The sequence below is a fragment of the Archocentrus centrarchus genome, chromosome 24 (genome assembly GCF_007364275.1).
Source record: "Archocentrus centrarchus isolate MPI-CPG fArcCen1 chromosome 24, fArcCen1, whole genome shotgun sequence".
NCBI lineage: Eukaryota > Metazoa > Chordata > Actinopteri > Cichliformes > Cichlidae > Archocentrus > Archocentrus centrarchus.
The window spans coordinates 16,925,250-16,996,764 of record NC_044369.1 but is presented as its reverse complement, the minus strand read 5'-3'; the positions used below and the strand labels follow the sequence as shown (position 1 = coordinate 16,996,764).

Here is a 71,515-nt window from a genome sequence, read left to right as displayed (position 1 = left end):
TGAGATCACTTGATGAACCCTGGGTCCTTTGCAGGGAAACGTACCTATTATTTAACAAACTTAAGCAGGACTTATCATAATATTAACCTTAGGATGTGGTGCAGTAAATCTAGAGTAAAAATAGGACAACAACTTCATTGTGACTAAACAGTGATGCAGTTACTGCAGAAATTACTGTACTGTAGCAACTGCATCACTGTTTGCGGAAGAATTTCTGTTTTAAATTTATTAGGATTTATTAGCTCTATTAGGCTGGCCTGATTATAAGTAGTTAATTTGGGTTGCGGGGGTGTAGTGTGAATTTTAATTTGCACATGTAGAAGGCAACAGATTGGCAGATTTTGATGAATTATCACATTTAATTGCTGTATATCACAAACAGATTACATGTCATTGCCAGCTCCAATCAGTCATAAACTGATAACAGACTGACTCCGTCTTACTGCCGTTTTATCTCCTTCTTGATGCATTGCAGTCACTTTGAAGACGGCAACTGACTGTAGGTAGTCTCATACCTGGGTTTTGTCTTTAAAAAAAAAAAGACATTTCAGGAGCAACAAGATCACAAGTTCATTGCACATGGTTGCGATAATTCTGCTCATGTGGAGGTCTCCAGCCACTATTTTTCCTAGTGTGACTGGAGCAGTAGCCAGTCTTTGACAGGTGTTGTTAATGGCGGCTCACGTCTTCCATGCGTTTGTAGAGTTTATACTGTAAGATCATTGTTTTTTTTGTTTTTTTTTTTAATCATTTAAACCAATGATGATGGTGTTACTTATATTAGTCTTGGCACTGGAACACAAAACATGTTCTGATTTCCCCCCCAAAAAGTATATATTTAAGTAATGAAATTATTAAATGTCTGCTTACCACAAACACTAGTCAACAAAAAAGTAGTTGGTCAAGGCAGACCCGGATGTGTCTGTGTGGTTGTATTTCTTGTTTGTTTCCTTTTAGTGAGGAAAAAAAACACACAAATATTCCTTTGTTTGTTATTAGGAGGGGATCCTTGGAAAAGGGTTCTTCTCGGCTTTCCTCCAGTGTTAAGCCCCTGATGGAGCCACTCCCATCAGAGGCTGTTATTGACATCAAACCAGAGATGGATGATGACCTCATCGCAGATGAGCCTTTAGAAATCAGCACCAACCACAGTCGTACACACGGAGCAGCTAGTAGACACAGCGCTGAAATCTATAGACCTGGCCAGGGCCAATTCACATCATTAAGCTCTGTGGAAGCATCCTCTCAGACTAGGCAGCAGGCCAGCAGAACCAGCAGAACCTCCAGAACTGGATCCACCAAGGTATTATGAAAGTACTTATGGTCACTTTCTGTTGACAGCATATTAGATTTGTGTGGATAATGATGTATAGTAATAATTTCTTGCTTTCACTGTTCAGCAGGAAGAGTTTTCAAGGAAGCGGAAGGCACCAGTAGCAAGTTCTGTTATACGAGTGAACCGAGAAGCAGACGAGGACAGCGATGATGTGGACGAAGAGGACACCAGCTACGGTGCCAGAGGCCTCTCCAGTAGAGTGTCCCTCCCCTCCAAACCAGAACGGAAGTCAGTATTAACACTGTATATCATATTAGCGTCCAGGTTTGGTTTATATTGTGGAAACCAAGGGGCGAGTCAGGTAACATTTTTTTCTGCCTCATGGTTCTTTTATTTACGGGACTTGTGTGTACTCAAACCACAGGTGTGTTTTCTTGTGAGTCACATGTAATTGATACTGTTTCCTGGGCTCTAACAGTTTTGAGGTTTGTATTGTTTCAGACCTACTCTCCCACCAGCCAAGCAAGCCAACAGAAATCTGATACTGAAAGCCATCTCTGAGGCACAGGACTCAATCACCAAAACGACTACCTACCCAACAAGTGCGTTCCCACTGTTGTACATTAAACCACATACATCCTGTAAGTTAGCCTGAATTTCTATTGTTGTTTCTATCGTTCTCTTACGTTGACCTTTCTCTACAGTACCACAGAGACAGACTGTTCCCGTGGCACCTCGTACTCGTCTGGCCAGCAGTGAGGAGATGACTGCAGCCATCCAGCTTGTCCAGGAGCACCTTCATAGCCTGACCCCCCGGATGCAGGCCTACGCTGCCACAGATCTCCCTCCCTCCAGAATGCCTGGTATGTATCGAGTTTCATATGCACAGGTTGAAACACCCACTTTTAGCACTAGCTTTAATGTCACTGCAACATCACGTGGTCTCATGAACTCTCAAGTATATGTCTGTTTGCAACCTATGTCTCATATTTTGTAGCTCGAAGAACAGAAGACCATAATTTAGTGTTTTTCATGTACATTTTGTGAATGTCACAAGCCTGTGTGGTTGGAATATGGATGTATATGACAAAACTATGGAATGTGTAGTAGAGCATAATAATAAAAGAATGTGGTTTGTTTTGACTGTCGCAGGCAAATAAAGATTAAAAAGTGTTACATTGTGAGGTTCTCTAAGTGCTCCTGGTGTATAGTCTGGTGTTTTTAATTGTCACCTGCATATACTCAAATGTTTTTTGTTTTTTTTCCTACCAGCTCCAACCAGATCTTTGGCATCACGGCTGCAGTTGGAGAACAATAATAGAAGAGAGCAGAATGAATATGGTGAGTCTCAGGCAGTTTAAGACAGATTATTTCCAAATGAAATGGCACATAACTTAAAAAAATTTCAAAATTATCATCCAAAGATGTTTAATATCTGGAAATTCTGTTTACACATTTGTTTCATGCCTCTAGGTATAGAGGTCACTGCAGGCAGTGAAGTGAAGACCTTTGATACGCGTTCCTTCATAATGAGTAGACCGCAAGTGGGAGAATCTCCAGTTGGAAATCAGCAGCAAGTCCTGTCTGCTCTACCACGCACCGTCCAAGCCAGGTACACACACACACACACACACACACACACACACACACACACACACATTACTGTATCTGTATGTTTTCTGACCTGGGACCTGTACTACAAAGCAAGTTCATCTGATTTTTACAAATCAAGATAGAACTGTAATATGAATATATAAACATATAAAATAGGGATCTGTGCGATTACTCGACTAGCCGACTAGTCGTCGCTATTGTTACTAGTTGGTACCAGACGTACTAGTCGGTTAGCCTAATTATTAAGGTTTTAATTAACCCAGTGCTGGTAAAGGTTTGTCCTGAATGTTATGCAGCCATCTGCCACCAGATGGAGCTGCAGCCCTTATATCGTTATAGAAAAATGCCATAATGTAAGCGCACCTCCAAAGAAACACCCTTCCTCCCTGCAGTTCTATTTTGTACAAAGAAGCGAGAAAATTAGTGGGACAAATGTGTTTGCGCCTTAAAAACACTGAGAGTAGGACCCAGGAGGGAAAAAAGTGCCAGATTTATATGTTTTTGTTGTCCGACACAGCATGTCTAACACCGAAACATGACTGAAAGGTAATTAACACGCATCTGCACAGGTATAAACACAGTATGTCATAGCAGCTGAAGTCTGAATCAGGGGTAAGCTGGACGAGGAGGCTGGGCGAGGGGCAGGTCTGGGCTCCACTGATGCCGGATAAGAGGAAGAAAATAGATGGATGTGTGTATTGTTTTGATGTGTGTCATGAATTGTAGAGTAACAAGCATTGTTGATAATGTGCGGCACATTTTTAAGTCGCAATTCATTCATTTCTCGGATGTTATTTTCTCATATTCAATAATGCGTGAACATCGTTTTCATATTCTTCACTGTTTGGAGTATAACGTGCAGTGTTCATAATGCACGATGCGCAGTGCCGTACAGTTAAGCAGCATTTAAAGTGCGATTCATCATAGAACGTAATTAATGGTTTCAAATGCCTTTGTTTAGACAGCTTTTGACATTGTCCATTAAACAGGCAAAACATTTTATTTTATATCTGAGTGTTTCTTAGTTTTAGACTAGACGGTTAGTCTAATTTTTTTCCCCTTGTTTAGTTAACTATTAAATTAGTCGCCAAGAACATCCCTAATATAAAATGTGAAGAGGTTAAACCTACAATACAGACTGAAAACGCCACAGCTGCAGCAGATAAAGCAGTGGTGTGAGTGTGCAAGAGAGAAAAAGCAGCTCACAGCATTTTGGTATTAGAAATGCTGTGTGAATGTGTGTTTACTTTCAGCACTTTGGTCAGTAAAACTGGACAAGATCTTCTATAATAATAAAGTTTAACCTTTTTGAATCCTTGAAAGAAAGCCAGCAAAAAAAAAAATGTGTAAGTTAACAGACTTCTCAGTATCACAGGTCTATCATTAAGACACAGCAGAATCTGATGATTATAATTTGAATATTTCATTAAATTACTGTTTAAAACACAGTTTTAGTTTTTATTCTTTCACCAGGTGGTGTTTAACGGTCTGAGAGTAAACAATAAATATAAAAACAGAAATTATGTAATCCGCAGCAAGCAGAAAACCACCTTTGTAATACAGAAAACCCAGGGTTAAATTAAGTTATCTGATTAAGATGTAGTCCTGCTTTTTAGTACAGGCCTCTGTCCTTGTATAAATAAGGACAAGTTTGTGCCATTGCTGGCTTGTCATAAGTTTTGTCTGTTCTGCTTTTCTGACTTACATTAGCAAAGAGAGAGGCGACTCTGCCAGCCCGAAGTTCATAGTGACATTAGATGGGGTACCAAGCCCGCTGGGTAACCTTGCAGAGTGTGACATTGACCTGGATGAGGTGAGGCCACCTGTAAACGTCACTGAGGCAGCCAGCCATGCCCACAGAGAGCCCAAAGTCAGCGTCCTTCAGAGGCTACAGGGAGGGGTCACCTCAGAAGGTCTGTGGACTCAGCAGAGTTACTAAAGTGATCAGGAACTTCATTTTTGTGCTGTATTTTAAAGCACAGGTTACTGTAAACTTAGAGAGCTTTAACCTGTTAGTCCTATCATTTTATCATTTGACAGATGAGATGATGGACATTGAAATGGCAGAGGAGAATGCTGTCCCTTTGAAAAAACAAAAGGTCATGGAGCGCTGCAAGTTCTGGCCAGTGTGCAAAAGTGGAGATGAGTGTCTGTACCATCACCCAACAACACAGTGCAAGTGAGTAGCTGTGTTAAAAACAGGAAGAATTATTGTTGTGATGTCTTTATATTATTATTATTATTATTTTGTCATTATTCATGATTAAATGCATTTGTTTTTTTCCTTAAGGACTTTTCCCAACTGCAAATTTGGGGATAAATGCCTTTTTGTGCATCCAAATTGTAAATACGACGCAAGGTGTACAAAACCAGACTGTCCCTTCACTCATGTGAGCCGCAGAAGCACGGCTCCTCCTCCTCCACCCAGACCAGGTACACTCTCATAACCTTTTATAACTAAACACTCACCAGCTCAGCCTCTGCTGAGTTTTCTTCTATTCATTTTATACCAAAGGACTGATGAGATTCTGACACAGTTCTATGAGGTTGATAAGCAGCTTAAATATTTTCAGTCATTGTGGATCCACAGCAGATAGATCTGCAGGTGCAGATAGAAAGTAATTATAACCTGTTTAATGTTAGCAGGTCAAGAATGCATTGATACCTTTTACTTATGTAAAACAGTTGAACCTTCAACCAATTTAGTTGCGTCATGCTTAATAAAGCAGACTTAACCTGAATGATACAGATCTTAGGCTACATTCACACTGCAGCCTGAAGTGACCCAATTCCGATTTTCTGTGAAATCTGATTTTTTTTTTTTTTTGCGTGGTTGTTCACATTTTTAAATGTGAACGAACTTGAAAGTTTCCCGCATGCGTAGTAGAGGACGCGATAACGTCACATGTAGCAAGCGTGCTCAATGTTTGCGGAAGTCACACATTTTCCTTCCCGCGACCACGTAATGGGACGCAGAATAGTGAGTATCAATGACGTGCAGGTCGGATAAATGCGACCTGGCCGTACACACACAGGTCGCATTTGAAAAGATCAGATTCGTATCGGAATACAGGTCGCATGAGGGCAAAAACATCGGATTTGGGTCACTTCAGGCTGCAGTGTGAACGTAGCCTTAGATCTTTGCCAGGGTAATCAAGAAATATGTCATAGATAATCTGTTTATCAAGTTGGTGTGTGTCAGTAAGGTCTGTGAGCATCATGCAGAGGAGATCTTTGTCAAGTGCATTGATCTGTCTCTGATGACCTGTGGGTCTCGGCTCAGACATCTCACATTTATGTCTATGGAAATCCCAGCGCTTTTTATCTGATTAACCAAGATAAGCTGGGGCCTCGCTGTTCCCCTTTAGACTAAAGGTGAAAGTGTGTGTTTGGCTTATCAGAAAGAGGGTACAAAAGTTTAAGTGCTCCCTGTGAGAGGATGGCCTTCAGAACTAGGTGACAGTACATTTGGTTAATCTGCCTATTCATCTCTATTCTCCTTGGTGTCAAGCTGATTTGACATCTAAGTCTCCTGGAGTTGCGTTCCCATGTGAGTTCAAAAGTTGTCTCACAAAAATTTTACAGCAGTCATTGTCAGTAGTTGAATGCTTCACTGTTTTCTTTTTTCATTTCATAATGTCCATGATTTACATTACCACCAAAAATCCTCTATAGCTTAGAAAATAATACATCATTATTCATCAACATGATTTATTATTAGTGATTCTCAAAGACATTTAATCTTACACTACAGTTTCTAAAGATGACCGATCAAAAGTCAGCTGCTATAAATGATAACTCCATAATAAGTTTGGTAAAAGATGTGAAGTTGTCGTATTATGTCCTATCTCTCATTCACCCTGACCTCCAGCAACATCCCCATCTGCTTCAGAAATTCAAATGATCATGGACCATTATCCCCAAAGGTTCTGTGTGACAGCGTTATTGTGTAACTGTAGGAGTCCCGCGTTTCTAAACTCTGGTGATCTTCCTAACATGCTCCGCCTTGACTTTGTGTTCACAGCAGTGCAGCCAGTTCAGCCTACCAGCGTCTGTCGCTTCTTCCCAGAGTGCAAGAAGATGGACTGTCCGTTTTATCATCCCAAGGTAAAAACACTGCATCAGGGCAGTTTTAGTACAAAACAGATTCATTGCTTTCAGATTCCCAGGAAATCTCATTTTGCTCTTCTTTACAGCCTTGTCGCTTTGCGGCGCTGTGTAAGCGAGCTGGATGTACCTTCTACCACCCGACCACATCTGTGCCACCAAGGCATGCCCTCAAGTGGACAAAAGCACAGAGCAGGTGAACAGATGGGGCTAAAGCCAACGCACATAATATTGAATTGTTAGCATGTGGATAATAGTATCACATGCCTGACAAAAGATGCTTCCAGTTAAAACCACAATAGTAGTATTGTGTGTTTAATGTGATATTGTAAGAATTCCAGCATATGTTGGTACTTAATAAACTCTGTTTTCTCTCTCGCAGCTAATAAAGTCCAGAGATTGTGGCAGAAGCCCGATGGTGAAACTGTGGAAGGTCTTTGTGTCTGTGGGCTGTCATCATTTCATTTACCTAATCTTCTCTTTTCATTTTAATGTATTGTTTGGAGTGATTCTTTTTTTTTTTAAATTTAAGAGTCAAGTTTTTCTGGGTCATGACCTCAAAATAAATACTTCAGAGTTATTTCAAAAACTCTTTCTTGTCATCATTTTTCTCATGTTCTTCATGTGTTTAGTGGGACAGTGACATGATCAGTTTTTAACTGAAGGTAAGTCAGGAAGGATGACTGGTCATTAGAGCTTTGGTTTTATAAAAGATCAGATATGAGTAATGCAGTAGCTTACACTGAAAAATTATGAAACACTAACATATCTGACCTCTCATCAAAATTCTGTGCAAGTGACCAATGACTGGAAAATACACTGCTCAAAAAAATTTAAAAACTCTCTGAAAACATCACCCTGTAAAAGTGACAAAATGATGCAGCAGGCTAGTTTCACTGCAGCAACTCAAATTGGTGCTCAGTAGTTTGAATGGCCCCCATGTCTGTGTGCATCCCTGCCAATGGTGGGGCATGCCCCTAATGATTTGATGGATGGTGTCCTGGGGGATCTCATCCCAGATCTTGACCAGGGCATCACTAAGCTCCAGTGCAATCTGGGGGTGTCGGATGGACCAAAACATAATGTCCCAGAGATGTTCAATTGGATTTAGTGTGGGAGCCAGCCATTGGTATCAATTCCTTCATCGTACAGGAACTGCCTCCATACTCTCATCACGTGAGGCCGCACATTGTCGTGCACCAGGAGGAATCCACAACCCACTGCACCAGCGTAGGGTCTGACAATGGCTCCAAGGATTTCATCCCAATACCTATTGGCAGTCGGTGCCGTTGTCTAGCCTGTAGAGCTCTGTGTCCCCCTCCATGGATATACTGACCCATTGCCAAATTATTAATGCTGAACAATATTACAGGCAGTATAATGTTCTCCACAGCTTCCCCCAACACTTTCACGTCTATCACATGTGCTCAGGGTGAACCTGCTCTCATCTTTGAAAAGCACAGGGTGCCAGTGGTGGACCTGCCAACTCTGGTAATTTATGGCAAATGCCAGTCTGGCTTCAGTAGTGACACTGACCATAGCCAAATGCAAAACTAGTTCAAAAACAGAAAAGATGAGGGGGAAAAATGTGAGTGGCTTCCACCTGTAAAACTATTCCTGTTTTTTCTGGGTTGCTCCTCTCGTGCACCTGTTGTTAATTTCATTAACACCAAAACAGCTAAAAAACTGATTAACCCCCCTCTGCTACTTAACTGACCAGATCAATATTCCAGAAGTTTAACTGACTTGATGCTGAACCCTGATCAAAAAGTGTTGCCTTATTAATGATTATCAGTATATACACATACAGTCACTGAGCCACACTAAGTGCCTAAGAAGCCTTCAACACAGCAGCTGTATGTAATAACTACTACAGCCTTCTAAAATGTGAAAATACAGCCACTTACTAACAATCTTTTAAACACAGAAATAGCCACAAATGTATTCTTACTCACTGGTAACTATATGCAGTTTAAAAACAACAACTTTGTACATTTAATAATAATTTGAGGCCTTGGGTTTTTCAGCCTGCGTTATATCAGGATGGAGGAATACAAGTGGAGTTGGAACAGTGGGGATATTCTGTGTGATTAGTTTATTTCTCGTGTAAAATCTGTTCCTGGAGTTCTTTCACAAATTACAGGAGACACTCGGACAGCAGTCTGGGAGCCCTCGGGCTCCTCTACTGAGCGGTGCATATTCATATGCAGATATCTGTTTATAAAGAGTAACTGTGCTTTCAAGGTAACTATTAGAAAACTAGAAGAAACAAAAGCCTGCTGAATTTGGTTTAAACCGTAAGGAACGTCCGCTGTCTCAAATTCAAAGCGTCTGTATTGATGTAGAGGTTGATTTCTGATTGTTGAAGGCGAGCTGACTAAACTGTGATACTGGGGCTTAAAACTGGCGACTCATAAATGCAGAAACATGACATTTTCGACAGCGGGATTCTCTGCCGTAAATCCACACACATTTGGGGTAAATCTTTATCAGCTGAAGTTGTTTCCGTCACTGCCCCGTCTTCCTGATGACGTCACATGACTCATAGTTAAAAGCTCTGTGAGTGAGGTTGCTTCTCGCCGGGTGCGGTGGCGCGCGCCTGTAATCCAAGCTACCGGGAGGCTGAGGCTGGCGGATCGTTTGAGCTCAGGAGCTCTGAGCTGCAGCGGACTATGCCGATCGGGTGTCCGCGCTAAGTTCGGTATCGATATGGTGCTCCTGGGGGAGCCCGGGATCACCAGGTCGCCTAAGGAGGGGTGCACCGGCCCAGGTCGGGAACGGAGCAGGTCAAAGCCCCCGTGCCGCTCAGTAGTGGGATCGCGCCTGTGAATAGACGCTGCAGTGCAGCCTTAGCAACACAGCGAGACCCAGTCTTTTTAAACTACTCACACAACACACACCATCATTATATCTGTCTCTGCGTCACACAGCAGCCTCATCACCCCTTTTTTGTCTTCTTAATTCACGTCAAAAACACTCACAAACCTGCTGCCCTGCTTGTCCCACACCACCTCCACCTGAAATATAGCTGCAACTACATCCTCCACCCTAAATGCTTTTGCCGCCCCGCAGGTGGAGACAAACTCAAACTCTAAAGATTATTCTGGTAACGTTTTGTCTAGTTGAACTGCAGCACCAGTTCAAATGAGGGAAAACAACACAAAATAGAGTCCTCCGTAAATATAACTTAATTCTAGTATTTGCAGCTTATAGTCGCAGGTTTAAAAGATCTCTTGCAGTGGCGGATCTAGGATTTTTCTGAGGGGCCTCAGGCATCAAGGGGCCACAGTATTCATAGAGGGGCCAAGTATTTGTGGTAGATGTGGTGATATACAGAGCAATAAAAATTAAAGCCATTACATTAAAGTTACAGTAAATCTTATCACCATGAGGTGTAAGAATTCAGTGAACTTATATGCTGTTTCACTAAATAACAATATCAGACATTTCATGGATTACAGCATTAAATGTTGTTGCTCTCCCTAAATGATTTCTGACCTGATGAAAAGGGACTGGAGGTGCTCTGCTCTGGACCAGCCTCTGGTCTACTGTGTCCTGCTACCCTCTCCCTCCTCTCACCCTGCTCATTTTCAGCTGGCAGACTCACTCTGCTCAAAAACTGCTGAATTCCCACCTGAGACTGACCCTTTCTTTTCGTATTCTTCTCTGTCACTGCCAAACATTATAGTTAATGTTAACACACAAATGCAAATTACAAAGAAGTACATGAATTAGTAAAATGTTAACATTCATGTCCAAACACAAGTAGGGCCTTAGTTAACATTACTCTTAACTAACTTTGCTTCTTACTTTAATGTTTATCAGACTTGCGCTGTGACAGCTGTGAGTAAAAAGGGATTTATGACTTATCATTACCAACAAACTCCTCAAACTGGCATCGGTTGTCGGTTAAAAAACTTTCTCCATGAGATCGTTCAAATCTTTTTCTTCAGTAAGCTTTATTCACGCTGGACATTCCTATTTGGCTCATTAGTGCTACTGGTGTTTCGGCATGGAATTGCATCCACCTATAATTTGATCCTCGTTCTCGGACAAAGGACAGATGAGTGACAGGACAGGGGCACTTCAGGGGGCCAATCAGATTTCAGATGGGGCCAATGCCCCTGTGGCCCCGCCCCTGTCGTCTTGAAACGACAGTCGCCTCAAGGTGCTGTATACTGTAAGGTAAAGCTCGCACAATATCTGGAGAAACCCCCAACAATTAACAACCTCCATTAGCAAGCACTTTGCGACAGTGGGAAGGAAACACTCCCCTTTAACAGGAAGAACCCAACAGTAGAATCCCCTGTCAGGGAGGGGCAACCATCTGCCGCGACCGGTTAGGAGACAAAACAGACTGAGGCAGAAAGAAGAGAAAACTTTAATGACATGTAGCAGTGGTATATAAACAAGTGGGGCGTGAAAAGAGGTGAGAGGAGAAGAAGTGCGCAATTCATCACACGAAGCCCAGCGGCAGTGTGAGACTACAGCAGTATAACTGAGGGATGGTTCGGGGTCACGTGATCCAGCCTTAACTATAAGCTTTATCCAAAAGGAAAAATATTTTATCGTAAGCAGAGCTTTTTGATATCTGACAGATTACAGTTTTGTTCAGTTGGCCTTGGTAATCTGCCTCATGACCTACCAGTGACTGTTTTATGTTTTTTTTTTTTTTTTCGTCTTCGCTGTAAGATTCTGTACCTGATGACGTCACATCAGTCTTAGTTAAAAGCTCTGTGAATGAGGGTGCTTCTCGCCGGGTGCGGTGGCGCGCGCCTGTAATCCAAGCTACTGGGAGGCTGAGGCTGGCGGATCGTTTGAGCTCAGGAGCTCTGAGCTGCAGCGGACTATGCCGATCGGGTGTCCGCACTAAGTTCGGTATCGATATGGTGCTCCTGGGGGAGCCCGGGATCACCAGGTCGCCTAAGGAGGGGTGCACCGGCCCAGGTCGGGAACGGAGCAGGTCAAAGCCCCCGTGCCGCTCAGTAGTGGGATCGCGCCTGTGAATAGACGCTGCAGTGCAGCCTGAGCAACACAGCGTGACCCAGTCTTTTTAACCTACTCACACAACACATTCCATCATTATATGTGATTATTTTATTTTTTATTTTTTTTCCCCATCGCACATGAGCTTCATCGTCCCTTCTTTTGTCTCACAAACCAGCCGCTCTCTTTGTCCCACACCACCTCCACCTGGAGGACAGCTGAAACTATCACTACTGATTTCAGTTAAAGAACTGGCTAACAGATTAGGTTCATTCAAAAGATAAATAGTGACAGTGACGTAAATAGTGTGCAAGAACAAATGTATTTCTTTCTTTCTTTCTTTAGTAATTACCCTAATTGATAATATTCTTATCCGCACTGCTTTCATTTCAAATCAAAATGACTGGCAATCCTTAGAGTCAGATTCCAACAGGAGGAAGTGATTATACCAACTTGTGATTTCACTTGCCACGCTGATGCACAGTAGTTATGACAGATGAAAATTTACAATATTTGAGCACCAACTTTTAGGAAGTTCTTCATTTATAATATTGCCTCATGATTAAATGAAGCAATGTGTCAAAAAAAAATTACAACATTTCACGACTTGGGATCATTAAAACACTGAACAACCTTGGGAATATGTAGTATTGCAGTATAGGTCACACCTGCATAACACAAAAACTCAGAAAGAGCAGGCCAAATATATATATATATATATTTAAATATAGTGCTTATTAGAAACCTCCCACGGTCATTTCCAAGGAAGGGAGACCACATTTGAGGGCAGCACAGTTTGCATTTTAAATAAATGGCCTGTTTGGGTTTTTCCAAGTAAGGGAGTCCTGATGAAGAGGAGTGAGTATTGTTTAAAGTAATTAAAATTCATCAAAACCATACTTATGAGCTGTCACTTTTTTTTTTTTAACGAAATCTTACTCACGGTGGATGTTATGTGATCAACTGTGCAAAGCTTGAGCTTAATTGTCGCTGATAATAAGCACTGCCGAGCCTTTTACTACTTCTGTGAGCCTGACTGAGCAGCAGAATTACAAAAGAGAGCAAATTTAAAAAAAACCTTGACAATTCAAACAACCAACAGTTATAAAGGTATTTCTAAAGCTGTTGCACATTTTGAAATTGTTCACTGTACATTTTAAAGGTGATATGATGAGATTTTGGTATTTTTGAGCAGCCCCACACTTCCAGCAATGTTAGGTCATTTAAGGTGTGGGCTGTACTGCGTCCAAGCTGTGAAAACTATCTTTATACTAAAATGTGTGTATCCTGGCTTAAGCAGAATTTGACAAAGCAGCTTTCCTCCTTTCGTTCTCTCTCTCTCTCTCTCTCTCTCTTTTGCAGCCTCAACTCTTTTGGACAGCGTTAAATGCCAAGTATTAGAAATGTCTGCCCTTGCCCAAGCTCTTCAAAATTCCTGTGATGGTGGAACATGTTTTTGTGTGGGAGGACTGTTCTGCCAAGCAAAGCTGTTTTAGTCCTGATTCTTTTTTTTTTTTTTTCTGTTTCTTTTTTTTTCTTCTTCTCACAAGAAAATCTTGTTCTTGCACGACCAAATGCTGTCTCGTGATGGGGGGCAAACAAGAAAAAGGACTAATGAGTGAAGGGCGCCGCGACCTTAAAAAGGTCAAAAACCTCACTTTGAGATGGATTGTGTTGGACACTGAAACAAAAGTGCAAGTGTGAGTTTTCTGTTCAGCATTACAGTAATAGCCTATAGCATGAAAAAAAAAAAAAAATACTTCCAGTATGTTCCCCCTCCTCAAATTGTAAATTTTCACGAAGATCCCCCACTCTTCACACAGAAATATATCAGTTTAGAGTAAAAGACTATGACAGATTTGTGAGTGGGGCTTTGGGGAGCCCCTTGGGCATTTCTCATTGCCAGCACGCTTGAGAACACTACCTATTTTGCAGCTGGTGCGTTGCAAGCAAGAAAGTGTAGTACAGTTCTGGAAATTACCATGAAGCATGTGTAAATACTCACAGCCTAGTCATCCATGTGGAGTTTTGGGATGCAGTCTCTTGAGGATGAAATTGAAACATAGTAATATGTGGGGCTGTTAAAAAAAAAAAAGAGGAAGCCTTTGATGCCTGTTTAACACACATGTAACCCCCCCCCCCCCCCCCCCCCCCATCCCCACTATACACGCATAATCACACTTGAAACAATATTTATACATAGATTAATCTGTTATTTTGGGAGAAATTCACAATTTATTTCAGTTGTGCGGCTTCCAAAGAAAAACAAAAAGAAACACAATTTGTTTTTATGTTTTGGCACATAGGTGAGTGTAATTGTGAGGCTGTGAACGTCCACTGACATGTAAAAGTGTGAGTTAGACTCTGTGTATGTTCTTTTTCTGGAGTTTACACAATTGCCTTGTTCGCGTCAACTTTCCAACAGACATGTGACTTCCAGTCTAGTGCAACTTACCAGAAACCACATCAGTACAGCTAATTAGGCAGACAGCTAGTATCAGAGAGAGAGAAAGAGAGAGAGAGAGAGAGAGAGAGAGAGAGAAAAGAGGAGGGACAGAGCAGCAAAGAAAAGAGGGAAGAAAGAGACTCGGTGCTCGTGGTAAGCCAAGTTCTTCTTAGCGCTCGTACAGCTACAAAGCCTCTCACCCTCTCTCTCTTTCTGCCTCTCTCTCATACACACAGACACAGACACACATTCACCACATCACGCACACACACTCAAAAACACAAAGCAGAAGTGGACAAAGACGCAAAGTTTCAGTCGCTACAGTCGGCTATGGCTCAGGGCTCTGACAGCAATGACACAAGTTACAAGTCCCCATCACCTGGAGGCAGAGCGGTAAGTGTGCGTTGTTCATTTACTTTAACAAGGACGCGTACAGTGTTGCTGGTCCGATTTTTAGTTTAACATCTGCGGATGTATTTCGGGGGTATGTTTTAAATTCATACCTTTGATTGGCTGCATTGTTTCATGCATATTTTTGTGGGCAGCAACAAAAGCCACCGCTAGAGACACCCATCCTGTCTCTGCTGGCTCTTTTCACAGTTTCTCAGAGTGTTTCACATGCACACATGGGCTGGAGGCATGACTCGCTGCAAGTGTAGGCTTTTGTGAATTGCAAAAAAACGCATCACTTTGCCCAAGTAGTGGGACTCCATTGTTTTTGCAAGTCCTCAAACTGTGAATGAGCTGAGAGCTGTCAGGAACAGACATCGTGTTAAATACAGCATGTACTGTGCATTTCTGTGCATGGGAGACGCTGCCCATCACCCTCGGTGCTGGCTGGTTTCACATGTGCCAGTCTCTGGCGCTCTCTATCTTGCTTAACCTGCTTTGGAGACAAAGTGCTTAAGTAATATATTAATGCTGCAAGGAATAAAAATAACTTTGATCATGTCAAGTTATTTCAGTGAGCAGTGTTGGTTGTTTGGGGGATTTTCAGAGAGGTGTTAACAGACATTCAGAAGAGGTTAGATACTGAATTTCTTATCTCTTTGATGTCCAACTGACTCAGCATTTTGAAATGGATTAGTTATTATGATACCAAGAAAATCGAGTGTGCAGGACATGAAACAGGGTGTGCGTTATACCTAACCGATGACTCAGCCACTCCCCGACCCTGCCCTTGCACATTAGGTGTGATGTTAAGCAAGTCTTCCCCAAACTGCCATTAAATGAGACCATTCTGACGCCCCAGCTGGAGTGTCTGGCATAAAAGATCACCAGGTTTCTCACTCATTCACCTTTTCAGGAGTCTGGATGCTTCCAGACTACCCTAATGTCATTTGACCTCTGTGTCATTGCACAAACACACTAACTGTGGGAATGCTGTCTTATTTTAGAATCCAGACGACCCAAAGAAGGTGATGCGCAGGGAAAAGAATCGGATCGCTGCCCAGAAGAGCAGGTTGAGGCAAACTCAAAAAGCCGACAGCCTTCACTTGGTAAGGGCACCTTGCAACACACTGGCACACTCTCGGAATAACACCACCCGAACAGATGTCTTAGCAAGACATTTTGAAAACAAGTCCGCCATGCTGGTTTCAAAGCGGCTTATCAATAACTGCAGATTGATCAGAAAAAGTTTGAGTAAATGAAATTTACACAGAGTAAAGTCAAAGCTGTTAATTCAGCCTATTGCTGTGAATAGTGACGAAAGCACCAGGGATGTTTGGGCAGACTGGAGGCCCTGCCAACTGTTCAACTCCAAATATAACTCCATACCACATCAAAATAAACTTACAGTACGGTAACAGACTGCGGCACTTTCTTTGCGCCCATGTAGCTCTTTGAAGCCTCTGGGAGTGGATTTGTACTATATTTACAAAATGCTACCTGACCATGTGGCGATGTGTCATGGCTTCTGTCGGGCTGCACACTTGGACGCTGCTCTGTGTGTTTGCAGAAGCTTAAGGAATAAATTAGCACGTGTGGGCAATCACTCCCTTTTGCAGCAGAATCAGGCACCAGAGACTGCAGCAGTGAGTGTGATGACAAGAGTGTGTTCAGGCTCTTTGTTCACCGCTTCCTTTGTTTGATATTTTGTAGCTCATTCTTCTTAATGTGAGAGTCAGTAGCACATTTCAGCTGGATGTGCAGGTTCGTGGAGTTCCGTTAAGAGCGAGTATTGGCCTATTGAATACTTCCACTATCTCAACAAGCTGTCATTTCTTACATCAACCTGTATTCAAAACACTGACCACGTAACCACTCTCCATGTGACTTCCTCGTTCAAGAAAAGACGATGCGTGCAGCGCTGAGCTCTTTCATTGTAATGCTTCAAGAGCAGCTGTTTCAGTGAACTTTATCAGATGAACCGAAGAGATTTTGAACTTCAGCGAAGCCACGTTGTAGGCAATCCAGTGTAACTGATTTGAATATGTGAGAATCCTTCCTATGAAGCATGGTACATATTATCAATCTCTTTAAACCCATCAGTCACGCAGAACATATAGCCTGTGGTTTTACTTTCATCGTCGCACTAGATAAACAGGAAGGTGAATTTTCCCTCTCTTTGACACTGTGGCTTATTTCCTGTTTCTTCAGTAGTATTTTTTTTTCTTCTTTGTAAATGAGCTTGAATGCTACATGTCGTGGGCAGGAGGGGAGAAAAAGGCAGTCACTTCTTGTAAAACACTGATAGCAGTGGGCCGTATTTGGCTAAGTGACGCAAGTACAGGGGTTTGCCCAAAGGTTCTGTGACAGTAAGGACTCACAGCTCAGCTTTGTGATCTTTTGGCCATGGTGAGATGACCTTTTAATTAACCAAGTGGAAGATTTCTCTCCTACAATTCCCACACAAACCTAAAAAAAAGAAAGAAAGAAAGAAAGAAATGAAAGAAAGAAAAAAAGCATGAAGCCCTGATGTTTGCTCTACTTGCTAAAAGCTGATGATTAGTTAGAAAGACACCTTCTTTCCACTTGTTTTGGAAAATGTTGCACCCAAAATGTCAGAAATGCACCTTTTCTCAGACTGTGGTGCAAACTGCACACAGTTTCAATCAGTAGTTATTGGTTGATGGAACAGGGCAATGTGTGTTTTTGTCGACTTTTGCAATTTTGTCACCAATATTTCTACTTTACAACAAAGCAAAGTAGGCTGTAGATAGTTTTTGTTTTGCTAACTCCTAGAAGAGCAAATGCCATTCATTTCAGTACTGAAACAAACAGCAGTCTATCTTAAGTGGCAACAACAAGCAACTTTTACTGACTTGCTTATTATAACTTATCTTGTAATAGGCAGGAATACCACTGTTTTGGCATTTTTGATATGATATAACTTAGTTATTAAAAAAATAGCACCATCTTTTTTTCCCAAAGACTCCCACAGCTGTTGTTTTTTTTTACTACCAAGAATATATATTTTTTTAATTATAACATTTTTCTACATTATACAACTTATAAAAAAAACCCCAAACTGAGTTGTTGATGTGCTGCTTCACTTTGCTCAGGGTGTTTGTGCTGAAAAGTTGAACATTTCATCCAGCCTCACGTGTTCAATGTGGGAATCTTTCTTTAACATAAAAGTTGGTCATAAATTCAAAAACTGACCTGATGATGGCGTAATGGGGACTCAACGAAGTTATTACCGTTCATCCTAAAGTGGGAATGTGTGAATCTACCACAATTTAATGACAACCTATTACAGTCTGATAGTGACAATCAAGAAGAGCCATCCTCTGTGGACCATGAGTCTACAAATCTGTTGGACCTAAATGGTTGCTCAACACAACACTCCAGGACATTCATAGATGGACAGTTAAAAACGGTCTGAACTATCCTTTTGAAAATGTTCAGGGTTAAAATATTCTGTGCACTGAAACATGCACCAAAAAAAAAAAAAAAAACACCTGCGTGGAAGCAGGATATGTGACTGCAGGTTTGCTTTTCCCAGAATAAGTAGTGAAGACCATCACCTTTGTGTTATCCAATCCCACTTAACCGCTTTCTCACGCACACACATACAGATATGCACACACACACATTTTTATCACTATAACAAATATAGCAGCTCTGCTCTAACCTCCACTCCCTGCGTGTTTCCAGGAGAGTGAGAACCTGGAGAAGGAGAATGCCGCCCTGAGGAAGGAGGTGAAGCAGCTGACAGAGGAGGCCAAGTATCTGTCATCTGTGCTGAGCAGCCACGAACCTCTGTGCACCGGCCTGCCTCCTCAGACCCCGGACCTCCTCTACCCTACTCATCACAGCAGCTACAGTACCAGTCCAAAGTTTGGGGTGTATCCAAACTTTTGACTGTACTGTGCCACCACCAGCAAATCGCTGTACCACACTACCAGCGCTGACCCCCCACTGACTACTGAAGATGTACTGCGAAACAGACGACTGACCTCAATGAAGAAAGACTGACTGGAGATGTTTCAATTGGTGTTAATCAAAGTTAAAACCTGTTCATGGAGTGACCAGACAGGCAAACGAGACTGCCAGGTGTAACTATTTATTTTGCTTCTGCTCATCTCTCTGCTTTTCTGATTTATTAGCAGTGATGTCTGTGAACTCAAATGGCTCATCGAACAGAATTATCAGCCAGTCCATGTTTACATTAGGAGAAATACCAACGTTGAGATGACTCGAATGATATTTTTGTAAATTGCTAATTTTTTGTGTCATTGAGTCCACTGTTGTCATCCCATCCACTTTTTGTGTTTCTTGTGTTATTTGTGTGTTTTTAGTATGTTACTGTTGATTGATAATCCTCAGGAGCTTTTGACAGATTTGATTGTGGACAAAGAGAATGTAAAGCCAAGATCCTAAAAGAAAAAAAGAGAAGAAAAGAAAAGGAAGAAAGGAAAAGAGGATTTCAGGCTATGTACCAAATATAAATTGTTGAGAATGAAGAATTGGAACCTGGCATTCAAAAGGTCTTGACTTCTGTTGTTAAAGCTGATGTATGAGAAGAGCCATCTGATCTATTTATTAAATGTGACGCCTTCTGAATGATCACCGTGACGTATTTTCTTTGTCAAAACAGCAGTTTGTGTGACACCTCAAGTGGTGCCGGTGACAAGAATTTGTGACAGCCTGCTGGACGACACTAGATGGCACTGTTTACCAGCATGAGATATAACAAAATTAAAGTAGCTTTCGTCATTAAGGAGAACATAAAATTTTAAAGACTTAGCTGTAAAACTTATTTTGTCTGCGCGCCCGTGTGTGTGCGTGTCCAGGAACACAGCTGAGCCTTTCGAGTCACGTCTTAGCCAAATATTTCATAACTGCAGACGCAATATAAATGATGTTATCTGCAGCTTTTTTAGAGTAGGAAACAACTGCAATAAAGTGGTGATTGTCATCATGTTTTATAGGCGACTTACTACGAGTACGCCAAAAAAAAAAACAACTAACGTGCATTTACGGGCATTGCTGTCTGTTAAAATTGTCTGATGTCAGTGTGTGACAGCGTGTTCAGAGACCACAAAGAACAGTTTATCTAACTCCGCCCATGTGCCTGACCTGACCGACTCGTTTCAAGATCCCAAGGCGGTGTTAAGTCCGAGTGGACGGTTACAGCTGGCGCTCCAACACGTGGTACCGCTCGGGAAACCAGACTTCAGATAACTATTTGGTCTCATTACATTATCTGTAACTCCATGTTATTTAATGATTTGGGTGAAAGTTCGACTACCAAAATATCTTCAGCCCCGGGGAGGAAATGAACCAATAGATTAAAGAGAACCGCGAAAACTGCAAGACGCAGCGCTTCTTCTTTACACTGTATCCATGTATGTTTTTTTTAAGCTATAGATTGTTAGGTAAAACAGATTGAACTTGTGCTGCTGAAAACATTACGTTTTAGGCCTATCTGTCGGGTACGGTAAACTTTTGGAAAGCGCTGAATGTCCCTAAATGAAAAAAGGCGAATTCAGGCACTTTCGTTTCAGTTGAGGGGTTAAACCAAAATAGTTGAGTGTCGAGTTTATTCCCGATGAGTATTACGGAGAAGACTTGAATAATATGAGTGAGAAACAAGCGCTAGAAGACACTAAACCGAGAGAGGATCAGAGTAACTGGAAGGCGGACTCTGAGAACCATGTCAAACTGGAGGGGGGCAACGTCGCAAAACCCTGCGAGGACTTGAGCGAGGGGGGCGGTCATGAAGCGCTGCAACCTACCCGTCTTTACCACCGACGCTGGTTGATTGTCCTCCTATTCGCCTCATATTCGTTGAGCAACTCTTACCAATGGATACAGTACAGCATTATCAGCAACATTTTCATGAAGTTCTACAACATCGACACGTTCACCATAGACTGGATGTCTATGATCTTCATGCTGACATACATTCCTTTAGTCTTCCCGGTGACCTGGCTGCTGGATAAAAAGGGGCTCCGGGTCATCGCGCTCGTGGCCACAGCGCTCAACTGTGCGGGGACGTGGATCAAAGTAGCCAGCGCCAGACCCGACCTGTTCGCCGTGACCTTCTTGGGACAGTTCTGCTCCTCGTTCGCGCAGGTCTTCATCCTTGGGATGCCGTCTAGAATCGCGTCGGTGTGGTTTGGTTCAGGGGAAGTGTCCACGGCCTGCTCCATCGGAGTCTTCGGGAATCAGGGAGGGTGTAATGCAAGGTAGTCTTAGAAAATAGGTCATATTAACTTTTAACCTACCTATATATAGGCTAATAGCGCTAGGAATTTGCACTGTCCCACATCTCATAGAACGTCTGCGTAATTACGCACGTTTAAGACCACTCCATCACTTGTGCGTCCAGATAGTGGATGCTGTGGTGGTGGGACAAACAATGCACACAGTCTGAAATGTGACCGACAAATCACTGAGGTCCACAGTTATAGAAAACTATAATGCTTTTAAATATGTCCCCAAGTTCTCAGTGTTTTATTAGAATTGGTTATAGCAAGACAACACATACACACACACACACACACACACACACAAACGACTTACAGGTTTTTTGAAACAGACAAATGGCTTCAAATTTATGTAATCATCAGTATGTGCACACTGGGAGGGCACGCTTGGAGAAGTGTGTGTCTGTGAGCAAGAGAAATTTAAATTTGCTCAGATTTATTGCAAAAAGTCGTGTTGAAACTTTTGACCAGCATATACGTGTGTTGCTGCTATTTCTCACAATGTGGTCCTGAAACAGGGAGCTTCTAAAAAGAATCTGGAAAAACTACACATTTTAGAAGAGACTTAAATGATAAGTGTGATTGGGTCTGCTTAGACAGCAGTGCATTATGCAACAGATAAACCAAGGGCAAAAGTCTGATCAGTAAGTAAGTAAGTACCATACTTAGTGGCATGCACACATACCGTAGATAGCTTTGCAGAAGACAAACGATGGGCTAAAGGAATGTTAAAAAGAAATACTATATATTTGTATTTATTTATTCTGAGACATAGAAAACTGTGTATGAGCTGCTGTTGTACTGTTATAAATTAGGAGCAACGGGGCACGTTAAAATCACATGAGCTTAAAGCGTCAGGATCAGCATAAAAGAGTGCAAAGATCAGCAGTGTGCCTTTGGTAGTTTGAGCACTGAAGTATCAGATTTAACACTTAAAGTTTTTGAACAAACAACACTTGAGTCACCTTAACATCAACTCCAAGTAAATGTCACTGAAATGTCATCATTTATCACTGCAAAACAGTTGGATACAGTTTGAATAAATAAGGACTAACAATCTGGGAATGTGCAAACACCTACCCAGAACCAATGAACAAATCAACTCATCTACTTTTTCTTTTGTCTTTTATAAAAACAAATGTAACAAGATGCCTCAAACGCATTTTAGACTGCTGTCTGGTCGTGCAATAGTTTTTGTTTGATTGAATCTAAACTGCCTACGTCTCAGTGCTTTTCATCCTATCACAATCAGATGTGCAAAGGGCGTCACATTGGATGTGGATTTGTTACATAAGGTTGACACATTTAGTGTCTTCAGGGCTAGATTAGCAGTTTGTTTCTTAATGTATGGTTTACAATACACATTTTAAACAGCTTGCATGCAGAATATTTGGAGTATTGGAGAATTTGGGGTATTTTGTCCAACAGTACACAGATATTTGTAGATGAACAATAACTAAGACTGTAAAATATTAACCAAAAAACTCAAATGAGTGAACTCTAGGCAAGAAAAATAATTAACAGAGGAGTTTGTGTTGATTATCTGTTGTCAGTGTTATTTAACTTGGTAGGAGTGGTTTAAGTAGAAGTGGAAGATTTTTAATATTAATAACACATGACTGCACTTAATAAATAAGTGGCTGTCGGGTAAAGAGGTTCGATGTCATCACATGCAAGGGACTCAGAAGGGACTTGGGGAGACCAGTAAGACAGCAGTAACTCCAGCAGCTCTCTGCAGGCATTTTGCACACAGGACAGCAAGCTGTTAGGACACAGGCTCTCGAATCTTAAGACCACTCACCTCAACCGTTTCAGGGGCCCGTTTCAGGACAGTTGAAATGCCGCAAAACAATACTTTGAAAGGGGACCGTGCAAATTCTGAGCTCAGTGGTGAAGAATGGCCGCCTTCCAAGGCTGCAAAGAATCTTGCTCTAGGCTTTGCTTCACTGCAATGGAGTCCAGGGCCTTTAGGCAGAGCAGCCTCCACAGGGTCCCAGTTAGACATGGAGGCTTTGGGTGATCAGTCGGAGCTGGTCGAAAAGGCTGTGACCAAGCTTTATCATCGTCGCTGGGTCATGCTGTTTCTCTTCAGTGCTGTCTCAGCAAGCAATGCCTTCATGTGGCTCCAGTATGGAATTATTAGCAACATATTCATGCGTTTCTACAACATTGATGCTCTGGCTATTGACTGGCTGGCCATGATTTATCTGCTCACTTACATTCCACTCATTCTCCCCATCCTCTGGCTCTTGGACAACAGGGGCATCCGGGATGTTGTCCTTGCCGGGTCAGCCTTTAACTGCATTGGTGCATGGATAAAAATCGGTAGTGCCAGTCCAGATATGTTCCCAGTTACCTTTTTTGGCCAGTTTGTGTGCTCAGTAGCCACCGTGTTTATCCTCGGTATTCCTTCTTACCTTGCCTCAGTGTGGTTTGGAGAGAAAGAAGTTTCCACTGCTTGCTCCATAGGAGTTCTGGGGAACCAGGTTTGTGTGAACCGTGTCAGTATTCAGCATTTCTTTTTTCTGCTGCAGCAGAGTCTCAATAGTGAGGTCAGAGCTGTCTGACAGCTGCCTATAGATTAGACAGGGCTGGACTGGATGCCAGAGTCACATATGACTAATCGCTGCATGTGTTCACTTCTAAAAGTCAGCCAAGTGTTCAAGTTGTGCTTTAAATTTTATTTTAAACTAATATTAAATATTGAGGTATTCTAAAATGCTCAAAACTGTTATGGAAATCTTGTGAAACCAGCTTTTCACTCTTGTAGTTACTCAGATGTCTCCATCAGAGAGTATGAATACAGTTTCTTCAGTCTGCTTTCTCCTCTTGAGAAGATTACTGAACCTCTTTCACCTTCAGTCTAAAAAGAAACAGTGAGGTTTCATCCCATCGTCCTAAATAACACAGAAAGAAAACCTGAGAAGTCCTCGGCTGACATAAATAGAAGACATCTTAGCAGAAGGTCTGAGGTCAGTTGCAGGGTCAGGTCTCCGGGTTCCGGTAAAGGGGCTATACTATGTGTGACGTTTTGCAACCTCAGCAAAATAGCAAGACCTCCCCAGAATGGAAGGGCCTGTTCTAAACACAATCATTCATAGCAAAAACCAGTAATTAAAACCTTTTAATGCACATTGTGTAAAGCCATTCAGTTAACAATGTACAGGACTTGAAAATAAGGCGCTACAAGCAAAGATTTTCTGTTTTTTTATTTAGTGAAAACAGTTCTATGGCTTTTGTTTTCTGCTGAACCTTTTTTTTTTCCTTCAAATTGTGTAATGTCTTTCCATCATGTCCACAGCTGGGTATTGCCATCGGGTTCCTTGTGCCTCCTATCCTGGTGCCTAATGTGGAAGACGTGAATGAGCTGGCTCATCACATCCGAATCATGTTCTACATAACGGCAGGAGTGGCTACTTTACTCTTCATCCTTGTTGTCTTTGGTAAGATGATCACCAAAAATAACCAAAATGTGGTAAATATTTCCAACATTATTAACAACTCTACACAACCCCCCGCTGTAGCAAAAGCTGTGTCCTCAATACTTCTGCAGATAAAACGAAACTTCATGCATGGCTACGCATCATGAAGCATAGAAGGCCACGAGTTTTTTTATTTTTCCCCATCAGGTTCTTAATATAGAAAAAAAATTACATGAAACTGATTTTACTGTAGTGTGCAACCAAGGTTTATTTGTGAATGGCTAAAGAGTAACATCTCAGTGGTGTCCGCTTCCCGCTTCATCTCCAATGTGCTCTAAAAGGCTCAGACCTGTTGACATGTATTGTACGGGCTTTTTTTCTAGCTCAGGGCCATGGGAGTTTCTTATTCAGTGGATTGACCTCATGATGGTTTTAATTTACATCAATCGTAGACTCTTGACAAAAAGCACCATTCAGTGGGCAAAAAAAAAGTGATGAGATGGACGTTTGTACCAACATAAAAACCTTACGTAAAAGGGAGTTTGACAAAACAAGATATTATAGTAGGACAAGTAAGGTCAGCAGAAATGTACTGAACTCCACAGAATTATCTTGCAAACTCATTTAGTTATGGATAGATGAGGAAAAAAAGAACCTATGGTTCCAAAAGGACTCAGCACTTTGTGGTAGAAGGAAGTGAGATGACAAACAGCATGTGAGTCGCGAGGAACTTTTTTTTGTTGATTCCTTTTCAAATGTGGTATTTGTTGAGAAACCCAGAATCACGTGCTGTGCCATTTATGGACATTATAAATAAGTGTTTAATCAAAACACAATAAATATGTGTTACTTTTATATATAGCACACTGGCTGGCTAAGAGAAGCAAGATCCATGAAAATGCTGCTGTCCTGCTGTGTGGGGCGGGGGGGGGGGGGGGGGGGGGGGGGGGGGGGTGGCATCCCTCATAAGCATTCTGCATTCCTAAACACAAAAGGATGCTTGTGAAGGAATTTCCTAGTAGTACCATGCACAGCATTTAGACAGACCATACAGTCAGTCAGTGTTAGTGTTTTGACTATAGTCTCCTGTTGTCAATTATTCACTATGAAATGCAAACCTCAGCTCATTCATTGCTTATGTGACTATCTGGTCAGTCACATGCCATTTGCTTTCATGAACACACTTCATAATTGTTTCAAATTTGCCTGTGCCCCAGTAAGCAGTTAATCATACATGTATTCATATGTGATTCCAGGAGTAACGTAAGAGGACTGACAATGCCCGTGTGTGTTTATGGCTGGAGAAAGATAGTTTAGCTTAAGCACTGGGTAAGCTGTCTGCAACATGACTAAATTCAGCTACCAGCACTTTAACTAATTCACACAAAATGCCACACAAAAACAACAGTTTAATAGGGATTTTTGTGATTAATGTGCTTGAATTGGCTCAGTTTGGATGGTGTAAGCAAGACACATGAAGAAGATTGTTATATAAGGTACTTGTGTATCGTGTACTGTAGTTTATTGAGGTTCTTGCAGTTACATTACTGCTAACCATGTAATGCTAACTTGTTTGCAGTTTAGGACATGTGACAGTGTAGGTTCAAGTAAATAAGGCAACAGTCACACAGGCCTAGAAACTGGCGTGCATCCACTTGATAACCACAAGTCTCAAGGAAGAAATGTGTATTCCCTGAGCGGTCGGTGAAACCAGTCTTGCAGTTGCTTTGGTTGCTAGCAGATTGCCGCAGAGGTCCGTAGTTTGCATAGAATACACCAATTTGTCTGCAAACACTCCAGCTACTCTCAGAGGAAGTAAGACTGTGAAAGGTGCAACACAAACCAGAAACGGAGACTGTTTGCCTTCAAAGTGCTGAGGCACAACTTTCCCTGTTTCTGGTTTGTGTCACACTTTTTTAAAAATTTTGTTACCATTTGGCTAGTAGTTAGCGAGTGTTTGCAGACAAGTCAGAGTCTTCCATGCAACCACAGGCAACCATGTCAATCTGCTAGCAACCAAAGCAATCACAAGGAGTTTTTTTTCAGCACTCTCTTTGTGACCGATTTCACCCAGTGAGAGCCAGCGACCTCCAGGAACCACTCAACCAACAACATACACATTTTTTCCTTCTGACCTGGGGTTGTATCGCATTCAGTATGGTGAACAACTCTTGAGCAATGTCTACGTGATGTCACACGATAAACCTCTAGTGACAGGAGAAGGGAGATAGATTAGGACTGAGTCTGCAGTGATGCGGATGCTGCACCGGTCTGTTGTAGTGAAGAGGGAGCTGAACGTGAAAGCGAAGCTGTCGATTTACCAGTCAATCTACGTCCCTAACCTCACCTATGGTCACAAGCTTTGGGTAGTGACTGAAATGAATACAAAGTGAATACAAACAGCAGAAATGAGCTTCCTCCGAAGGGTGGCTGGCCTCTCCCTATATATATAGATATAGGGTGAGGAGTGCAGCCATCCAGGAGGGGCTTAGAGTAGAGCCGCTGCTCCTCCACATCGAAAGGAGTGAGTTGTGGTGGTTCGAGCATCTGACTAGGATGCCCCCTGGGTGCTCTTTGGTGACGTAGTCCAGGCACGTCCTACCAGGAGGAGGCCCCGGGGTAGAGCCAGGACACGCTGGAGAGATTATATCTCTCAGCTGGCCTGGGAACCAGTGTCCCCCCGGATGATCTGGAGGAGGTAGCTGGGGAGAGGGAGGCCTGGGCTTCTCTGCTTAGGCTGCTGCCCCTGCGATGGATGGATGGATGGATGGATGGATTGAAATAACTCAAACTTTGGTTTTGTTTCCAGTAGTAGAAACAAGCGTCCATAATAACGTGCCTCTAAAAGGTAATGCAATATTAAAGTTGGATCCTAAATTACTCCTAACCTAGCAAGAAACAGACTTAAAACAAAATGCTCTTACTGGAAAAACTAAACTAAACTCCATGTAGTGCCTGTTACGTCAATCAAAGTCCTTTTTTAAGCAAGTCTCACAGACATCTTGGATCAAATCCAGGTGAGTATTATGAAGCCCCTATCTACATTCATGTGGAAAGAGACATAACTCTAATTTCAGTGATTACTGCAACATAAAAAAAACAAACTGCATATTTTGAATAACCACTGGAATCAAATGAAAATGCTTCAAAAGTCTGGCAACTTTGCATCAAGTTACCTATTACAGTTTCACAACACCATGACTCCTGACGTGGTTGGGATTTGGCGCTTCTGTTCTGGCTCGAATTTTGAGCCACAAAGGCTGCCGCATCATTTCAACACATCATCATCTGCACATCATACTAGTGTGGCAGAGATTTTTTATCATCATAAATTTTCAGAGGAACATGTTAGACAGACTTCTAAAATATTTATATATTGCAGGGGCTTGATGCTTTCATCCACTTACAGTTAAGTGACGGTGGTAGTGAGAAAAAGATGTGACTTATGTTGTTCTTGGTTACTCTGGTGTGATAATTCACGCCAGGTGGCTGCAGTAGTTTCATGACACATATATACTAGCTCACTCTCATGCATACATGCAAGATGCCATGTGTGAGGGTTGTCCTGCTGGCAGGACCATCTGTAGCCCTGCAAAAGGGCTGTGAGTCAGCAGGGCAGACAAAGTCCCAGGATTGAGAGATTTGCATAAACTGCGAGGTGAGAGAAGATGCTTAGCTTCTGCCTTTCCTTAAAACAATCAAGTAAGTTAAACTTGGAGACCATCTGCTTTGACACATGAGAAGTTCCTGTTTACTAAATAAGACTAGTCATTATGATTATGATGCATAAGCCATACAGGAATATTTTACAGATCAGTCTGAGAACTACAAAGGTTATTTTGAATAAAAATTTGCATTCACCCATGTACACGCATGCAGTAAAATGCAGCTGAGAACATCGTATAATTTAAGTTACTTCACCTGCAGTGGTAGAGCAGTAAAAGTGTAGGGCAGTTTTATTGGATTAGTGAGAACAGGTTACTATACACAGACCCTCCTGTCAGACTCGCTGAAGGGAAAAAAGGTTCCTGTGGATCAGCTCCAAGAGACACAAAGACAGACATCTGTTTATCCCCACAAGGCCTGAGAGCAAGTAGTTCCACTGAGGAGAAAGGCCAACTTAAACAGGTCACATAATGGCTACCACCTCAACAACTGACAGTCTTCAACACCAAACTGTGGCTGATTTTCAGTGGAGCAAATGAGAGCATAGTTCATATGTGGAGGCGTTTTGAGCCTGTCCAGTCTTGCCTGAATGTGTCCTTGAACAAAATTGACGTGGCTCTTTCAGGCTCCATACCTTTCTAGGAAGAAGCACGTGGCCTTGGAGAGGAAACACAGTACGCAGCCGTAAACCCGTTTTAAGCACTCTGACACTGATTGCTACTTTGATTGTAAAAGGTGGATGTAGCCACCGTGACATCACCCACTGGACTGTAAACTCCTGCTTTGAAGTTTTGGTTTAGTGCAGTATTATGTCATCAAGCAAGTTAGGTATGTCACACAGACACAGGTATCTGCTAATAAGAGCTAAGTAACATTAACACTAGCTTTAAAAGTTGAGAGGTCCAATTCAAAGACTCAGATTAGCCTGGACGGCTACAGATGCCTGTGTTGCATCCACCTGTCAGTCAAAGCAGTAATACTTGTAATAATGCAAATTTTAACCCTTAAGGAAATTGGAAGGGTGTGGGAAATTAGTTTTAAAGACCAAAACCATTTTTACACTTTGTTGTAAACACACTTAAACTTAGGCCCTCTAAAATGGAAGTCAGTGAAGTTTGATTCTCTTTTGCCTCAAGTGTGCAGTTGTTTGAAGGACTTTTGCATGGCTTCCATTGACTCTCCCTGTTCTCCTCTAACTGTTGTGCAGGCCACTGCTGTGGACTGTGTTTCACACTGTTGTCGATCTTTCCATGTGTCAGTTTTCCAGGACCGTCCTAAAATTCCTCCGACTCAGGCCCAGGCCACAGCTCGTAGCATCCCGGCAGAGCAGTATTCCTATATAGCCTCCATCCGAAGGCTGCTGTGCAACAGGTCCTTCATGCTCCTCGTCATCACCTATGGTTGGTCATCACTCTTTTCTAAACTACTGTTAAATTGTGTTTTCATTAACTTTTTATAGCAGACTAAAAGATTTTAAATGGTGTGTTGAAAATTATAATTCAACATTAGTAATTTGTGAAAATGTATGTGAGTGTAAAGTTATTAAGTTCGACTTTATTTTAATGAATGCAGCCTCTGCAGAGACTGAGTGAGACAGAGCTCCGTATTAAAATTGGATTCAAGCAGATCGGGAAGAAAGTAGTATGAATTCTCATAGTTAGGGTTAAACCAAGTATTCCAACTGATAACGGTCCTGACCCAAAATGTTTGCCATTGATTCTACCATGGATTTCAGGTAGACTCAAGATTGAAAATTCCATCCGTAGTGTAATGGTGTTTATCTTATCATCAAATTATGTTGTTCTGCACGGAGGTCATGGACTTACTGCACTATTCCTCCAGCTCATAACTGGGATTTACATTAAGAGGTCCAGAGTTCATTTATAGCCTGATAACGTTTAACACGTGTGTGTGTGTGTGTGTGTGTGTATGTGTGTGTGGTCAGTGTGACCCTAAGATCAAAGATATGATGAAGTGGAAGGAGTCTGAGATATGAATTTGTTTCTTTTTTGGAGCTCTAAGAAGTAATCATTTACTTGAGAAAAAAATAAGAATGAAATTAAAAATTAAGTAAAATCTAAAGATGATTAGATTAGACTTCTATCATTTTATAATACTACTACTACTACTAATAATCAAATAATAAAAAAAGAATTGTCTCATTAATTAATTATGAAAATTATGAAAAGCTGCAGCTATTGTTTTCTAAGTGTAGACATGGATCTGACTCTCTAATCCTTTGTTGTTCTGCGAGTGAGCCTTTGGGTAGCGCTGCACGCTTCACCAGCATCTCAGATTTACCTGATAGTCACAGTTGCCTCCACCTGCCCCCATTTATCCTTGGTTTGGGATCATTCTCTGCCTGATTAGGTTCATTAGAATCAATAGAACAAGAATATTTCATATTTCAGTTAAGCAAAGTTAGCTTCATGCTTCCTGAAAAGTGGGGGCTTTTAATTGAGTGCATTTCCAATTTCGCAGGTCTGAACGTTGGTTGTTTTTATGCTGTCGGGACCCTGCTGAACCGCATGATCATCTCGCATTACCCTGTAAGTCCATTTCCTCTGCAGTCATCTCAAATCTTTCTACTGCCTGAAGCTCTACTTACATTTCCCATAGTTTGACATAGTGATACTTGAATAGATGAATAGTTAGACTTAAATAGTCAAGTGTAAGGTTTACTAAAGGGCACTGTAATAACAGATTTACAGTACCATAAACCAAGCTGAACCACCTGCTCAGCTGCTCATTAATGCACATATCTGATCAGCCAGTTACAACAGCCGCAGCTCAGTGCATTTAGGCATGTCGACACGGTCACGACAACCTGTTGAAGTTTGAACTGAGCAATAAATGGGGACGAACGATGATTTAAGTGATACTGAACGTGACATGGTTTTTGCTTCCAGACAGGCTGGTGTGAATATTTCAGAAACTGCTGATCTGCTGGAATTTTCCCACACACTTATCTCTAGGGTTCACAGCCCACAATTCAAAACAGAGAAACTATCCAGCGAGCGGCAGTTCACTGGGTAAAAACACCTTGTTGATGCTGGAGGTCAGAGAAGAGTGGCCAAACTGCTTCAAGCTGCTGGGAGGGCAGCAGTAACTTCAAATAACCACTTGTTACAACAACCAAGGTATGGAGAAAATCATCTGGCACTGTGAACGCACAACCTTGAAGCAGATGGGCTACAGCAGCAGAAGATCACACTGGGTGCCACGCCTGTCAGTTAAGAACAGGAAACCGAGGCTACAGTTAACAGAGACTGACCAAAATTGGACAACAGAAGTCTGGAAATGTTGCCTGGTCTGATGAGTCTCGATTTGTGATGGAAGAGTCAGATGGCAGGGTCAGAATTTGGCATAAACAACATGAAATCATGGCTCCAACCTGCCTTCGGTTCAGACTGGTGATGGTGGTGTAATGGTGTGGGGGATATTTTCTTGTTACAGTGCCAATCTTAGTGCCAATTGAGCATCTTTTAAACACCACGACCTCCATGGCTATTGTTGCTGACCATGTCCATTCCTTTATAACCAGAGCGTACCCATCCTCTGATGGCTGCTTCCAGCAGGATAACACATCGTGTCACAAAGCTGAAATCAACTCAAATTGCTCACTGCACTCAAATGGCCTCCACAGTCACCAGATCTCAATCCAATAGAGCGTCTTTATTGTGTGGTGGAGGAGTATCATGGATGTTTCCAGCACCTTGTTGACTCTATGCCACAAAGAATTAAGGTAGTTATGAAGGCAACAGGAGGTCCAACTTAGTACTAGCAAAGTGTACCTAATAAAGTGTCTGATGAGTGTATGCTGGTCCAGATGATAACCCACATTTTGCATGTATACTGTAACAACAGCTTGCCTTCAAAGTAAACAACCTATGCTAATGGCAGCCTAGCAGTCCAAACATGTGACCTACTCTAAATATTTGGTGCATTATGAAATATAAAAAATATGACAAAGGAGCCTGCACACTGTTTTCAAAATTTCTTTCTGTCAGCATTTGATATCCTGCCTTTGTACTATTTTCATTTTTTAACACAGCATTAAAATTATTCACAGATCACTGGATCATAAAGGTGCTTAAGCTGCTTAAATGCAGCGAATTCACCCTCCAACATGCCTCAAAAACTATGCAAGGCCATAAGATCATCAGCTCCCCTCATTTCTTTCACTGCTTTTTAGGGAGAAGAAGTGAATGCTGGGAGGATTGGCCTTACCATTGTCATCGCTGGGATGGTTGGCTCCCTCATCTGCGGCGTTTGGTTGGACAGAACAAAAACCTACAAGTAAGGCGAATATCAAACAGGGAAAGTACGAGAGCAGCGATTCTTCCAGAGGAGGTGTTGTGTTTGAGGGGAAAAACGGATGCACGAGGCGCGAGATAACATCATATATCATGTGGAACGAAACTGAGAAAGAAAAAGCAGAGCGATGGACTGATATCCTAAAAGTTTATCACTTTTTCCGTGCCACCAGTAAGCAGCCACATAAGCTCTGTTCTTTGCTGTTTATTGTCTTTTCCCCTCTGAACCTGCATCTTGCAGACCTTGTTTAGTGTTTGTGTTAGCTGTTGGCGCTCTGCATCTGTTTGTTCAGGTTCAGCATCCTGCGACCTCTTTGAACTTTTGCTCCTGCCCTATGGGCTCTCAGGCTGTGTAGCGACAGCCATCCGATCGACCTCCTTCTGGTGCAGCTACAACAGCTTTGTACTTCAAATGGAGGAAATACATTTTTAATGCTTATTTATTTACTTATTATGAGGTTTTGGATGTATAAACTCAAGTTTCTTTCACAGTGTGTGTTTTGGGAGAGCAAACAGAGATGGTGTTTCCCTTCAGTGTTTATTGCGTTTAACTGTGAGGTGTAGGCTAACAAAAGGTTTGGAATGCATGTCCTTCCTCCCAAAACATTTACAAAGGCCCTATTTTTTTTTTCTGTGAGTACAGTAAAACAAACAAAAAGGGTACATCAAGCCATCCATTTTCTTCCGCTTATCCAGTTCAGGGTTACGAGAGGGCTGGAGCCTATCCCAGCTGCCTCAGGGCAAGAGGCGGGGTAGACCCTTGGACAGGTCGCCGGTCTGCCATGACGCTAACACAGAGAGACAGACAACCATTCACACCTGTGGGCAATTTAGAATCGCCACTTAACCTTACCCCACTAACTGCATGTCTTTGGACTGTGGGAGGAAGCCCTGATACCCGATGAGAACCCACACAGACACTGGGAGAACATCCAAACTCCACACCTAAGCTCTGCAAAACCAAGATGGTGGTTTCTAACCCAGGATCTTCTCACTGTGAGGCAGCAGTGCTAACCACTGCGCCACTGTGCTGCCCGAAAAGGGTACATGGGTACATACTATTGAAAACTTTAGTCTACAGCACTACTACTGGCCAGATATTCACATTGATGCTCATGCAGAACACAATTTTTAGGTGTCATTGGACCAAAAAAAAAATAAATCCATAACAGCCTTTCTGTTGTAACTTTTTTGTGTTTTGCCTTTCTTTCACATGGGAGGCACAGCGGTTACCCCTGTTGCATCACAGCAAAGAGGTTCAGGTTCTGAACCTGCCAGCTGGCAGGGGCCTTTCTATGCGGCATCTGCATGTTCTTCACGTGCCTGCGTGCATTCTCTTACACCGGCTTCTTCCCACAGTCACGCACGTTAGGTTAATCGGTGATTCTAAACTGCCCATTGGTGTGAATGTGCACATGAATAGTTGTCTGTCTCTGTGTAACAGACTGGAGCCTCTCTCACCCCCCCCCCCCCCCCCCCCCCCCCCCCCCCCCCCCCCCCCCCCCCCCCCCCCCCAATGACCCCGAACTGGATAAGAAAATACATGGACTCATTTTCTAAATTTGCTGCAGCTTTAATTTTTGTTCTTTTTTTTAATTCATTGAGAAACTGCTATGGCACCTACATTAAGGTAGCACATTTAACATGTGTGTATAATCATAATAATCACAGATACAAATATTGTTTTTTTTTCCAGGCAGACCACCTTTGCAGTCTACCTCATGTCTCTGGTGGGGATGATAGTTTATGCTGCCACACTCAGTCTGGGACACCTCTGGGTGGTTTTCATCACTGCTGGAGCTCTTGGGTATTCTTTTATTTATTTCTTTAACCCATTTTTTTTTTTACATAAGTAATACTGTCTAAGGACTTTATTTCTACTTAATTCAAAATACACTTATTTCTGTTGGTCAAGAGAGAAAAAAACAGACTGCATCAATATAAATACAGAACAAATAAAATATATCTGTAAAAGTATAAAAAAAAACACTTGAATATGGAATTTATCCTTAGTAGGACAGTAAGTGGGCTAAATATTTGTACATTTTAAGCTTTAACTTGAACAATATTCATGCACACGCACAGTAGAAACCTGCAAAAACCATCTGACAATTTTTTTCATGCCTCGAATTCTGCTGCTGTTCATTTCTTTAGTTACAGCACCTCTGTTGACATTTTCAATAATCATTTACAGCCATGTTTATTTCAGCTTTGGCTTGACAAAACACGTAGACCCTGCAAAGTTTACATAAAAATCTATGTTTGTGCATAATAACCTAATGCCTAAATTCAAGAGAAAAGGTAAAATGTCCTTCTGTTCCTGGAAAAAAAAACCCCACACATGATAGAGAACACAGATGTGTGGAATAATCTTAGTTATTTACCTCAATTTAAATGTATTTCTTCAAGTAAAATCCCCTCACAGTAATGCTTTCTTGGATGTCTGTGTTGCACAGCAAAGCAAACGAAAAAAAGAGTATGTACTGATGGTCAAGTTATGCGTTTGAGATCATGAGTATCTCAGAAAAGTGGCGCACTGCCTTAAAATTAAAAATACACTATTTACTGGGAAAATCATAGCATTTAAATCTCTGAGGGAAATCATCTACTAGGTTTCTTCTGTGCTGCCTCTGTGTTCCTGGAATTAAAAAGCAGATTATTAATCCAATTTAACCTTTGTGTGGCTGTTTTGAAATGATTGCACCCTCAGCAGCACACAGTGGTCTTCCAGATTGGACTTCCTTTCCTGTGGAAGTGCATCGACAGAGTGCAGCAACATGCATTCCAGACATAGCTTTATCCTTTTTACAGCCTGCGCATGGATTTTGTGTTTTTCTGCTCTCGCTCTCAATATCAAAGCACATATAGGGAAGAAATGTGTCTATCTACTGACTCAGACTGAAGTATTTTGCTGCATGTCAGAAGCTTTTGTTTTGAGTTTCACTTGTTGTCACTTTAGTGGAAGGGCAACATTCTGTTATTGAATAAGAAAATCTGATGCCACCGGACTGCTTTGAATAACCTGCTGTTCCTGTTTAACCTCTTCATTGTCATTAACTTATGGGCGTAAGTCTTGAATTCCCAGAAGAACAATTAAATGTTGTAGGTACAAAGTATTCGTGCACCTGTCAGCTGTTATGATAAGGGGCATTTTATTGAACAGAGCCTACGTCCTGTAATATTTGCACATGTAAAATTGAGGTTGTATTACTGATGAAGCACTCCTAACAAATATGGAGCTGCAATTATTAAATTAGCTTGTGATTCTGTTTGATCGGCACTTGTGCTTATTGTGCGTCCCCCGTGCATGTGTCCAGGTTCTTCATGACGGGCTACCTCCCACTGGGCTTTGAATTTGCAGTCGAACTGACGTACCCGGAGTCAGAGGGAACCTCTTCTGGAATCCTCAACTGCTCGGCACAGGTACAGAGCGATGGCCTGTAGAGTTGTTTTCAGTGTGATCGTACAAAAGAAAAAAAAAAGACCAACAGATTGGGATGGATGAAAGCTGTGTTCCCTCCACGGAAAAAGTGAGTCATTCAGCCTCTCGCTGCGGAGGAATTGACTCACTATACTGCAAATGCAAGTTTCCTGGGAAGTTTGGACATAAACAATAAAATGTTACATTAATGAAGGCTGGTATTGTTTTGCCATAATGTGGCTTTGTGTGGGGGGCATAATGAGGGAATTTTGAGTTCCTTGTTTATACTTTTTTTTGTTTGTTTATTGTATCCAGCATCACACACAGCAGCATTTGTAATGCCTGTTCACAAGTAAGCAACATCATAGCAACTAGGCATGATATATTTTGCAAATATATCATGCCTAGTTGCTATGATGTTGCTTACTTGTGAACAGGCATTACAAATGCTGCTGTGTGTGATGCTGGATACAATAAACAAACAAAAAAAAGTATAAAGTATATATATATATATATATATATATATATATATATATATATATATATATATATATATATATATATATATATTATACCAGCCGCAGAAGATGCAAGATGCTTGAAAATGAACACCAAGTTCAGCGATGGGTTTGGCCCCCATCCTTCCCGCTGGCTTTAATCCTAACTATGCATGTTCTGCACACGCAGGTGTTCGGAATTATATTCACCATTTGCCAAGGGAAGATCATTGATGATTACGGCACACTGGCAGGAAACATCTTCTTGTGCGTCTTTCTCCTAATAGGCACAATAATGACAGGTGAGACCTCTCTGACTGTGAAAAACACACTGCTCAGAGTCATAACAGGGTATTGATTTAATGCAGCACATACAGAAATGCATACGAATGGTCTTTGTTGTCACTGTTTCTGTTATGAGTTCACTAATACTCCAGTGGAAGAATACTGCATTCCTAGAATGTAGAACTTGGTTACTGTGTAATTTGAAGGAGTGTTTCAGAGCTGAATGTCATGAATTGAGCATAATGTTATTTTTATTGCACGTAACAAACAAGTTTGCCACTTCTTTACAAGAAGGCTTCTTGCCGCTCAGGGAAAGGGATTCTCTTTCAATATTAACCAACAACAAAACTATTTACAACTAAACTGTTTAGAGGGAGGAGTCATGAACAGTTCCTTGAATCAGACATGCACACTAAAGGAGTGCGTTTTCAGGTAATAAAGGTGATTTTGCAAACACTTATGTAACTTTTTAAGGGTTTAAGATAAATGTTTAACTTTATAAAAATGCTGCGGTGCTAACTTTGTGTACACACACACACACACACACAAAAAAAACCCCTCAACGACTCTTTAATGAAACTTCACTGTTTGCAAAGGTCAGCAGACTGACTCACTGCTTTTTTGTACTTACTCATATGACTGTACTTCTTCTTGTGGATATGATGCCCATTTTAAAAGAAAAAAACTAATATACTTGGTAATATACTTTTGATGTTGTGAAACTACATAAAGGTACTATTAAAAGGCAAGGTTATGATTTTATTTTATTTTTTTGTAAAATACTCTCCTCCTTCCATGGAAAGTTAAGTATTAAATTATAATTGTGCTGTTTTTATAATTGTTCTTGACCCCAGTTAGTCATCATGCTGTGTTTTTTTTAGATTTGTTGCCACACACTCTTTGAAAATAGGGAATTGTCTTATCATTAACTGCCACTGTTAAGACTTGAACATGCATAGGAGCCACCTACTGGATAGTTACTATTATTACTTCAGACCATTAAACTGCTAACCTGCATGTCCCTTTTGCACCATGAAGGACCTGCCGTGTTATTTCTGTCCTTCTCTTTCTTTGCAGTAGAGGCTCCATGATCTTATGCAGAGCTAACCCATCGCTGTGTCTTTCTTTTTCTGCAGCTTTAATCAAGTCTGAGCTCAAGAGGCAAAACGCTAACCTGCAGGCCAAAGCAACCGTAAGTGTTGAAGCAAGCCAACGGTGTAGTGCGCTGTGATATGAAACAAAGGCGGTGGCATTGTAAAGGGAAATAGGCCTTTTCCACAGAAGACATTTTGACATGGCAGTGTAGGAAAAGCTTCTTCTTCAGGCTCCTCCTTTTTGGAGATGTCACTGTGGGTTATCTGCCTCCAACTCCTCCGATCCCTAACAAAGCGCAGTTCCTCTCTGGGCACCCTATCATATGCTTTTACTAGATCCACAAAGACACAGTGCAGCTCCTTCTGGCCTTCTCTATACTTCTTCATCAACACTCTCAGCGTAAACCTCAAATCTGCAGTGCTCTTTCTGGGCATGAATCCTAGAGCTGCTCGCTGATCGTCACCTCTCCTCTTAACTTAGCTTCAACAACTACTTCTCATAGCTTCATGGCTTTTTCAGCTTTATCAGCTTTAACTCTGTACATCACCCTTGTTGTACCAGTACACTTCTCCATTCCTCAGGCATCCTCTCAGTCATGCTAAACAATCTGGATAAAAAGTCCACTGCCTTCCAGTGCAAAAAATAGAATAAATAATAAATGTAAAAAGAGTGTCAAAATGTCTACTGTGAAAAAAATCCGCGTGTTAAGTGTTTGTTTGTCGAGTGATAAGTCTTATGTGCATCCCGGACGAGGAGTATTTTTCTGCATGTTTGCAACAATTTTGCCAAAGGACATTGCTGAATATTTACTGACTCTGTACACACTCTGCTCATAAAAATATTTCCACTTGCCTGCATGAAGCCATTTCACAACATGGCATCAGTAAAAGTTAACAACCAGTTGTATATCTTAAAAGTTTATTGAACTTGTCTGGATACTGTCAACCGTTAGCACTTCATGGTTGTGACTTTCCTCTGTTCTTAAGTCGTTCTGTCACCATCTTTCTCTTTCTGGGTGGGTCTCCAAGCTCTGAGGTGAAGTTACCAACAAGTGCTTAAAGTCTAATTGAGTCTTCCAGTCTCTCGATTCTTCTTTAAAGTGGACATAATAAGCTCATTTTCAGCTCAAGATTTTTATTCTTGGACTCTACTGAGGCCACCCTCTTTTTAAGACCGCTTTCTTCTGATTGGCTGCTCCTTATAAACTGAATGTTGAAATATCAGGTGTCTGCCTGAGGTTATTGTGTTATCATTAACATAATGCAGAGCCAACAGCAGAAAAAAAGCAAAAAACTGAGCATTAAGAACAGCCTGAGCTTTTAGCTCATAGGAATTATATGTATATACACTGGCATTAGTTTTTGAAACTGGCCATCTTTAATCTGAGTGTGTACAGTACATATGACTGAAAATAAGGTGAAGCATATGCCATCCACTTTAAAATCTTAATATCCAAGCTGTCTCACTCAACACTTCTGTGTTGAAAGATCCGGTTCTGGTGAACTTCACTGCAGACTGGAGCCTCACTCTTCTATAAACTCTGGATGAGAAGTGATCAGAAGCATTTGTTTTAGGCGGAGAGGCACAAGTCAGGACACGACTACGGAGCCACAGCGTTAATCTCCGAGCTGCAGACTTCTTCTCAAGCCTGATCAATAAACTTTTCTGCTTCTACAAAAAAAAAAAAAAAAATCTCAAATCTTAGCTCATCACAAGGGTGCACAAAGGTAGGAGCACAAAGCAATCACCACACACTGCCACTGATCAAGAGCACCTGCTGTACACCCTTTCACTGTTACACCTGTTTTACTGTCTCTGTTTGTTTCTGAAGATCAAAAAAAAAAATAAAAATCACACAATCATGAAAATGTGATTTCTTTTTTCTTTTTCTTTTTTTGGCACAAAGCCTTTTTTTCATTTTCTGAAACTCTCAAAGTACCTCAGTAGCAATTCTATCAAATTTAGCTAAAGTCACTTAAGGTTAAATAAGTTAGCTGGGAGTAATCATTAACCCCTATATGGACTATAAACCTATTGAGTTTTTGGCAATAGCCATGTGATTCGGAAAAAACATCATCACGTGTGATTACAGCTCCTTCTAATTATTCTATTTTTGGACAGCTGATTGGCTCAAGTTCCCCTCATAAATGTGAACGGGACATCCACATAGAAATAAAAGATTATGACTTATCACAGTAATAAATCAGTATAGTATAATGTGATTATACAACTGGTTTGATTCGCTTTAGCGGCCTCATGTTTCAGGAGCGCAGCATGTGAAGCTGTTGCCCTCGGTATGGGTTTGAATGGAGTGAATCACACTGTCATGCTTGTGGTTTTTCAGCCCAGTACTGACTGATTTTCCTGTCCTTCTGTTGCCTGTGCTTGCTCACAGTGCTGTCATCCTGGATCCCCCTAATACCAAGTGTGACACCATAGATTTCATTCAGTTTGGCACTCACAGCCTGACTTAAAATGGACCTTTCTCTAAATGTCACCACAGTCTTTAACAATAAGAAAATGCAAGCGCTAATTGTGATGCGCAAAAGTTTGGCTTGCTACTAACTTTGTACTTCATAACCCACCTTCAGCCGTTCTTCAGTCGAGCTTGTGAAGATGTTTCACTTGGAGTCTTTTTTTTTTTTTTTACTGATTCGGAAATTGCGTCTTTTTTTCCTCCAAGCGTGCTGTGATCGTGGCAGACATTCAGGCACTGATTTTTGTCATGATGGTCACATGTAAAGTTTACTTTGGACTTGTGGGTGAGGCAAACCTTCCTGCACCTTTTTTTTTTTTTTTGCAGTGCTGTGAGGGTTTTCTTTGCCTTTCTGTCCTGCAGACACGTAATTTTATCTCAGAATTTTCTTGATCTTCCAGTGCATGATCTCCACAGTTCCTCTTTTCTGCCAGTGGAAATTTAAAGCTGGAAGATCTCTTATTTATTTTAGCAGTGCTCAATCAGTTAGCTTCATCTTTGACCCCATGATTTAGTCGAGTGTCACAACAAGTCCTGGAACGGTTCTTCATCTTACCTCATCTGTTAATTAAGGTTCTAAGCTGTAATTATTGAGTTTTTCTTATTCATAAGTTTAGGAATGTTTGAAAAAATGCTATTTAACACTCAAAGCAGCACTTCGTTGCGTCAATCATGTTATTACAATTTTTAAAACCTTTGCAAACATATATTCACTGACATTTGTTCGGTTCTTGAAGAAATTAGAACATGTAGCAAAATTCTTTCCTTTCACATTTAACTGGATCAGTTATTCATAAGTTCATTTATCAGGGTGTGTATGAACATAAGCACATAAGCTATCTTTACAACTTTATACACTGTGATGTTTAGCTGAGCTTATGTCAATCCATTGTTTTTCATTACTCCAAAGACTCTTTTGGTGGAAGCTAGCCCAGACAGACTAAAGTCTACAGAGATAAAAGGCATTTTATGTGTTGCATCCATGAAACCACTGATCTTACCCATCTCTTTTGATCTATAGGGTCCTTCCGACTGGCACAATGGAAGCCCGAATGCATCTTCTGTTATCATTGAAGCCAAGCTTTAGATAAAAACAACAACACACACTAACAAGCCTCAAAAATGACTGTGATCTTGTTCTTCTTATACTGTAAAAGAAGCCTTTAGATAGAATTCCCTTCTAAGAAGAGCTCGGGTAGATCTACACAGTGTTGTACATGAATGAATGAAGTCACTAATCAGAAATATTTTTTTAATATTTAAATATTAATGTCATGAGTGGATCTGCAAGACAAATCTGAGAAACTTTTGTGCCTCAACAATTTTATCTGTGTAGTGCACAGCTGATTATGTATAGAGTGGAAACAATATTTTTCATTGTATGCAATATCTGTGTAAATACAGTTTGAGAGATTTAGTAGAAAATTTAGGGAGAGATTTTTAAAGAAATTAGGGAACTGTTTACTTAGAATTTAGGGAAAGATTTAGATTTAATCCATAGCTTCTACTGTGAGGGAAGACTAGGAAAAAAAAAGATGAATTATAGTTGTGTTGTTGTATTTTTGTTACACATTCATGTTTAACATGAAATAAAAACATTGCATAAAGTTCAGATTTGCAATTTTGCCTCATGCTTTACGCTATTGTTTACTATGTCTCACATTACTGTGTTTATACATAAACGCGGTTTGGTGACTGTGCAAACATAACTCAAGCAGAAATGCACCACACCCATTACACATCTGAGAATAGACACATGTAGTACTTTCACACAGTTTTCCATCATCCATTTTCTTCCGCTTATCCTTTTCAGGGTCACAGGCGAGCTGGAGCCGATCCCAGCTGTCATATAGGGCGAGACGCAGGGTACGTCCTGGACAGACAACCATTCACCTATGGGCAATTTAGAATCACCAGTTAACTTAACCCCACTAACTGCATGTCTTTGGACTGTGGGAGGAAACCAGAGCACCTGGAGCACACTCATGCAAACTCCACACAGAAAGGCCAGGGTGGATTTGAACACAGAACCTTCTTGCTGTGAGGCAATAGTGCTAACCACTGCACCACTGTGCTCTTACACAGGCTCAGTGTTTAAATTATTATTAAATGGAGGCATCTGACTGGCCCCAAATTCTTTCTGCTGCTTCACAAAGACCCCCGAAATACAGCCAGAGCCAGACGTAAAGTACTGTTCTAAATGACCAAGGAGCCTTTTTGTTGTAGCCTTGATTCCACATCATGACATCAGTCAGGCATTACAAAAAACAGAAACAAGACACCGAGACAGTCTTAAGTCTTCAGAGGAACTGGCGCACTTCATGTTAAGCTAATTGCCAAGAAAAAAACTATTTTATTTACATTATTTTTGCACAGTGTATGTCATAATAATGAAGGAGAAATAGAAATCTGTCATTCTGTTATCAGGATCCCCTGCACTGATGACACTCAGATGTGTTTAAAGATAAACACATTTCTGTTTTAGAGTACACAGATCTCCATGTACACATAGGAAGATTATCTCCCCAGGAACCAAAGCATGAAGTCAGGCCTAAGTTGTCGATGAGAAGATGAAGTCATATGTGGCGTTTGCAGGAGATGACTTAACTTATCTTGGATAACTCAAACAGCACATGGCAGAGTCCAGCTGTCCCTGATCTGATCTAAATCAGGACAATGTTTGAAAATGTGTAACTCAACACATAAAAGGCTGCAATGACAAAAGAAAGCAGCTACAGAGCATTCAAAATACAAAAGCATGATGGGTTTTTTTTTTCCGTCCCAGTGTCAAACAGGACACCATAACTGTTTCTCCAAATTCCACTTAAATTCATATAAATGCAAAGCTTTGTGTACTCCGTTTGGCCACATGGTGGTAGCATTGTTATATAAAAACAGCACAAGATTGTGTAAGGGGAGCAAAAGAGAATTTGCATTTTGCTGTCATTAATTACACTGTAATTAACTTTAAAGTGTCAGGTGCAGATTAACTTGACACTATTTGTTTCATGCATAAAGCAAGATGACAATGCTGAATTTCTCACTGGCACAAAGAGATAACTTGCCTCTGAGCAGTTCTGTTATGAGATCATCCTGACTTAAGGCCAGTACTGAGAGCGCCGTTCTCGGATGATCTCATTGTTCTCTAGTTAGCCTGTGACTGATCCCTTGGCATAGATGAGTTTTTAGATTTTCAGTCATGGGTTTTTTGTTGTACTGCAGGTTCATCAGCTTACAAATATGCGGAAATACTACTGAGTTGTAGTATTTCAGTTCTGTTGTCAGTCACGTCCCAGCAAGGCTGCTTTTCTTAAAAACAAAAAAAAAAATGGTCAAGAAGAGAAGTAGGACGTGAAAGATGTGGAGATAATTTCTGGGGTTTCATTCCTCATATTTATACTAAAGGAACTTTTATAGTAGGAACTTTACTAATGTGGAATACATGAACCACACACAGAAAGGTCACAAAAGTATGAGGACAGGCAGGGTGTGACCTCTGCCTCTCTAGGGAAACCCCTGCCCACTCACATGTAGAAAATGATGTTTGAATAAGGCCCCTTGTATGCATATGACATTTCAGAGCTGCTTGGAAGAACTTACTGTATGTGCAGAAGGAACGTTGGGTCACTTGGTTCATACCAAGTGCTTCTGCTTGTCTGTTGTCACTTCTTTGGTTGCTTTATATTTTTTCCGCTCTGGAACCCAACAAGTGTGTGTCTCAGTGCGTTGAAGTTACATCTAGGAAGAAGTTGAGAAGAAGAAGCAGGTCTTTTTTTTTCTTACAGTTCATTAAGTGGGCCTGTCTCAGCATTACAAACAGATGGAAAACCACAACACTGTACTGGGCGATCTAAGATATGTAATTTTATACTGCCTTATAAATAAAAGGTGTGACATTGCAGACCTGAAATAAACCAGGTGAAGTGGTGGTCATCAGACATCTGCACTCTGCCAAAGAAAGCTCAGAAATGTTTTAAAGAAACTGCACAAGGCTGAATTTCTGCACCAAGTACTTTCTAACTTGTAAATAGATGCAACAGGCTCCTGACTACTGCCAAATACCTGAAAATTCTACATTGGGAGCTTAAAACCACCCTGATTATCAGCAGCACCCATCTACTAAGCATCAGTGATATCTGACATGTATCTGCTGTTCTGTTTCCATATTGGAAATGCTATCTTCATTCTCTTGAAATCTGATTTTAAAGGTATGTAATTATGAAACTAGCAGAGAAGAAATATTGTGAAACATTGTCTTAATTCAAAGATACAATAATGACACTGAAAGTCGCACTGAACGATTCAAAGGAAATTACTCAAAACAACTCAGCATACCTAAGTTTGTTGAGTTGGAGATATTTAATGTAAGTTAACTTGGATTTTAAGGAAGAGATATGACTGACTCCAGTGTACTCCTCTCAGAAAAAAAGGCAAAAGCAGAAATGAGTGGTTTTAGGTGTTGTATAGTATTGCAGTTTCTTGACGAATACTACTTTGTACATGTGCTCATTACTTTTGACCAGCATCCATCCATTCATCCATCTTTCTAGTCAGGGTCATGAGGAGTTGGAAGCTGGAAGGCTAGAACCTATTCCAGCTGTCACAAGGTAAGAACACCGTACACCCTTGATAGGTTGCCAATTTGTGACAAGGCTAACACAGAGAGACAGTTATTCATGCTCACAGCTACGGCTAATTTAGAATCACCCCTTAACCTAACATGCATGTCTCTGGGCTGTGGGAGGATGCCAGAGTACCTGGAGAGAACCCAAGCAGGCACACGGAGGACATGAAAAAAACTCCACAGAAAGGCTCTGGCTCACTGTTGGCTTCAAACCCAGGACCTTGTTTGATGTAGTGCAAATGACCGCACCACTGTGGGACCAAATTTGGAAGTCGCTTTCACAATTGGCACGTCTTTTTGTCTAACAACATCAACAATATAACAACTATATCTTGTAAACTTGTAGATTTTAGAGGTGCCAGTAGGCATTTCTATTTTCAATAGAAGTTATGCTAAATTAAGCTTACCACTTTCACTAGGCCTATACTTAACACACACACACACACACAGAGCATGGGCCACGTTAGCGCTGGTCTCACTTACGAGTGCTAGATCATGTTATCAAAGTCTCAACAAGAAAGTAAATCACATCACCCAATAGAAATACTCATTTAAAGCAGAGCCAGCTCAAGATAAATGGCACCTTCATGTTGTTCCCCCCCCTTGAGCCACTGTTGTAACACACCTCATGGTACATAGCGTCATTGTGGAAACACAAGACTGCCAGTATTACCAGCATTACCACAGAATGGGTGATGGTGTACCTCACTCCATGGCAAGATGATTTATTTTGCAGTACATGATGGTAAAGTGCGTCACTACCCTGAGAGTGCTAGCTCACAGATATTATCAGCTATCCACACCATGATGCATCCTGCACCCACAGACCAAAAACCAAAAATACACAGTTTAAATTCTACACTATATTTAGCTTGTGTAGAGAGGTAGCAGGAGGAGAGCATTCTGTAAGCAGCTGTTTGTTTCAAATGAGGTTTAGAGACTAGATTGTAGGCCTACTCACAGCTGGTTTGAAACTTGAAATAAGCTATCAGTTTGCCAATAACACGGCCGGCTAGCGTAGGAGTGCAGATAACCATCAGACTCACAAAGCACGAATTGGACAGAGACATGTGGAGGGAGGAGGCCGCGGTGAACACAGCATGACGCGGTGCCTCCTGTTTGTTTTGCCTTTTCAAACAGCAGCAGAGATTGATGTTGCTGGCCACGTTTGACACACAGTAGTAAAGAGGGAGCTGTATGGATGCAAGCGCTGACACGTGGGTGGAAAAAAGGATAGATATAGGATAAGAAAAATGAGAAAAACAGAAACAGACCACTAAAACATGAGAAGGACTAGCTGACAACAGGGATATCGAAACAACTGCAACAAAGAGAGCTCTGAAATCTTGAAACTCAGGAGATGAAAGTATTACCAGTACTGAGAGTGAAATCTAAGTAAGTGTGCTAAAGACTTTGTCATTCACAGATGGCCACTCTGCATATTTTGGAGGGGCTGCTCAGCGAGCACCTCATCCCTGCACATTCTGGAGAAATGTAACTCACTCGCAGATGGACTGCAGGGAAGGGAGGTGCTGCTGTGAAGTCAAACTGTAAACTGAGTCTTGATATTTAACACAGGCTTGGCGCCAGTGAAGCAGTGCTTGGTACCAGTGTTTTCTTCTTCTTCTTCACTCCACAGAGAAGATAGAAACCAACCTCATTTGTCTTCGTTGAGTCATTTTTTTTTTTCTGTGTGAGTGTGTATGTGTGTGGCCTCCTCTAGTTGTTTGAAAATGAGTGCTTGACATAGAAAACAGAAAACGAATGTGTTTGTTTTTGGTTTTCTGTTTTTCCCTCTCTGAAAATGTAAAACACGAATGAGATTTTGTGTTTGTTCTTGGTGTTTGTTAATGAGTGCTGCACACAATACTGTGAAAAAGTCTTTAGCAACCCATCATTTCTTTATATTTTGCTTCCAACGAGCCAGGCTTGCAATTTTCTAAGTGGTCTTCCACAATAGTTCTCAGGGATTTCTGAAGGTCTTTCTAAGTTTTTCTTTGGACATTGGCTGCTTTTTCATTCATTTTCAGTCCAGTCCTTATACCTGACCATTTTTGGAGGAATGCTTTTTTTGTTTGTTAATCCACTTAACACTCAAGCAAAAAGGTACCTAACTCAAGGGATGGACCAATGTTGTGTCAACACATAACAGACAACTTAGCAAAGAACCAATTTTAAATTGTGACTTTAGGCACAATAGATAGAGCCCCCAGGTTGGGGGCAAGAGCGTCAGAGAATTAGAGGCAATGAGTAGTATTGGCCAGCCATCTCAGAATGAACCAAGGACAAGGCCCCAGGCACCAGAAAACTGCCTGACACCCAGCAAATTTTTTGTTCAAATCCTTGTCAATATGTATGGAGAAGGTCAGGAGAGAGGTACAGTGAGTGTCTACAGCCACCTGTAAAACACGGTGGAGGCTCTGTCAGTGGTTTGGGGCTGCATTTCAGTCAGCAGTTTTGGAGATCTTGTCAAAACTGATGGAATTATGAACACAGAAAAGTACCATCAATGCAATACCATCTGGAAAGCATTTGATTGACTGTTTCGTTTTCCAGCATGGCACTGATCCCAAACACACTGCCAATGCAGTAAAAACATACTTGGATAATAAGACACACAGTCAAATACTATCAGTCATGGATTGGCCTCCTCAGAGCCTGGACCTCAACATTATTGAAGCAGTGTGGGATCATCTTGACAGAGAACAGAACAAAAGGCAGCCAACATCCAAAGAAGAGCTTTGAATGTCCTTCAAGAAGCCTGGAGAACTATTCCTGAAGACTGCTTAGAAATTCCAAGAACGCTGCCTCAGAGAGTTCAGGCTAAATTGAAGAATAAAGGTGGTCAAGCAAAATATTGACTTTCAAGCTCTAAATCTGTACAAACTCTGTTTTTGCCTAATATACTGTATGCTCATGTATCTTTACATATTTCAGTAAATTACTACACCTATTTCTACTGAACTAGTGAATGCTCAGAAGTCATCTCTGAGGGTGTTCACACTGGTACAGATTATTATTTCTGATTGAGATGACTTCGATTTAGGGCACACAGTCCTCATCAAAGCTGTCATTTTTTCCAGTAGAACATTCAAACAATCTTATTAAACGTCTTCCCTCTATAATTATCTACAATTTTTCAATAACTTCACATCATGGTGGTTTTCACGCAGTCTGCTATGTACTACAGTGCAAAAACTCATGTTGCCACACTAGCGTTTGCCTGTCATGCAAAAAAAGGGCGTCGCACAGTGTGTTGTGGCTGTGTTGATTAGCTACTGCAGATGGGGACTAATTTCTTCCAGTATTCCCCGAGGCTTATGTGCTGTTTTAATTTTATTGTTCATGGGAGAAATTGCTCAGTGAATATAAAAATGGAAAAATCACTTAATTTTCCTCCACTACTAAGCTACTGTTTTGGCTTTTAGAGCTCACTCCTCCGCCTACACAGTCGTTTGCAGACTGGGTCTCCGTTAAATGCTTTATGTTTGTGGGCATGTAGAAGCAAAGGTCCTACCAAATCCTGTCATTGACACATTGTAAGTACAAACAGTCTCGTAGGACACGTGGAACATTTTTTTTTTTTTTTTTTTACTGTAAAGCACACATTTTTTGACAAGTGGGGTATTCATGCAACAGCTTGCAGAAAACACTCTTTGATTTACCTTTAAAGTTTCTTCTAAGAGGCCTGGGTCATAACTTTGCGAAGAGGTCGCTCTGGCGCTTCAGGTTTCAAAGCTGGCAGCCTGATTAGAGTGTGCGAGGTTTGTGAGCCTTGGCACCAACACACAGCACTAGGCTTTGAGGATTCAGATTAACCTGCACAGTAGTTAAATAAACACACACGCATGGCTGCATGAATGGACGTTTCATCAGTGCTTGCTACGTTTCCGTGATAGTGCTGGACTCAACTGCACTCCATGATGCAATTAGAAATAACAGTCAAACAAAAAACCATATGTGAAATACCGACCTGCAGAGAGGTATATGGGTGTAGTGTACCTTCACTTTTGGAGGTTTTCCCATACTTTTTTTCACCCCTGAGATTTGGTTTAGATGGTTAGGCTGTTTGCTGCTTCCCCTGATCAAGCCCAGGATTGAGAACCTTGGTCCAAGTAAAATTACCTCAAGACCAAAATGACTTGACCCCAGTATGTGTGTGTGTGCGTGTGTGTGTGTGTTAGAGAGAGAGAGAGAGAGAGTTAGAAAATCATGGACAGAGTGGGGGTTGGCTTTCAGACAACTGCAGAACAGGGGCTTAGTGGGGTGTAAGGTAAACCCCTGTGGCAGCAGGTCATGTTAAAACAGCATAGACAAGGGGGTGGGGGTGGGGGGGCTTGTGTTTGTACACAGGGAACCCCGGGCCGTTCAGTAAAAAGAGCTTTATTATTTAGGCCTCTGCCAAGCAGAGATCGGGGTGGAAAATACACAGGATCCCCGGCGCCAAGTCCCTTGCTCTCGGAAAATCCGCCCCAGAAGCGTCTAAGCGTAGGGCCTGGATTTAATCACCCAATGCCGCATTTGTCCTCAGTCTGAAGAAAAAAAGTTACAATCAGTCTACATCTAAATGACCCTCAACCTCTTCAGGAGGAATCATATTAAAAAAGATATATTCTCTACAATGTACATTTTTAATTCTGGGCCAAAGAGTGAAATGACTAACTTAATGTAATTTGTTCTGTAACTTCATGCTCATTGAAGTATATAGATTGATAAGGCACTTTTCAAAGTGGCAGGAAACAGTATTTTCCCTGCATTGGCAATTATATATAGGACAGCACTGCAGAGACAGCACTGTTCAGTTAGATCTTGAAATGGGAAATAAAGAAGGATCTTTCCCTTGTTTTAAAGCTCAGACTTGAGTTAAACAGATAAGACTGTTAAGACCTGAAGTCTCAAGCTGAGCATTCTGGTAGTTGCCAGACATCACAAATGCGAGTTAGATCTGACTGAGAAGCCTGCACACTCATACACACCCTTAATCTACCCTACTTTATCATCGTATTCATTCTAAATGGGACCATGATTTATGAAAAGAAAATTATCTCGTATTGAAGAACACTTGAATCGAGCAAAAAAGTCCACATCCTCATCAGGTAAGTGTTTGCTGAGGTCATAAATCAAGTGAAAAGTAGGGTAATTTTCTCATAAACTCCCATATGAGTAGCCCTCTTTCCGGCCATACAGGTTTAAGGCATTTCCTTTTTTATGCAGTCTATGGTCTGAATCCAGTGAACCAGAAGGTAATGTAATACTGGAAATGGGCAAAAGCTCTGTCATAATGAAACTGTCACCGTTCCCATTTACTTCTGGGCAAATCCAATAGCACAGAGCTCCAGAGCCAAAGTGCTCATCATTGCAGAAACCCTGGACAGCTCACACCATAACGTTCAATAAAAGCGATAAAACACACTGATAACAAAGTCGGCAAATGGCTTTAAGTCCTAGCCATTGGGGTTTGTTTGGCAATGGAAACTTCTGCATCCGCATGTAATTTGGAGCTGTTATCAGAAACACAGGGTCTCTGGTTTATTATCTAGCATAGTTTTGTAATTTTTTCCAGTTCTTGTATCCACGAGCATCTAAGAAGTCAGATTATATAGATGAAAAAGTGTAGGGAAAATAATACCTAAAAGCCCATTAAAACCATTTCAAAGTTAGCAGTCAAGTTTTCTGTCAGGTTTCAGTACAACATAACACCACTATTTATTACCAGTGTTTTTAGCAGATAAACATCAGGACAAATTTGAGGATTGTTGAAGGAAATCTTCTTCTCACACCCTGCCCACAGGCAAAGCTCTATCTGCTTCAAATCATCCACCTTGCATTTTCTGCCCAGAAAGGACAAGCTTGCTTGCTTTCCTTCCTATAAGCCAGAGGCAATGACCTCAGTTTTAATGAAGACCAGCAGGTGCCTGTTTTCGTCCCTTTCACCAAATAGTGCCACACACCCATAATTACTTCACTTTGCCTGCATGAAAATTAAAATGATCAGAACTGCACCTGGAACGCCTGTATATATCTGAGATGTATGTCAGACACATTTCATAAGATTTTGTGGCAAACTGATTCCTATTTATCTTTGCTTTGATCCTTAAGTTAAGTGATTTCATGCGCACCAGCAGCAAATATACTGGACCAAAGTTAGTGGCCAGATTGGACTGTTTTAACATATTGTCCAGTCCTAGTTTCAGTGTGTTATATGCAACACATTGATTTCCATCACTGACATGCACAAAATAGCAACAAGATAGTGATGGCCACAAAGCTCAAGTTGTAGTGAAATCACCTGGCGGTTACAGTGGGAGATCCAAAATGGTGTTCTGGTACCTTAAGTTAATGCATAATTAAATCTAAATGCAAAATAAAAAAAAAAAAGCACACAAAGTTATGTTGAGTTTGTTCATTTGTCATATGCTGCAGCCTGGCAGTCCTTCCAACAGAGATAGGCAAGTCTCCACCTGGTCCTGCCTGCACACGTCCTTTTTTTCCCCATCTCATCCTTGTCATGTGTCCATGCATGCAATGTCAGTTAAGTTGCATTTGCAGTACATCAGCATCTAGCTAGCGATACAGAAGAGGAATCAAACTTAGTCACTTTTTATTTATTTAGGTGGAAGGTTATTTCAAATGAAATGTTTCACACAGCTCAAAAAAATATCACCAAACACAACAACGTGTTTCTGTGCAATTTAGCACACAATGTGCCTGCTAAGGGCTCAGTCGCACATGCATAGAGACCAGCTGGCGACCATCTGGCAATCATTGGTGACTAGGGGAAATGTGTAGTCACTGAATGGTTGGTGGTTGTTGCCAGGTGAAACTGGTCACAAAGAACCATATGTTCCAGTACCGAAAACCTCCTTCAGATGATACCAACTTGTCTGCAAATGCTCCCAAACTGCTTTCTGTAGTTGGAGAGGGGTAGTGAAACTGTGAAAAGTGCGACACAAAACAGCAACAGAGAACCTTCACCTTAAAAGTAAACACTGTGCATTTTGAAATGTGTTGGCTGCGGTGGTGAAGGGCAACTTTTCCTCACACAACCTCCAGCAACCACTCTACAACCAGTTGGGCAATACACATTTTGACCTCATGACCGGTGGTTGCCAGGTCTGTGTGACTGAGGCCTGGCTAAAGGTAAAGTTGCTATATTTTACAGGGAGAAAAGAAATGTTAGTGTGTGATAACACCGGTCTCAGATGTAAGAAAGGGAGGACAGACGAGCAAGACTAGAGATTATTTTAAGTTATGGATAGCTCAGTAGATTACATGCAATGTCCTAAATTCTTGATAATTTTTTAAACTGTACATGAGGTCTTGCTGAAGTTATCTGGTTATTAAATGTCTGTCATTAAAAAAAATATATATTATTAAATTTCATGTTATTTTAAGGTTAGGCTGTCAAGTAAGTGCAGGCTAAATTGGGTGGTTTGCAGTGGTAGTGATGTACTATTTGAATTGGTGCAGGGCAGACTCTGATTACTGGCTAGGTTAGGTCCTGGAAAGAAGCAGAAATATAGGAGACGATCAGAATTCTGAATTAAAATTTATGGGATGATTATTTCATGGCTCAACAAGCAGATGGACTCAAAACAGTGGACTTGTGACTGAAAGTTCAAGGGTTTATTTACAATTCAGATAGTCAAGACTGAAAAGGGTGAGTTTTCCTGACGACGAGGTCCGAGACCACAGAACAGGTAAGTGCATTAACAGCCACTCTCTCAGACAAAGACAGGGGTCCAAGTCACACAGAACAGGAAGGTCCAAAACAAACTTCTCTGTCTCTCTACTCCCAGCTCTGCTCTCTGGGAACACACAGGTAAGAAGACAGGTTTTTTTTGTCTAAGAGCAGTTCAGACTAGTATGTCAAGGAGCCAATGTCACTAACGTGAGTAGCACAACTATCACGTGTCAACTGAAGGTCATGCCTTTGTTTAAGTAGTAGCTCAATGAGCTGATGGCACACAGGTGTGTGCAGAACAGGAGCGTGGGAATCCAGGATGACCCGCCCACTGAAACACAGAGGTGTGGTTAACATGCACACACACCCGCAGAGAGAGAGAGAGAGAAGAGAAAGAGAGAGCAACAAGAAAAGAGGGAGAATACACCAGCCTGGCAGGCTGGCAGACCGTGACAGAGGCAAAGATGGTGATAGGAGGATAACGTATTTGTATGACAGGTCCACAAACATTTAAGGGATTTGATTAGATGTTATGTACATGCAGTTTTTTATTTCTTGCTGATTACTGAAATTAAGTTTAATTGTGATAATGCTTGAAAATAAGTCCACAAACACAGGCCCAGATCAGGTGTCAATATGGCTTCAGGGGAGCATGCTTCTAAAAGAAGTTCAGTTGGAATTTAAGCTGATGATGTTCTTTAGTAAAACTTGCCAAATTCCACCTTTATACTAGCCTTACACTGGTTAGGGGTTTGGACACCACCCACGATGGCTCATGTAACATCTGCTTATGTATTCATAGTCTGTAATTGGCCAAATCCACAAAGAGCAGTAAGGCTCTGAACCAGCAGCACAGGTCAGCTGGCCACAGCCTGTCCACAAGGAAAACAAATCTACCGGAGCTCACAATAGAAAATATCCATCCATCCATCCATCTCCTTCTGCTAAATGAGTCATTTTCCCCCACTGAACAACTGGTTCCCCCACCTACCAAATCCCACTTTAACCCCTGGAAAGCACAGTGCCAGCATCCATCTTTTATATACAGTCTGTGGTCCCATAGTGTCTCTGTGTCTAGAAGACTCACTTTACACTTTATAGCTCTTCTCAAAACCCATCTGTGCCGAGTTCAAGCATTTAACGTTTAAATCTGTTGCGTCTCCTCCGTTCCTTAATGTTTTAAAAAAAATTCAATGCTGACATGGATATGAGCAAAAAGAAGCAATTGTGCTTTGGCATTTTTGTTTCTGACAAATGAATGAAATTCTTTAATTAACAGTCCAACCCTGGAGAAAAGTTCTGGCCCGTCTACTTTGGTGAGTTTAGTGGGAGATCACCTGCCAAGACCTTTTCTTTAAAAGTGCTAATGTAGATTAGTTTTGTGCTCATTTTGGAAATCTTACTCTCTCTTTCACATTAGCCTCAGAAAACACAGCCTTAACGATCACACTGTAGTTCTCTTTTTATACAAGTGCATCATGCTTTGCCGTTCCAAAAACACTGCTGGCTACCAACGCCCATCACCATGTGTTCAAAGAGAACATCTCCTTAGGCAAATACTCCCGAGCTCAATCACCTGCCATAAAAAAGGGAAAATTGAACGATATCACCTGCACATCTACTCTGATCCATCAAACAGATTCTGAGATCACAAGAAAACTAAAATATTTAACTGACAATCATCATTAGGATGAAGATGTTGGAAAAGTTAAGGCACAGAGAGTTATATCCCCAACACACCCTGTTTGTGATTCACCAAACAAACACAGCTGCTGTTGGCTGATCGCATCCAGGCAGCAATCCAACCTTTACACTCTTGCACAGTACAGTAAATACACAACTAAGAAAAAAAAAAACACACAAAAAGGGCTTTCTTCTACATACTTGCCCTGGTTCATTTTAAGGCTCAATAAGTACACCGATCACCACATTACTTAAAACTAAATGAGACCACCTGACTTTACAGGAACCTTTAGCTCCATGGAGCATTTTGGAGCTATCATTCCACTCCCAATGGCAGTGTTGCTGCGAGTCTGCTGGATATGGAAATAAAGGCATAATAAAAAAAAATTACACCCTCAGAACATAATAAAAATAATCTGGTCCTTAGCAGGTCTTAAAATTAGGTAAATACAACCTCAGATGAACAACAGCACATGACATACTGCACTGTCATTATTTATTTGACAAAAAAACAAAGACTAAGTAAACCCCATGATATATTGACTTTATCTCACTCATTGTGGAAGAATTTTGGCCCACTCTTCTTTACAACAATGTTGTAAATGTTCAGTTCATTGGGTTTTGCTGGCATTCTCTTAAGGTCCCGCCACAGCATTTCAATCAGGTTGCGGTCTGGACTTTGACTGGGGCATTGCAACACCTTGATTTCATCATTCTATTGTTGATTTGCTGCTCTGCTTGGGATCGTTGTCTTGGTAGATGCTCTAGTTTTGGCCAAGCTTTAGCTGTCAGACAGATGACCTCACATATACAAAGGAGTTCATGGTCGACTCAGTGACTGCAAGGAGCCCAGGGCCTATGGCTGCAAAATAAACCCAAACCATCACCCCTCTGTCACCGTGCTTGAGAACTGCCCTTATCGTGCACTGATACATAAAACTTTAGAACTTAAAGAGGGTGTACTTTCTTTTTACCATGAATCCAGTTAGTAGTTTGCCAACATGTTTGTCAAAAGTACAATATGTATATGTCCACAGCTTATAACACTGTAATACTTTTTTAGTGTAGTTGTGCAACAGGGGACCAATTATATAGCACCCTTTTAGACATGTCCCTGGCCCACCAAGTAGCCCAAAATCAATAAATGCAGTATTAATGATAATGAAACAAAAAAGGGAATTACAATAAAAATAATCAATTAAGTATGTAGATAAAAGCTGATGAAAATGTGTCTTTAAGCAATGTCTCATTGTGCATAGTATAGAAAGACTGTGAGAATCTGCTGCAAATGCATTCAGCTTTTGAATAACTTGTATGGAAATCAATAAGAATGCAGAAGATTCATTAATATAACTCTTTAAGGCACCTGCTGTTACGCTTCACAGTGCACATTCTTATTACTCTTAGACTTACTCCGTGTCAAAATCCTGCTGTTGAATCATTCTCAGCCCCCCCTCAAGCTAAACACGAGCCAGGATCCTCTGACTGCTTCTCACTTGTCCAGCTCACTATTGGATGAAGCAGGTGTGTGTGAATCACCATGCAGAGCCCTGATTTGCTGGACCAGCAGTCTGTTTGCCTTTTTGTCCTCCTGGCTGCATTTTATGTAAACCCTTCATGTTTGAATTTTAATGCGGTTAAAAAAAAAATTCTCTGGAAACAATTCCTTGGCAATAAAAGGTCAACTGTGAATGTGATCACTGAGCGTGAAAAGGGAAGTTACATCAGTGCTACAATAAGCCAGCTTAGTGAATTATGATCAATCATTCTCAAAAGACTTCCACAAAGCCTAGTGAATATGTAGCAGCAGCAAGCGCTGGCTTCAGCTTAGCTAAGTCAACTACTGAACCCGGCACCTCTAAAGCTTCTGCTACTCAAAGAACTTATTCCAAAAAAGACATATTCTCAGCAACCCAGTATCTGGCTAGCATTCAAGGGCACCCAGTGTGTTTCATTTAGCAGCACCATATTTTTGGAAAGTTGAGGAATGCATGTGTGCCTGCATTCATTCTCTATCACTAAACACAACATAAGAGCTTAAAAGGTCATAAAGGCCCCTAGTAGCTCAGGTTTTATGGTTATCCTCCTTTATTCCAGTTTACATTTTCCCTCAGTGTCAGTGAAACTTTTATTCCCATCCCACACAGCAATTAGCCTTTGCTTTTGTCCCGGCCTTTTGTATTCCTTTCAAAACAGCAGTCATCATGCAAAAATGTGAAGTGATGCAACCAATGTTGTTCTCGGGGCAATACAAGCTGATAATGCATTGCATGCAGTTGGTTGCTGGGGTTTTCCCCCTCGTGTTGCTGAGTTTGCTGCAAATGAAACTTAATCACAAGCTAAAAATGAAGCTTTATTAGTCCACGAGGGAAATTTTGGTTGCTTCATCAGCAAACAGCAGAAACATAGTACATAAAACATTTAGATAGTGTGAATGGGCTGCATGAAATAGATTAGTGCCACTCTTTCACACACCAGTTGTGGCAAGCCTTGCAGTAAGGAATTTGAAGTTGAATGCCTTGGTCAGGAGGACTTTGACATGTGGCTACAGAGGCCAAGCTTCCAACACTGTAATGATTTTTTTTTTTTTTTTTAAGTACAGCATTTCATAAATACTGAATGAAATATTATTTTAGAGCCTGTACAAATTTTGTGTTTTAGCTTCTCTTTTGTTGATTACAAGACATTAGTGAGACCTGCTGTGATGCAGGGTTTGGAGACTGTGAAGAAGCTGAGCTGAAGGTGGCAGAGTTGAAGATTCTCAGATTTTCATTCAGAGCGACCGGAAGGGACAGGATTAGAAATGAGTATATCAGAGGGACGGCTCAGGCTAAGCAGTTTGGAGACAGTCGGAGATGGTTTGGACATGTGCAGAGGAGGGACAGTGGATATACTAGAGCTGCCAGGCAGGAGGAAACGAGAAAGACCGCAGAGTAGGTTCATGGATGTAGTGAAGGAGGACATGCAGAGGGCTGGTGTGATAGAGGAGAACGCTAAGGATAGGGTGAGATGGAAGCAGGTTATCTGCTGTGGCCACCCCTAAAGGAAGCAGCCAAAAGTCCCTTTAAATCCCTTTGAAGCTATTTCCTATACTTTTGGACAGTCTCTAGATAATATAATAATGCTTTGCTAGTTTAAAGCTAATATTGGTAAAGAATTATGCAACGAAATTAGGGTTTTGCTTGAACCTTCAGGATGCTTCCGTAGGCTGTTCCCAGTGAAAAGAAATGCATTGAAACTGTATTTATGTAAACCGGCATCATAATTAGCACAGGGTTTAAAACTCCAGTTGTCAGATATTTTGACAAAACAGATGCTTATCACATCGTGCAGATTGCGGTAGTCTATTCTGACACACAGTGTCTGAATATATAGTCAGCAGTGGTTCTAAAAACCACACATTATGGAGTGGCTGCTACTTGTGCTGAGTCCTTGTCTGTTTTCGCAACAAGCACTAGAAAAACACTGCGCTGCCATGATCGCTCACTCTCTCCCTCTCCTCTCCACATCAATCCCTAGTGTGGACTGCTGGTGGCTTTTTCTTGCCATATGACTCTTATTAGCCTGATATGAAAACCTAGCTTCATCTCTATTCTCACAGTTGAGAGCTTTTTCTCACCGTGTGGTATTTCCAGCCTCCTGTTTGCAGCCTGCCTTAAATCAGCCACTGACTACCACACCACAAAAAGATTTGTTTTGGATTTACAGTAGGGTGGGTTTCCACAACCCCAAAGTTCTAATAACAACTGTTTGATAGTTATAGCGTGACAACTGGATCTCATGTTTGTCTATAATTTAAACAGTAAACGGAGATTTTGGAGCTCATTACACTTAAGCCATTGCCCTTCTCCTCCAGGTCAGAATTACAATAACATTAGAGTGAATGATCAATGAAGGAATTGCATCATATCAGTGTTTCCCATCGTGCTGCCATTAAACTTAATGACCTGCAGTTCTTTTGAAGTCCTCACGACACTGGGTGCTGCTCAAGGAGCCATTGGGAGGGAGGTTTTTGGATAAGGTGTCCTTGCACTGTCAACACTTGAAGAAATCAAAGCCTCCTTTCCCCTTCCTATGTGAAAACTCCCCGATGTTTTCAATTTCCTGGTGAGTGGTGGACTTTTGACTCCTTTTCACAATAGCTTTCACACACACATATGCACATACACACACACACACACATACACACACACACACACACACACACACACACACACACACAAACCCTCCTCTAATGAAGGAATTGCGTGCAATAAGTTAAAGCATGTGGAGCTGCTAACATCTGTAGAGCTTTAGAGTTCAGGATTAAGATCACCTCGTCATAGCTAGTAATAAGGTGAGTTACGCTTTTCTGCAAATAATTATAAAAATAATAATAGCAATAAAAGAATAACAATAATATAGTAATGTGTTATATCAGCCACAAAACTGTCTGAAACACGGCTAGACTTGGGGAGCTACCAGTTAATGTTAGTGCTAGCTAGCTTACTTAGTTGGTGCAGTCATACTGCATTAAAAGTAATGCTAATATTGTGTAGTAAAAAACGGGATTGAAAACAAAAAAACCATACCTACCAGAAAAACTGAAAGCCATTTTACTTGGTTTCACCTGTGTTTAATCTGCTCTGTGTCTGTATTGCTTCTACCCTCAGTAGCTGTCAGTTTGTCTATTTGCTTTCCATTCATCCGCCTTCTATCGTTTGCCCCCTTTTGGTATTTTTTTTTCTTACTTCTGATTCAGTTTCTAGTATTTTTCTGATCAACCATTCAAAGGTTCACTTTCTGTTTATTTGGGCTGCTCATCATTTTCTCTAGTGAAACACAGCAGCAGATGTCAGTGACAATATAGAACTTTAACTTTTAATACAACTTATAACAGTGAGATTTGTATTTAAAACAAACAAAAACGTACAGGTTTACTTTTACTTTTCACTTTCTCTTTTAACCTGGCTAGATCACCATGGTGACTTAAGGTGGTTTCACACCTGCGCTATTTAGTCCATTTAAATTGGACTCTGGTTCATTTGTGCATATGTACTGTAAATTGCATTCCGGTGCTGACCAGAATAACTGCACTGAGACCTTCCTCCATGGAGGATGTAGTCTTTGTCCAGTTCCAAACAAACTCCAGGGCTGTTTGTTTATGGTGAGAACACAATTTGACCTTAATCCAACTCAACTACCAAGTATACAATGCAAGTTTGAATGCCTTCCTGTAGCCAGGTGTGCTTTGCATTCTGGGATGCAGCAGAGTAGAACAGACTTGCAGAGATAAATATGACTGTCAGAAGTAAATTCTCCATTGTGATGACCCCTACCTCTTAGAGGCTGCTGGTCCTGGCAGGTTGTCTTTGTTTTTTGTGTTGCAGGTGCTCAGTGGGTGCGGTCGGGTCGTCAGAGATTGCATTGTGGAACACTGGGCCAGGTGTTCCCCGATGTAAAACACACACTGCTTGCTCCCTTAGAGAAGAACAGCTCTGCTCCTGAGTCTTACATGCTGTAGAACTTTTTTGCTCTTCTTTTCTACTTAAACATTTCACCCACCACATATGCAGATATGCAGACATTACTGATTTACTAACATATATTATGATCTTCACTTTGGTCATTTTATTTAGTTTTGTTAATTCCAAATAAAAGGTTTAGTTGTTAAACCATGTTATCCACTAGTCCAGAACCCAGTATTCCTGTATTTACTTTAGTGCTTCTCGTTCCAGACACATCTGGCCAATAAGTGGACTGAATGTTCTCACGTGGTTAGCACTTTGGTTTGGAGTTTTCTCTTTGTGAAAAGAAACCAAACCACAGGAAAAAGTTACAAATTCATCAACTGATTCAGACCAGAGTCAATGAACTATGGTGAAAACGCCTTTATTCTGGACACATAACCCTGTGGTCAGATTTAGTGTTTAAAATTAGCTGGAAGTGCCACATCTTCACTGATGTCAGTATGCTTTAAGTGTGATCGATTCTCCGCCAAGGGAATACGGTTTATGTGTTCAACTTGTTAAGCCATAGCTTACTAGCACCACTGAAAGTTACAGCAGCACAAGCTGTGGGTCTCACCGTCATGGGAATTTCCAAATATGATACAGAAAATGTATAAACGACAGCTGCTAAGTCTGTGCAGTCAATGCAATTAATTTCACTTGAGTGATTTTCATGTCTCCTTTATTCGGCTGTGGGACAGAGTGGGACTGAGTAGCCTTTAATGTTTAACTGCATGGAGTTTAAAGTTCCAGAGCTCCAATGTGCAGCTGCTAGGAATAAATAGCAGCACCGAGCAGTAAAATAAATATATTTCTTCAAGATAATGTATTTATTTTACCACTTGCACCTGTGATGCTCATGAAATCAAAAGATTCGTTATTTTCTGCCGCTTTACTGTCTTTGATTTGCAGCAACAGGGTTGCATGTGTTGTGTCTGATTGGAGTAGGTGGTGCTCAGTTGATCCATTTTATTGGACCAAATGCTCTTAAATGTGAGTGCACATAGAGCCTGATACCCAATTCCTGATACCTGTAATCTCTGACTGAGGTTTAAGTTTTTGTCAATCCAGTTTAATGCAAAGAAAAAATAAATCTTCCTTTACTTTACTGCATCTTGTACATATTTGACTTCATCCTAATTTTATTTGAATTTAGGCTTACTTGTAGTTTCGCCTTATTGTTTGGTTTTCTGTGGCCATCGTTATAAAGATATTGCTGTTATTGTTATCTTACTAAGACAAAGATGGATTTAGAAAATAGAAATTTGTCACTCAAATCAATGTCATAACAGTCATTCTTCAGGGTGTAGTGATACAGCGTGCTTCATACTGTGTGCTCTTTTGTCCCTACAGACTGTTTTTACATTCACAGAGAGCCAATAAAACATCATCTTCTTGTGGTTTTGCCTCATCCAAAGCTTTAAATTATTAGCAGCAGGTTTCTCCCTCCTTTTGCAGATTTTTATGTGCTTGACACTGAGTTGAATTTTCTGTACCACAAGCTGTGCAGTCCACCCACGTCAGCTATACACTTTAATGTCTAATGTGCGCAGCTTTACAAGGACCATGTGGCTTTGTGGCTGCAGTTTCATATTTGTTAAGGTTGAAGCTGACCATTTGATGTTGCCTGTATATCTGGACCAGATGGGTCAGTACCAGGCGATGCAGCTGGACTTACCTCACTGATGTGCAATCTGCAAGTGAGACTTTTTAGAATGAAAATGATGGATGTGTTTGTTTGTTTTTCCTGCTAACGCTTTATGTGACACAACTGTTCAACGAAATGGCTGAATATGGCTCAACAGCATCGGGCGGAATCACGGGAGGGAAATGCAACCTTTCTTTCTGCCTAGAGGTTGATGTCATCTCCTCTTACCTTGATTAAGATCAGAAGAAAATTCATTCTGATTCTGTCAAAGAAAGCATGTTTGGGGTATAAATGAGGGGAAAAAAGTGACTGTGGGGAGAAAAGCAATACAGAAAGGCGACCCCGTGTGTGTGGTCTCCCCGTATCAGATGCCCTATAGAGACACATACACGCACCATGTTGATATTTAAAAGACTTGGATGTTTGTTTAAAGTGAATAATTGATATTTGCCACTGGAGGAATTTTCTCCAATTTGGCACAGAGTGTGAGAACAAGGAAAGTCCAGTTTGCCATGTCTGCCTGCTGTCGGCATGTGTTATGCTACGGGAAATACTCTGGCCCTGCTCCTCTCGCTTCTTTGGAGTTCACTGCAACGGCAGCACCAGACCACACATACTGCACACTTTTATGGTTTTCGGCTGAGGATTCCTTCTGTTGCTGCCAAATTGCCTATTACTGAAAGTTTCAATAAACAAGCAAAGAAATGTAATGCCTTTGTTTGGCTTGGAACTACAGCCGAACCACTTTAAGATCAGTTTAAGGACCCCAAAGCATGAACTATTTGAGAAGTCAGTCATCTTATATTGAAAATGAGGTCTTACTGGAAGACCCTGGAAGATTAGATTCCCATAAAATATTGCCTTACTGAATTAATTTCTGAATACATCTTCTGAATGACTTGCTGCTCCAGAAACATGCATCTTTCCCGCCTATTGAGAATTTGTCCATCACTGCTCCATTAAAAAGCAACTCCGGAGTTGTTATGGCTCCTTTGATCTCAGCCTGTTTGACACCTTAAAACATGACATGAAAAAGTGGACCGAAGAGGCTTATCCTCAGCAGGATTCCACCTCTGATGTTGTCTTTGCCACCATGGCGCTGCCTCAGAACAGGGAGGATCTTTGCACTTTGTTTTGATTGTCGCTACTTACACCGCCAGCATCTCCCCTCATGCGCAAAATGGTGCTTGAATATCATTTTGATCATTTCATTCTTCTCCTTTCAGCTGCCCTCATTCATGCGTCAGTACAAAGTGTGGGCCCTAATCCTTTAATGAATGTCTTCTTCTGGGGCTTCACATGGCAGCACATTCCAACCCCGGGACAGTGAACATCTGGATGACTGCTGCAGTGTCAGATGTTCATGTTTGAAAAGCACCATTTTTTTTTTTCTTAACACATATCAGGGATGACATGAACTTGAACTGAAATGAATAGAGACACAAACGGAAGCCTGACAGACAGGGAAAAACAGAGAAAATAAATCAGTGACCTGACGGACATCAGTTTAGCAAATCACTAAACTTCTGATCGTAAAAATCCCACTCTGGAAACTTCCTTTTACTGTTGTTCTGGTTCTGAACTTACAAGTTGTCTGACAGTTTCATTTTAGAGATTTGGTTTGATTAATACAAACAGAGATGGAAAAAAAAAAATTCAACATATTTTTCTCATGAAGAATTGCTTCTCCAGCTTTACAGACACAAGTGAGGCTAAAAGTGAAGGGCAAAAGTAAATTTTTTCCCATTGGAAACCAATTAACTCTCTAGCAGCCATAAATCAAGTTGGGGCCAGCCAGTCAATTTTTTGCACATTTCAACATCATTTTTTTTATTTTTGAAAATAATTTCATGCATCATTAATAGCTCGAGGTTTGGGAATGTTTCATTTTTGTTCATCTCAACAAAGCTTACGCATCAGTGTAAATATGTTGACTACAATAAAGTCTTTAATTTAAATGTCAGATGTCACAAACAATAATCTAATTAGGAAAAGATCAATAAAAGTATATTATTTGCCATTCAGTACAGTGGTACCTAGACAGTGGTACCTAGTTTGTGTCCTAATGTAAGCTTCTCTCCACTGTGGCATCCATTCAGGATTTTTATGTTTGTTCCCTAAACTCACAAGTGCAAAGCAACCGGTGATTTCCATAATCATCAGAGAGATTTTTTTATTTCATTCTTCTGAATATTGCAACCTTAAAATTAGTGGTCCTCAAGGTCATCTAATCTATGAAAAGACAGCTATTACATCTCTATTTTTAAGCTCTCTTTAAAATCCATGTACTATAGTTTGTGTCCATGACCTAAATTGCTACTGCTGTTGCTACTATTTGACTGCACAGAGTTCTCTAGTGCTGGACACAATAATAAAACTGCAATTAATTACATCACCCTCATGGGCTGAAAAGACCAGATAATTGTCCCCCTCGCTGCAAAATTTCAGCCCAATAATTGCTCCCTAGGAGGTGTTAGTGATGCCAAATAACACAATCACAAGCTTGAAAAGTCCACAGGGGCACTCATTTTGTGTTTGTTCAGTTTTATTTGAAGATAAGACTGTGGGAAAATCAGCATTCATGGAAGAGGTTAGTAATAAAACAAATTGCTCATGGCTTCTCCCTGCATCCTATTGCCTGATCTCTGTCCTTTGCATATTTGCATTTTTTTTTTTTGGACAGAATGTAATGTAATGAGATGTGACTTCATTAAATGATGCTCTTCCATTATTGAGTGAAAATATTTACAACTTCATGAAGGTGGCCTCCAGGGTCTACCTTGCCTCTTGTCCCATGACAGTGGGGATAGGTTCTTGCCCCCCTCTGTAACCCTCAATAAATAACTGGCTAAAAAATTGATATATATATTACCTCCATACATGGTTGGGAGCTGTCTTGTCTTGATGTCAGTGGCATCGATCTCCTCCTTTGGCCAACTTATTATCTCAGCAGGGAATCTAACAACTGGCAGGGTGTAAGTGTTGATTGCCTCGATCTTGTGCTTCCCATTCAGCTGACTCCTCAGGACTTGCCTTACCCGCTGCAGGTATTTAGCGGCCTCTTCATGGTTCCCATTTATCTGTGGGATTCCAAGGTACTTGTAGCTGTCCTAAATGTCTGCAATGTTGCCTTCTAGTAGTGCAGTCCCCTCAGTTCTGACTACCTTCCCTCTCTTTGTTACCATCCGACTACATTCCTCCAGTCTGAATGGTATTCTGATGTCATTGCTGTAGAACCAAGTGGTGTGAATCAATGTCTCGTTCACGCCTGGCATACAGCTTGATGTCCTCCATGTAGAGGAGGTGGCTGATGTTTGTTCTGTAGTTGGTGTCAGTAGCCAGTCTTGTTGATGATCTGGCTGAGGGGGTTCAGACCTATGAAGAACAGCAGTGGGGACAGAGCATCTCTTTGGTAAGTCCCACATTTGACGTATCTTGTGCATTTGGCTTGAAGTTGGCCTCTAGTGTTGGTATCCACATTCCCATTGAAGGGTCCTGTTGATCTTGTATAGTTCTAGGCATTGCGTCATGGACTTTCTTGTAATCAATCCAGGCAATGCACAGGTTGGTCAGTCTTGAGTGACTGTTCGATCTACCAGTAGCAGGAGTTTTGCCCCTCTGGTTTTTCTGCCAATTTCTTTCTAAGGTCCCGCTCATGTAACGAGCCATGTACCTGTTCATCTTAGCCACTATGATGCCTGACAGGAGCTTCCATGTTGTGCTGAGGCAGGTAACCAGTAGTTGGATGGGACTGGTCCCTCCTGGGGATCTGGACTGTCCAGCCTTTGATCAACCACTCTGGGTGCATCTTGTGTTCATTTGTGCTGCCAGACACTCATGGAATGCAGTAGGTGTGAGTCATGTCAGGGCCTAGTGCTATCCAACTCTTCTTATTTGAGACTCTTTCTTGGATGTCTGCCACTGTGATGGTTACTGGATTCTGTTCAGGGAGGTTGCTGTGGTCTGCTCTTAGATCCACTAGCCCCTCAGCAATGTTGTTATGTTACATCCTTCTCCTATATGCTCTTCCAGTATTGCTCCATCTCCAGCTTTGGTGGGGGATGCTGTCCTCAAATTTTCCCCTGCTACTGAGAGCAGAGCACACCTTGGATGGTTCAGCTAACTTCCCTCCATGTTGCCTTGGTTCAGCAGGTTTTCATATCTCCCCCTTGACCCGATGTCCTGGCTCCCCCTTGCAATAGAATTTGTGTTGTACTTAATCAGTCTCTAGTTGTGATAGCAGTTGCTTCTTGCACATGTTGGAACACTGCGCTACTAGTTGTTTTGATGTCAGTCGAGATGTTGGATGTTGAAGAAAGTAACTCTAGTTACATTCCAACAATTCCCTATTCTCATCTTGTGTCCACTTATGCCATATCCTTGTTCCAGTAGCCCATTTATTGCCAGTATGTGGGTGCAGACCTTGTTAACCCCGGGCGATGTCCAAGCTGGTATGGCTTCAGTTATATGTTATGTTATGTTATCGCGCATTCATATTCTGAGATAGGCTTGGGTAGCATGGGGGAGATCTTGCCTGGGGACCCTTACTAGATGTATGCTCTGGCCGGGATTCGAACCCCTGACCTATTGTTCCAAAGAACTGGAACACGATCCTTACAGTTCTTTCATACCTCAGCCTTTGCTCCCTGTTTCCCTTCCTTAAGAATGGCTTCGTGACAGCCACCCTCCCACTGAGGCCATTTGTGATGAAGGTTTGATGAATCAGTTTAAGGGTCAGATGCATTTCTTAGGTTCTGTGTCAGGTCTTTCCTGGATTTTTCCCATTTCTTAAGCACATGACTTTCATCTGCTTTATGTGTTTGTTTTTTTAAGGCCTGGCAATATTTTTTTTGTGCTCCACTTTTTCCAGTTTCCTGCTATTTTTAAGGACATACTGCATGCCATGCTGAGAAGATTTCAGCTAATAACTCTTTGGGGATCACCTTGTTGGTGCAAAAGTACTATTTTATTCTTGTCAAACTGTGTTATTTTGGGCAATTTTTTTTTGGGAGTTTCATCTAAAGAAATCGGAACAAATTATGTGTTCATCCCTTGAGTTAGTTACCTTTTTATTGCTTGAATCATTCATAGGTCAGTGTTAAGTGCCTTAACAAACAAGAAAACATTACTCTGATAAAGGTGAAAAATCAACCACTGTCCAAAAAGTTTTTTAAAAAGACTTTCAGAAAGCCTGGAGAACTTGCTCAAAACCACTTAAAAAAAAATTACAAGAAAGTCTGGCTCCTTGGAATAAAATCATGGATTCTAATGTTAATATTATCTAATGCTAACATTAAACAAAGTTTCAGATTTTGAGGTCAGCTGGCTTCAAGCTGACTTAAAGGGAGGGTGGCCTCAAAGGAAACGAAGGAGGGATTTTCTGACTTATTATATTATCAAAATGTACCAGACATCTGTGAGAATTCAGAATTCCTTGGATCCCATTCAGCCCAAGCCCATGATTTTACAAAGAGCCCTACCTCACATCCTCATCTTAAAAACGTGAGCAGGGAGCAGGAGACACTAACATCCCTTTATCCAACATTAACTCCCTGACATCAGGAAGCACCTGCTGGCTTCTTCCTCAGCATTCATTATCTCTGATATCTCCCAGATACCTGGGAGGCACTTAGAGCTTAACAAAGTCCAGGAAGTGATTGTCATGAAAGGAGTGGTTTCTAATAGTCGGAGACAGATGCATTGAATACTGTAGCCACGTTTACTGTAATGCTGGCCTTGTAGAAGATTTCTGACACTCGTGAGAGCTACTATCAAACTGTTTGTATCTCAACCAAGTTAGAGTGTGACTGTGTCATGATATTATCACAGCTTTGTGCTAGTGACAGAATAATACCTGCATAAAATACACTAGTACCTTTACAATATCTTCCACCTGAACTGTTGGGTCTATAAAAATATAAATATTGGCCATGAGAGCAGTGAATGCCTTTAATCTGAACTATTCGTTCTCAGGTGCACAGTGAATCCAAACAGGCCAGACACTAAACTCCTACAGCTTCTGTAAAAGTCAGTGGTTTGAATTTGCCCGATCAAAATATTGTATGGCTTCAGACACACCGCAGCATGTATTTGCAGTAAAACGATAATGGCTCAAACAGAAGCACATGCTCCGTCTCTTCCGTTATCAATCTGTCATCCACCTCTCATTGTCCTCCAACCCAACTGTGCCTTTACCAGTTAGCCATGCAGTCATTTTTTCCCCCTGTGAATTATTGCTTTACATTTACTATGTGGTATCTTAGAGGCTCTTGACAGAGGAAGGCACTGCTGTCTCATGGAAAGTCACTGCAGAAGCCAAAAAGGAAGAGTGGGTTAGGGAGCGAGAGAGAGATACAAAGACAATTTTATGGCTGGTCAGGGAAGACTGCCTGTAGTTAGACATTTTAAGAACCATGTCTCCTAATCTTATAACAGCGGGTTTACAATCACTAGCATTTTCCCAGAGCATTGCATATCCTCCCTAGTTTAATCCATGAGCTGTAAAAATATGGAATAAAGAGCATATATGGAAAACTTGTAGCTGCAGCAGAATTTTAAGGCCAAATTTCTTTCCATACACTATGAGCAGTAAAGGTAAAGGTAGTCCGCTGTTGCTATGCTATGAAATAAAAAAGTTCTTTGAGTTGATATCCACTAACATATGATTCAACACATTGGCACGGTGCACATACTGATGTAATGTTACTGAAAATATATCTTCCCTGCTTCTTCAGCCAAACCGGGATCATCACTTGGGCCAATGTTTTCTTTGCTTTTTAGGCTTGCAGCCAACATAATGCAGTCTGATGCCAGTGAGTTGCTAGGCAGGAATCTTAATGACCTTCTATTATGGTATTCATTCTTGAGAAAAGACAGACAGAGCATCAAAGCAAAAATGCCCTCTCTCGGATCTTATGGAATAAAGTTAAACCGCTGTTGTGTTGTGTGTGTGTGTGTGTGTGTGTGTGTGTGTGTGTGTGTGTGTGTGTGTGTGTGTGTGTGTGTGTGTGTGTGTGTGTGTGTGTGTGTGTGTGTGTGTGTGTGTGTGTGTAACCCTGTTGCCTCCTGGACTGAAACCATATACAGCCTGAGCCACAAGAATGACCTCTCCTGATGAGTTTTTTTTTTTTTTTTGGAGTTCTCTATACTCCCACAGGGATGCCAACATTTAACTGGAAAATTAACAATGAGGAGATCAGCTTTCCTTGTAATTAATTTCTGTGGCATTTTTATGTGCACTTACTTTGGGGGTACTGGGTCAAAGTTAGTAAAACTTAAAGGTAAGAGCAATAGTCTCAAAGGGGTCTAAAGTTTAAGGTTAAAAAAAGGGGCTGATCTAATCTTTGGAAATGGGAATGTTGAAAACATTTAAAAAAAAAAGAAAGAAAAGGTTTTTCTAAATCTGAACCCGTGTTTACATTTACATTTAGGTATCTGGGGAATTTATCTCCCACAAGCTTAAAATTATACATCTAGAGTGTTACATGGGACAAATGGCATCCAGTGAAACATTCAAAATCAGAGTGCACATTATAGATGTAAAAAAACTTACCTTTTCCCAAGCATTCATACTCAGTTGTGTAAGAGAAGGGGGAAAAATCAGAGGAAAAAAACAGGAGAATGTAAAATGTGGGATATGAACTTGATGGGTATTTGGAAGAAGTATCAGGGTAGTATGAATGAAGAAAAAAATCAGTAATGCAGTAAATCAAATATAAGATTTTAGATAAAAGACATCCAAGGAATGGGTCCAGTTTGAATTTTTGGCTTCTCTGTGTGCTCCCAATGTGAGAGCTGGCTGTGAATTCCTTTTGGGCCTTCAGCTTTTAAAAAACTCATGTTTAATAAAGTTTGATTTTTATTTAAATCATGATTTTTTTTTAATATTCCTGCTATGCATAAGAGGAACTTCTCCAGTATTAAGTAATAAATGTGTTAGCAGATTTTTATCTTCTGCTAAAGCTTCACATTTGCTATGACCTAATCCTTATAACAGGGGTTTTCACACAAATGCCCTCCCTGCATTATTTCAAATAATTGACCTTTTGTTGTCTGTTTGTACACTATGAGTGAAATATAAGAAGCATGCTGATGAGACTTTTGAGCCTCAAGAAAGTATTTATAGTGCTGCAGAAAATGGTTAATGCTAACTGAGTCTGATGCTCCTGTTATTATTGATTCTTACTTCTGAACTCTTTGTAGTCACAGCACTACAAAGAGTCTAAACTAAGTACACCCCGTGATTTAACAGCTTGTAGAACCACCTTTAGCGGCAGTAACTTCCTGTATGACTTTATCAAGTCTTTCGCATTGTTGTGGAAGAATTTGGATTCACTCTTCTTTAAAATGTTACTTCAGTTCATTCAGGTTTGCAGATGTTTATGCACAGATCACTTAAGGTCCTGCCACAGCATTTTAAACAGATTGAGGTCTGGACTTTCTGGATTTTGACTGGGCCATTTTTTCACTCTGATTTTTGGGGGGTCTTTGAATTCAGCCCTCTAGATATCCAGCATGATTTTCTTTCCCATTTCCCATCTGATGTGTTCCTTTAATTTTTTTGAGCAGTGTATTTAGGACTGGATCAGGTGACCCTGCACCATCCCTTAGTTATGCTGCTATAGTCTGTTGGGGCTTCCCATGATGCATTGAGCATTTCTTTTCTACTCATCTCTTTTCTCTCTCCTTGTTTTCATGCACCACTATTACATTTAATCTTTAGTAATTGCTAAACTCTGCCTCCCTCTTCCACACTGTGTCTTGTTCTCTTGTCTTCCCTTCACTCCCAGCAGATCGCAGCAGATGGCTGCCCCTTGCTGAGCCCGGGTCTGCCGGAGGTTTCTTCCTGTTAAAAATGAGTTTTTCCTTCCCACTGTCACCAAGTGCTTGCTCATAGGGGGTGATCTGATTGTTGGGGGGTTTTGCTTTTGGCTTTTGTTTAATATTGTTGGGTCTGTAGCCTACAATATAAAATTTGCTTAGGCATCCACTCCCAGGAAGATTGCAGTATTTTGTTACACTGAATACTCCAGACGAGCAAACTGCCAAAACCTCTGCTTTTATAGAGGTGATGATCAGTTAATCAAGTGCAATAAGGGTGTACTTAGTTTTTCCACTCCTGACACAGCTAGACAGTGAAAACTTTGTTTTTCACATGACTATAAACCACGGAGCCAATTAGCTCCACTTGTATTAGTTGCACTTGGGCATCTAAAAGTATGCTAAATTGAGACTCATAATTTTAATAATAAAGAGCACTTTATAATACAGATTCTCAGGCAGGATCTATACTTAAAAATTGAGAGCCAAATTTCAGCCACTCCTGTCGTGGTCCTGGGCCTTTCGCCCAGTGTTTTGAGTTTTGGTAGATTTTGCAGTTTTCTGTTTTGTATTTTTCCTTAGAAGTTACATTTTGAGTATTTATTTTTGGTGCTTATGCTATTAAGTTTGCTCTGCATTTCCTACGTTCCCCATCTCTAGTCAAGTCCGAGTTTCTATGCCTCATGTTCTGTTACTTCCTGTTTTATTTTGCTAGTCTTTGTCTCTTGTGCATTGTATTCTGTTTTCCTTCCTGTTTCCCTCCCAGCTGTTTCCACATATCTTCATTACCTCTTATATATTGTCTGTTTTCCCCTTGTCCTTTGTCCTCTTGTTGTCGTCAGTAGCTCTTCTGATGGTGGTGTGTTTGTCTGTTCCTGTTTTTGCCTGAGTTTCTGGATTACCTGTTCAGGTTCTGTTCCATGGAGGTTTTGTCTGTAGCCTGAGATTAAAGCAATAAAGCCTCTTAAGCTACGTCTGTCTGCTGAGTACTGCATTTGGGTCCAAGCTATGCCTGCCACACCACCCACCATGACAACTCCACCCATAAAAAGGAAAAACAAAACAAAGCAAAGCATACCTGATTAAAATTGGGCTAATAACCCCTTTAAGGTCCACTGCCCCCTTTCAGCCTATTTTTAGATTGCTCCCTGGAAGTCCCCTTCAGAACACTTGTATGTTCCCATTCCCAACTTTAACCTGGACTTCGAATCTGAGCACAGAGCAGAACTTTGATGTTCGAAATCATCACTAGTGATTTAATTTGAATCTCTAAATAGCGACAAACCCAACAAAATAGCAGT

The 71,515-nt window shown here is 41.1% G+C and overlaps 3 protein-coding genes across 7 annotated transcripts in view; all 3 read left to right on the top strand.

The window, feature by feature from the left end:
* zc3h14 (zinc finger CCCH-type containing 14) overlaps nt 1–7,586 on the top strand; it is an 8,883-nt gene extending 1,297 nt beyond the window's left edge. Inside the window, exons 6-17 of one of the 2 annotated variants that reach the window (XM_030722040.1) lie at nt 1,000–1,303; nt 1,404–1,564; nt 1,778–1,878; nt 1,981–2,139; nt 2,549–2,617; nt 2,750–2,888; nt 4,601–4,803; nt 4,931–5,069; nt 5,181–5,323; nt 6,915–6,997; nt 7,087–7,193; nt 7,380–7,586. In XM_030722040.1, coding sequence (XP_030577900.1) covers nt 1,000–1,303; nt 1,404–1,564; nt 1,778–1,878; nt 1,981–2,139; nt 2,549–2,617; nt 2,750–2,888; nt 4,601–4,803; nt 4,931–5,069; nt 5,181–5,323; nt 6,915–6,997; nt 7,087–7,193; nt 7,380–7,383 — 1,612 coding nt within the window. In that variant the 3' untranslated portion in view covers nt 7,384–7,586. Of the gene's footprint in view, nt 1–999; nt 1,304–1,400; nt 1,565–1,777; nt 1,879–1,980; nt 2,140–2,548; nt 2,618–2,749; nt 2,889–4,600; nt 4,804–4,930; nt 5,070–5,180; nt 5,324–6,914; nt 6,998–7,086; nt 7,194–7,379 lie in introns of both variants that reach the window. The other variant, XM_030722039.1, reaches the window with a different exon arrangement.
* Nucleotides 7,587–14,574: 6,988 nt separating this feature from the next.
* Nucleotides 14,575–19,399, top strand: batf (basic leucine zipper transcription factor, ATF-like). Of its 2 annotated transcripts, none has more exons than XM_030722028.1 (3): nt 14,575–14,822; nt 15,827–15,928; nt 18,531–19,399. In XM_030722028.1, exons 1-3 carry the CDS (start codon nt 14,760–14,762, stop codon nt 18,735–18,737), a joined length of 372 nt encoding a protein of 123 aa, XP_030577888.1. In that variant the 5' UTR covers nt 14,575–14,759; the 3' UTR covers nt 18,738–19,399. The 2 variants fall into 2 exon arrangements, with proteins under 2 accessions (XP_030577888.1, XP_030577886.1); XM_030722026.1 differs by having other exon boundaries at nt 14,575–14,828.
* A 553-nt stretch (nt 19,400–19,952) lies between these two features.
* flvcr2b (FLVCR choline and putative heme transporter 2b) lies at nt 19,953–41,878 on the top strand. 3 transcript variants are annotated; one of them, XM_030722244.1, is made up of 10 exons: nt 19,953–21,050; nt 24,390–24,531; nt 29,436–29,576; nt 30,658–30,725; nt 32,372–32,475; nt 34,189–34,299; nt 35,810–35,915; nt 36,601–36,712; nt 37,832–37,887; nt 39,365–41,878. In XM_030722244.1, the coding sequence occupies exons 1-10, from the start codon at nt 20,457–20,459 to the stop codon at nt 39,440–39,442; spliced, it is 1,512 nt and encodes a 503-aa protein (XP_030578104.1). In that variant the 5' UTR covers nt 19,953–20,456; the 3' UTR covers nt 39,443–41,878. The 3 variants fall into 3 exon arrangements, with proteins under 3 accessions (XP_030578104.1, XP_030578103.1, XP_030578102.1); XM_030722243.1 differs by lacking the exon at nt 19,953–21,050 and adding an exon at nt 22,790–23,574 and having other exon boundaries at nt 41,288–41,878; XM_030722242.1 differs by lacking the exon at nt 19,953–21,050 and adding an exon at nt 22,790–23,574.
* The last annotated feature ends 29,637 nt before the right edge of the window (nt 41,879–71,515 follow it).

Coding starts and splice junctions, on each gene's coding strand:
- batf (XM_030722026.1), top strand. CDS start 14,760: ATGGCTCAGGGCTCTGACAGCAATGACACAAGTTACAAGTCCCCATCA. Junction 14,829..15,826: donor CTGGAGGCAGAGCGGTAAGT/GTGCGTTGTTCA, acceptor GTCTTATTTTAG/AATCCAGACGACCCAAAGAA. Junction 15,929..18,530: donor AAGCCGACAGCCTTCACTTG/GTAAGGGCACCT, acceptor GCGTGTTTCCAG/GAGAGTGAGAACCTGGAGAA.
- flvcr2b (XM_030722242.1), top strand. CDS start 22,927: ATGCCGCAAAACAATACTTTGAAAGGGGACCGTGCAAATTCTGAGCTC. Junction 23,575..24,389: donor TAGGAGTTCTGGGGAACCAG/GTTTGTGTGAAC, acceptor TCATGTCCACAG/CTGGGTATTGCCATCGGGTT. Junction 29,577..30,657: donor GCTCCTCGTCATCACCTATG/GTTGGTCATCAC, acceptor CCAATTTCGCAG/GTCTGAACGTTGGTTGTTTT.